Below are 72,089 nucleotides of genomic sequence, written 5' to 3'. Positions count from 1 at the left end.
AGAAGCCAACGGGGCGGCCGACTAGGTGGCTTCCTACGCAGCCCACTACTCAGGGTACACTCTGTGGTTAGAAAAGGAGGAGCTGCCATAGATACTCCACGAATTTATATTTTTTTGATTTTATTGGGTATATTTATACATGCATTGTATGCAGAACTCGTTAAAGAAAAAAAAAAATCTTACACACAATTGCATGGCCACTCAATTATCTCGGGTGCATAGCACTGACCCACCATTCCCACATGCGCACAATATAAAATTCCTAGGTCTCTTACGGAGTCAAAAGAAGGGCCCCCAAATAAACCATGGAGGGCTAAAGTCTAGCAGGACAACTTGGGATACTTTAATGTCATCCTCCCTAACGCTAACCTATTTTAGCTTGGGAAATTAATGCACCTTACCTCGACCAATAGGCTGCATAAAATAACAAATGCCCAACCGCATCTACACCAAACCTGCCAAGTCATATTCCAAGTCCCTAGGGCAGTAACACTACTCTACTAATATGGTTAACAAGATATGTGCTTGGTAATCAGTAGGTATTGGAACCTTGGTGCAACCTAAATTGTTATTTTTGTGTTCTTCCTTCTTACAAATTCATGAATAGAGACTGATGTTGGAGATATTCTTTGTGCGAAACTTCTGCAATTCCAGATTTTTTTTCACTTCTTAAAATAATAAATTTTCATCAAAATCTATAAATACTTTCTAAATAATATTTTAAAAGATAAATTAGTTTAGTTATACATATTCAATCTAGTTAATTTTTATTTTTAGTTTTGTTACCAAAAAAGGGTATTTAAATTGCTATTTTTTCTTTTCCTATTATCCAATTAGCTAGGATGAGAATTTCCGAATTCTTGATATGCATTGGCTTAGTCTTGGTTTCCCATATTCAGCTCTTGTTTCATTTCTAAAGGGCTCCAGCAACCTTAAACCCTTCTTTAGATCTAATATTATTTATACTAATTCCACTATTAATCTACACCATATGATCACTCTCTCCCTCTTGTGTAATATGCTAGTCATCCATTCATCCTTTACATCACCTATGTCATGAGAAGCGAAAATCCAATTAAATTTTCCTATTAGCTAACCTTCTCACTCTTTGATTAAATTCTCTCTTCGAATCCTAGTCCTAGCTCCTCCTCTTCTTTAATCCTTCCAAACAAACATGAACAAATACATCCCCTTTGAATCTTCACAAATAACTTTTTTAATCCTCTCTTCATTTAGATTGAATCATAGACCTCAAATCAAATCCCTCCTCTCTACACAATACACCTAGCTCTCCAAACATATACATTCCAAATTAAACATAACCTTCTTAACTCTCCACTATCCATCTCTTCAATCCTCTCTCGTACCTCTCATCCAATAAAGGCTTGCCACCATAAATTCATGGTAATCATTAGATTTTCTAGGATAGAATCAGATCCCTCAAACCATTGCCTTAAGAAAACAAAATCTACACTCTTCTATCATCTCAACCGTTCATTTGTGCCATCTCTCCATTCTTCCCTCTAACATAGAATTAAGCAACTCAATCTTCCCCTTTTAGTTTTAGAATTTTGGGTAGCCTCACCTCTCATTAAATTCTAATCCCTGAGACTGTAAATGGGTCGGGTTAACCCATGAGTCGACCCGACCCGACTTGCTTAGACCCGATCCGATCTATTTTAGAGAACTTATGGGGCTAGGCTAGGTCCTAAAATTGGTCTCATTTCATTTTTCATGTCAGGTCTGGGTTTACTAAATTTAGACCCGACCTGATTCATTTAAAATTTGATTAATTTTGGAATTTCAATCCTACGACCTGCCCTTACCTGACCCAATCCAAATTTGTAAAATTATTTAGGCCCACAGGCAGTAGCCCGCGGGGCTGCAAATAAGTAAGTTAGCCTAAACCTAGAGAGAATACATCTCACATCAAATCTTAATTAATAAATATTAAAAAATTTTCTTTGATCAATTTATTCTATTTATGTTTTTCTTCTATTGAAACTGTACATTATTTATTGATCATAGAGCTTATCCATTCAGTTCATGAGTCACCAGGTAGAGAATTTTGGTTGAAAATATAGGCAAACTTCTGATAGTTTAATTGGAAATGGAGACAGAGTTGACCTTCTATAAGCTCTAATTCATCATCTATTACTATTTTTCTTGACCTTTCTATCTAACTTCAGAGGTTTTAGATGTCATAACCCATATTTATAACAACCACCTACTCTTTGCTATGATGCACATGAACCAAGGATACAAGGAGATCACAGTTTCTAACCCGAACATGAACTGGATTCGAATATTTTGGATTGAGTCTAGGTTATACATGGACCCGATCCAGTCCGAATGACCCATTGGGTCAAAAATTGTAGCTGTGAACCCGAACTGACCCAACTCGATCTTCTATTGGGTTAGATCTAGGTCCAAAATTAGGGTCCAAACAAGAAATCGGATTGGATCGGAGTTACTCATGACCTAGTCCGACCCGACCCATTTGCACCCCTACTAATCTTAGAATCTTCCATCTCTCTTAATAAAACATCCTTTTCACCCCCAAAATCTAAGAAGACATTTGAAAAAATCCAAAAAAGAAAGAAATAAATATCTTAAAATTAGGCTAGAATTTGGAAAATGATATGGAAACTTAGACTTCTTTTGAACCTCCATAAATCCTAGTAATGTCCCAACTTTCCTTCTTTCTCTTCTCTTTACCAAAATCTTGATGTATGCCGATATTAATGAAAAATTCTTTTTCATTACTATTGTACCATATCTATATCCCGCACTGGTCATGAGATTACACTAACCATCAATTTCTACTATATTTTTATGATCGCGATCTTTCTTAAGGGTGGATTTAGCTTGCGACCGAAATTGGAATTGGAATTGAATGGAGTAAGAATCGGATGGGCATATTCTCTGATACATTTGTTTTGTGATTAGAGTTAGAGTCAAAATTGGAAAATTAATTAAATATAGTGGTATTTCTAAAAATTAATTAAACAGAGAGGTATTTTTGAAAAGTTAAATTTTAAAAGCAAACATGGCAGAATGGGTTTTAAATATTGGGGTAAGAATAGATATCACTCATTTTCATTCCCATTCTACAACCCAACTCCTCTAAACCAAACATATCCTAAAAGTGAAAGTGTAATCACTAATAATCCTACTATATTGCATTTAAACAACCCCTAGACGCAATAATTTTCTATTTCTTATAATTTTATGAAAATATATTATTTGACTATATTGACAGATATACATATATATACTAATTAGAATTTTATAGTGATAGTATATTATAACATTAATATCAAATTTTATTTTAGAAAATAATTTGACTCTTATATCTATTATATTCTATTCTATTTCTACTATTTATTCTATTATATCTTATTCTATATTGCATTCTGCATCCTGCTAATTAAATTCTAACCTAGGGATCCTCACCTCTCCCCATATTACCTCCTTTCCTCTCCCAAAATCTAGGAAGATATCAGAAAAGATCCATCAAAGATAGGAATGAATCTGGTAGAATTAGGTTAGAATTAGGAAAACCAAGTAAATTATTCGTTAAAAACTTTCTTATGTTGTTCTTCATTATTTTGAGAAATCTAATATGTATGAAAATATTTTATCCATGTCGAAAATGCGTAAATTATTCTTCTCTCACTTCTTGAATAACATTTTTCGAAAGAGTTATATTGAATGGGTATTTCATAGAGAGTCCATATTGCCGTCTCCATATAACCAGCTCTCCTATATAGAGCACACCTTTAGTTTCGGATCTAGTAACACAGAAAGAAATTCCATAAGAGAAGATGACACAAGGAGTTTATTTAAAGATGCTCTTAGACATGGTATTGAAAATTTAGCAAATTTTAGTTGTGGACAAGCAGCTGCAATAAGTGATGAGCGTACAGGTACTAATTCTATGCATATTGAGGAACCTATACATTCATTTAATGATGATACAGCTTGGTGTTATAACTTGGTGAATGATTATGATCAAGAACTATTTCGGATTGTAAGAAGTTTTTGAAGATTTTTTTTCTTATGTATTTATTCCGTTAGAAATATTTGAATGAATGGTCTAACAAGTCATTCACTATGCTGCTTCAATTGTTAAAGGATGCATTTTTGAAAGGTGTTACTTTATCATCATCTTGTTATGAAGCCAAAAAATTAGTAAAATAATTGGATCTTGGATATGAGAATATACACAGTTGTCCGAATGTCTGTATTTTACACCGTGGTGAAAATGTTAATCAAGAGTCGTGCCGAATATGTGGATCTTCATGATGAAAAAAATATAAAGAGACGAGCATGATTTATTGAATGAAGTGGAAGCTGCACGGATTAAAAAAAATTGATCAAAGTTTTGTGGTATTTTTCTCTCATACCTAGATTAAAAATGACGTATGCATCATCGAAGACAGCTTTTTCGATGAGATGGCATAATGAAGGTCGTATAAAGGATGGAATGTTAAGACATCCAATGAAACGTTTAGTATGGAAAGCATTTGATGATAGGCATCAAGAATTTTCTTTTGATGTTCGCAGGATTAGGTTGGGTTTAGCTACTAGTGGGTTCAGTCCATTTGGAACGATGAGTTCTATATACAACACTTGGCCAGTTGTTTTGATTCCATATAATTTGCCACCATGGATGTATATGAAACAGTGTTCGCTCACTCTGCAATGGTTATTCTAGGTGATAAGGGCCCAAGTAATAATATTGATATTTTTCTACAGCCTCTAATAGAGGAATTGAAATAGTTATGGGAGGGTATTAATACATTTGATGCTTTCACTGGCCAAACATTCAAATTGTGGAAAGCTCTTATCTAAACTATCAATGATTTTTGTGCATATACTAATTTATCTAGTTGGAGCACTATAAGGTGTGTTGAATGTCCTTCTTGTGTAGATTGAACTCATTCGTATTAGTTAAAATATAGAGAAAAGTTTTATTTTATTGGCCATCATCGATGGTTAGAAGCAAACCATCCATTTCGATTTTAGAGTGATCTGTTTGATGGTTCCATAGAGTTGCGATCTGTCTCTATTTCACCAACTGGAACTGAAGTTCTTAGATAATACATGGCATCAATTATGGTTATAGTAAGGTCTCCAAAAGTTCAAAGAAAAGAGGGAGGGAGGATGTTGGCAGCTCAATGATCGGTTGCATGAAAAAGTCAGTTGTGTCCGCTCAACTATGCAAAAAGTGAAATGATATGCTTCCTTCTTAGAATATTGAGCTTATTAGGGTTGTATAGATAAAGAATTGAATTTGATATTGTATGTTGTTGCCCAGTAGATACAACCCAAGAGGGGGGGTGAATTGGGTCTTTCAAAACTTTTATGCTACTTCTAAAACTTTTTGATTAACTATGCTAAGTTGTATAGATGCACAGTGAAAGTTAAACTTAGCAAGGGTTTGATGTATAGACTTCGACTTGATTAAATATGCTTGCAACTAAAGGATGTGCGGATAAGAATTAAGCAAGCAATTTATCTAAGTAAGTAAGTGTGTTAGTTAGACAATAACGAGAGGCATTACAAACACAAAGGACATATAGTGGTTCGGTGCACCCCAGCACCTACATCCACTCCCCAAGACCTCTTGGAAATTTCACTATAATCCTACCGATTACAGCCGGTTGTTTTACAAGCTCACAACCCAACTTGTTGTTTTACGAGCGCACAACGAACTCGGTCGGTTTTCCCAGGCTCACCGACTAGAACCACTCCGATTGTTTTCCCGGGATCACAATCGAACCCTACTCGTTGGTTTTACCCTCGGCTCACCAACAAACCTAACACAGTTGGTTTTTCCTTTGGCTCACCAACAAACCTTACACAGTTGGTTTTCCCTTTGGCTCACCAACAAACCTTACACAGTTGGTTTTCCCTTTGGCTCACCAACAAACCTTAACCCCTTGATTCAATCCCTTGATTGAATCAAGTTACAAGATATTAAAACAAAGTATAAAACAAAACAAAGCTTCTTAAACAAGCAAATATGACAATATAAACAAATAGAGTAAAGAGAAGCCCTCAAACGAGTTTTGAAGATGAAGGAGCCCGGCTTCTTCTTTACTTGACCCTCTTCTGATTTGGCACGAAGTAGAGGATCACCGAGGCAGCACACGGATGGAGAAGAAGCTTTGGGATTCACTTGGATGCTCTTCTTCTCTCTATTTTACTTTGAATGGCCCTTTTGTGCTTATGGGAGATTTCCCTTGTAATCTCTTTGGAATCTCTTTCCTAAATGATCTCTCCCACTTCCATAAGTTCTCCCCTAGCTCTCTTCTTGTTTTTATAGCTTTAGATGGCGTGGAAACAAGAATATAGCCGTTAGAGACAAAAATAGAGCCGTTGGATACAGTCTGCACTTCCTGACAATATTACCGTTGGGATCGGAGTCGACTCGCGCGATCAGGAGTCGACTCGCCTGTTGCAGGAGTCGGCTCGTGCTTTACTGGAGACGACTCGGCCACTGTTCCAAATTTGAATTAAAGTGCATGCCTTGACTGGGAGTCGACTCGACTTAACCCGGAGTCGACTCGCCAACATCTGGAGCTGACTTGGCATCTTCGGAGTCGGCTCATCCACTGAAGTCCGTGGATCCAATTTTGAATTTTGTCCTCTCGAGTCGACTCGACTGTCCTGGGAGTCGACTCGAATCTCAGAGCCCGAACTCCCGATCCTCTGTTCTTTTGGCTCGTCCAGTCTTGGAGTCGACTCGAACTTCCTTGGAGTCGACTCGGCTCTCAGTTTGCGAAACTTGGTCTTCTGCCTTTTTGATGTGAAGCTGTCTTGGAGTCGACTCGAGCTGTCTGGGAGTCGACTCGAATCTCAGAGGCAGTAACTTGGTTTTCTGTCTGTTGATGGTCGCGGAGTCTCGGAGTCGACTCGTGCAATGCGGGAGTCGACTCGAATCTCAGAGTCCCAAAAATGCTCTCTGACTTTTTTCTTGTGTTCCGCTGAGAGTCGACTCTTGCTTTCTTTGGAGTCGACCTACCAACCATCGGAGTCGACTCGCGTTCCACTGGAGTCGACTCGAATCTCAGACCCGAAAACTGCTCTCTGACTTTTCTGCCTGTGACTCCTAGGAGTCGACTCATACTTCTCCGGAGTCGACTCATACTTCTCCGGAGTCGACTCGAATTCCACTGGAGTCGACTCGAAGACTGTTCTTTTGAATTTTTCTTTTGATTTTACTCCTCCAATTTGAATCCTTTGAACTTTAAACTTTGGGCCAATAAATTGTAGCTTTCTTCCAACTTGAGAGCTTTGGAGGCCTTCTTGTGTTCTTCCAACTTGCTATGTTCCTTGCAAAATAAATATCTTTCTCCTTGCAACATAAACATTAGTATCTATACTTCAAGGTTTTGTGATCATCAAAATCAATCTATGAATCAATCTTTGGGTCATCAATCTCCCCCTTTTTGATGATGACAAAACTTGGAGTATATGCAATATAAAAGATATTGATTTCTAGAAGTAATACATAGCTAAGTTGCATGAAGTAGAAAACATATATATTTAAAAACATACTTCATGATAATGCTTTAGATTTAATCAGCTTAACACAATCAACATATTTAAATTTTAAGCTGATTTGTATTCAATTCAAAGTAATAAAGCATTCTAAGTACATAGCATATACTTAGATATTTCTCCCCCTTTTTGACAACATCAAAAAGATAGTGAAACATTAAGTACAAAGATCAGAGCAGAACACATCGAGTGTGAATTCAAGAGGTTTTTTTTTAATTTGATACCACAGATAGTTTTCTAATCAAGTGTAGGTGGAATCTTCCTTAGGTTAATTCAAGAAGTACCACAAATGATAGTCAAGGAAAAATATGAGTGGAAATCTAACCTCTCTTCACTAAGTATGAAAGCTTGTTCATTTAAGACCTTTTGCCCAATCTATTAAGTATTTTATCAACATGAGAGCAATTTAATTAATTTTCAGAGTAAAAGATCAAAACTTATATATTTGGAAAAACATATTATCATGTTGGATCATTAATTCTTAATGACTTCAAAGTTCTTTTATGATAATAAGAGCATTGGGGCACAAATACCAAAATATGAGTTTATGCAATTTTTGATACATCTTTGAGCTCTTTTAAAGACTTTCTTTTATTCCTTTAGAAATAAGCACAATTTGATACATAAAATAATGAATTGGCACAAAATAGAAGTTCTAAAGAGCAAGCCAATTAAAACTCATTAGTGAGGTTCAAAATAGATTTTCTAAGAGATACTCAAGAAAATTTAATACATTGTTCTCCCCCTGTTTTATTAAATTAGAGGCTCTTAAGATTTGTAATTTGGTTCATGAGTGATGCATAAGATATACTAACTAAATAACACGCCTCAAGGTGTATCATAAAGATTTTCAGATTTAAATTTCAGATGATACATATTGGAGAGTATTAGGATCACTTTTCATTTAGTATTCTTTCCCTCTCCTATAGATTCATGTAATTAAGTTCCATAAGACCTCTCCTTCTGAAATTTTCTTTCTCCCCCTCAATTGATCATTCCATTTAAGAGTTTAGAATCCTAAGATAATGTTCAACAAAATTGTCAATCTCAAAAATATATTTTCTATAAGTTTCAGCTTATTTTCATAAGACTCAAGGTTTGAGATAAGACAACCTTTATAGAACTCATCTCAAGGTAATTAAAGCATGTCTTGCAATATAAGGAGGTTCATCAAAATCAATCCATAAAATTCAAAGCATGCATCAAAATAAAGTGTCTTTGGGATAGGATACTGAATATCTAAAGCTCCCCCTCAAAAGATGCATTCTTCTTTAATCATTTTAAATTGTTGAATTTCAGATTATAGTGATAAACGTGAATAACACTGAAATCCTGTAATATCGAGAATGTAGAGTAATCTAGTATTATTCCAAAATTTGTAGTAATTACTCTTTCTAATCCTTTACGAACAAGTTATGCTTTCTCTTAATCTTAGAGAAAATGTATAGAAATATCAATCAGAAAATGATTCATTTGAAGCTTAGTTTCTTTCAACAGCATTTACATTTTCTTTCTTTTAGAATCATTTGAGTGAGCTGAAATATTTCTAGTTTTAAGATCATTCACTCTATTGATGGAAGTTTTTAATAATGTAGGGGAGAAAAACATATAGATGATCATTGAAGTATATATATTTATAGAACTCAATTTCTTAATCATAGTTTTTCAGCAATGTATACATGAAACACAATAAATCCTTTTAATATCAAAATAAAATCATATATTTAGAAATTTTTGTTTGCAATCAAGATCATCGAGAGACACATCATTTGAACCAATATTAGTATACTTTGAAGATAAGAAATGATATGTTTCTGATGCGTATCGGAGCAATCAACCAAGGCATCAAAATTAATTCTGTTTTTCTTACATTAAGAATTTATTTAAGAATCATATTGAGTTTAAGCTTTTATATAAAATCAGATTCTGAATTACATAAGGATTTTCAATAGAGGCTTTCAAAATCATAATTTGAGATATGTATCTTCCACATTGTAGCTCATCTTAAATCATTACGATTGAAAACACATATTTCAAACATATAAGAGCATATTCAGAATATTTGTATTTATGTTGAATTTTGGTGTGAATTAGAACATTATATACTAAAATTAGGCAAGTTGAAAGATAAAACAAAATCAATTCATTTTTCCTAAATAGATATATCCTTCTCTTCCCCCTTTTTTTTTTTTACAAATTTTATTCTACTTTCAGATTTTAGAGATGATTGTGAATGACAAATCTGAAATAAAATAAAAATAACTTCATATAGTACTTCAAACATTCAATCATGGAACATTACAAAATATTGGAAATTCATAATTCAGAACATCAGGCCACATGCAAAATATGTTATGTGTTAAGTTATGCATTAAAATAATAAGAACACGCATGTCAAGGATCAAAGTCAATTCTTTTCAAATAAACTCCCCCTATTTAAATATAATCTTGCATTGATTTCATCCTTAAATTATGTTTTCAAGTGATAAAAAAAGATGACTTGATTCTTCTTATATACTTTCATTTACTTTGTCTTTCATTTTTTTTTTACTTTCTTATGCTCTATACTCTATTTACTCCCTATCCGGTGGAGTTGGGAAGGGGCACGAGGTACTACCACTAGCCTCCCTCTTGTGCCGTCCCTAATATGCCCTACACCGAATAGTTGGGTCAAATAGTGCCGGGTACTACCACTAGCCTCCCCATTGGCACCATCCCTATGATGAGCAATATAGAAAGGTTAAAATGTTCACTCCAAACTCTCCCTGTTTGAGTGTAATTAATTATAGATTTTATCCCTTCCAAATGTGCCGAATATATTATGCTTGTTTTGCTTTTCCTTAAGATTGAAGTACTTGCCTTTGCTCAGATTTTTCATCTCTTGAACAATGTCCATTTTCTTTTCTTTATCTCTCTCTCTTTTTGTCATTCTCAAGTAATTTACATGAAAGAGTAGAATAAAGAGATAATCTTAAGTATCATATAGATGTATATTATACAAACAACATTTTCATTGTGCTCAAGGATTCATAACTTCTCACAAGTTATTTTACATCAAAATTTTAAGCATATACTTGTGTATTTCATGGTTATGACATAGGCAAAGATATATTTTAGTTTGGGCAAACCATGAAATAATTTCTAAAAGTATAAGTCAGTCAATACACATATAGACATGATATCAAAAATTAATAATTAAAGAATTTAATCATGCCATAATAAGATTTAAGTTACTGACTTTGCTCAACTAATTTGTGAGAAAGGTATCTAAATTACCTATTCATTATATGTTCTTCAAGCCAAACTAGATTTCTTATGTGTGAACTTTTGGCTGAAGAAGATCCTCTCTCTTGTTTGCATGTGAATCTTTAGTGTATCTTACATGAAGATATCCTTCAAGTTGAAATTTCTCATTTTTCTTTCTTGAAGGAAGGTCATTAGTTTCTTTAAGATACAAAGCATTCATCCAACATATATATTTTTAACTAGATGACTCAATATAAGATATGACAATAGTTGCATGTTGAGTCACTTTACTCAAGAGATTGCCTAAATATAAGTAAGCACATATCACTTGAACTAAAGAGATAGATTCATTAACCAAGATAGTTCAAGGACAAGCATGTGAGGCAATAGACAGATTTATCAAGGTCAAATCAATTTAGTTTAGATTCTATTTGCTTAAGATAATTATCAATAAGATGTGTTAACTAAGTTTTAATCAACTTATCTTAAACGTTTGTTTCTATCAAAATTCAGATTATGACGTATTTGTTATCAATAAAATATGATTAATTAAAGTTAGATTGAAGTCTTGCACAAGGTCACATAATGAGCATACAATCTGGTCTACTAGCTGTATGATAAAATAATTATTCTATCATGCTTCAATACAGCTTTAAACAATAGATCTACTTTGCTCATCCTTTACAATTTCTACAAGATGGGGTCATAGATATACCTTCTTCACGCCAATCTTCTATAAGAGTTTTCTTGTGGACTAACGTTGGTCAATGAAGATCCCCTTTCCTGTTTGTCTTAATTTGGAGTTTGAGAGAAGATGTTAATTCATTCATCATATTTCAAACTCACCTTGCAATATAACTATTCATATAAATTTTCATTGGTAGAACAAAAATGATGCCATCAATGTGTGCTATGAGCAAGCAAGATATCATAGATTCTTCTTTTTGATGCATAGATTTATCACTATTACTTTTTATCAACAAGGTTACCTAAGCTTTTATATATCAAGCTTTTGATGCTTGTTTTAAATCACATATTGCTTTATCATATATGTAATGTGTAATTTTTAAATATGGTGGTTATTTGACATAGATCTACTTTTTAATGAAATAACCACATAGGAGTGAATTCTACACATTCATTTGACAGAATATAAAGCTCATGAGTCAAGCAAATGATAGTGGTGATCTTTACTTTTAATCATGCAAGAATCAAGATCTATTTCATCTTTTCTTGATTCAGTCTTTTAGTAGTTATCAATTTTTCTTCATTAAGTGCATTTCTGAAAAACTCAATTTTGTTATAATTATTAACAAGTTTTCAGATTGTTATATGTAAAAGATTAACCATATATATAATTTGATCTTAGTATCTTGACAATAAATCATTAGTCTCATAGAGAATAAGACGACTTGATATTTTTGCAACTAAAATCTTTTCATTGAATATTCTATATGCATTGCTTGATGAATGATATCCAAGGATAGACATATCTCTATCAGATTTGGCATTATTTTTCATAAAACATATCAAGCATAACATGTACGACTGAAAAATATGAAAGATATGCAATGGTTCATTTTCCATTTTTCAGAAGATCAAAAGGAGTTTTCATCAAAAATAGATCTAAATAGAAATCATATGTATGACAAGCAGTGATGATAGCTTTTCTTTAAAAAATCATTTAAGTAGATGACTATCATACATAATTGTCTTTTTCATTTCTTCAAGAATTCTATTAATCCTATTTTACTTAAGGTGTCCTTGGTGCTGAAAATATTATTTTTCTGTGCACAACTTAACACAAAATTGGTTTTCAATCACTATGCCATGATACTTCTTTTACTTTCATAGTTTGCAAACCTTTATCATTTGATCGCTTTTTGTGAGTTTGTGCCAATGCAGAAAATATTTTAATTTGAGAGCCAAGAACAAGGCTAATGTAAGCTTTTGAAAAAATTAGTGTTGGAAACAACATCTCTAGATTTAGAAATTATTTTTGTTTGTTTCCTTAGTTAGCATGCATAGTAAAACTTTGACCTTTAAGAGGATAATCTAAGTAAGCCTATGGCAAGGTCTTTTGAGATTAAGTACATACTAGCATGAGCTGATTTCATATGCCAAATATGGTTTCTTTAATCTTGGTATTCATAGTGCATATATTCAAAAGCATACCAAGTACACATTATCATATCTATGATCAATAAACAATAATGCCATAGATAAAAACTCTCAATCAAGCATATAGAGAATTCATAGAGTTATTCTTAATAAGTTGATTAATCATTTAGCACCTTATCCACTAGTGAGTAAAATGAAATGATTTGATTATATTTTCAAAAGTATTTTCTATATCACAAAATTGATCAATACTAGCAATTCATATCAAATACTAAAGCAAAAATAATGATGAGATGCAAGGATTACTGATTTCATTATTATTATTATTTCATTTAAAATTACTTTTCATAAGTATATTTTAAGTTTCATTTTTGATGTGTGTCTAGAGCACCCATTTGTATGAAAGTTCTATTTGTTCCATGGGTATCTTGGCACATCTATGTCTACATCCTCATATTTTCATTTTGGGTACCCAAGCTTGCTTGGGTCCTTGAGAGTTAGGACATATGGTTCCTTTTGGAACCCATATCTGTTTAATATTAATAACTTTACCATTTGATTTAATTGTGTTAGAACGATAGGTAAAGTTGTTATGCCCATTCTTTTCGTTTTTGAAATAAGTTATCTTATTTAATGGTTTGTTTGGTGAATTAATAACCTTTTTCTCTAGAGATTTATTGTTAAGTAAAGAAGTCAAGCCAAGTTTTGATTTATCATAAGTAACATATTGGCTTTCAAACATCATTTTTAATCTTTCTGAGCTTACGGTGAATTTGTTAATGCAAGATTTTAATTGATTAATTTCTTCGCTTAAGTTTTGATTTTCTTTAATTAAGCTATGATTTTTCTGAATCAATTCTTCTGAAAATGACCTTAAGCATTCATTTTCAGAATTTAGTTTCTCTTGTATTTCATCATTAGAATTTCTTTCTTTTGAAATTTTCAGATTTAGTTTCTTAAGATTTTTATTCTTTACAGCTAATTTTCTACATTCACCATACAAATCATGAAAAGCATTTAATAATTCATCATAAGAAAATTCTTCTTGAAAATTATTTGATGTAAGAGTAGATTCAGTTTTTACCTTGTCTTCTTGTGCCATAAAGCACAAGTCAGTTATCTCTTGTAGTTTCTTGGAGCTAATATCATCATTGTTGCTCCTAACCTTTATTTTTTGGCTTGACTCTTTCTTGGTCAAGGCTTTCTTCCTTTTTATCTCTTTCTTCCTTTCTTCTTGCTTCCTCTTTTTCCTTGTCTTTAGGAAGCTAATTTGCCTCGGAGTCGACTCGGACCTTACTGGAGTCGACTCGGCTAGCTTGGGAGTCGACTCGGAACTACTTGGAGTCGACTCGTTCACAGGGTCTTCAAGACTGTGTCTCTGCCTTTCAGACTGTTCTTCTCTAGGAGTCGACTCGGACAAACTGGGAGTCGACTCGGCTACTGTGGAGGATTCTGCAATCTCATTGTTAGTACGCAATTGAAGCACATGTGAGCTAATCTGAGATTTATCATAAATAGTTTCTAAAGTATCCCAGATCTCCTTAGCAGATAAGCATGCAGAAATTTCATTAAACTTCGTTTCATGAATAGCACAATATAATATGTTCATAGCATTAGCATTCAATTGTGCTAAGTCCTTTTCATTAATAGTTTTAGAGAGTGTATGAAGGTCATTTATTATGATTTTCCATAAATAATAGTTTTGTGATTGAATAAAAATGCGCATGCGTGCTTTCCAATATGTGTAGTCTATGCCATTAAACAGTGGAGGCCTATTAATTAACTGTCCCTCTCCTAGAAAACTATCTATTTGAGTTGTCATGATCTTTGACTCTTGATCGTGAGATCAATAATTAATCTTGAGCACCTGCTCTGATACCACTTGTTGCCCAGTAGATACAACCCAAGAGGGGGGGTGAATTGGGTCTTTCAAAACTTTTATGCTACTTCTAAAACTTTTTGATTAACTATGCTAAGTTGTATAGATGCACAGTGAAAGTTAAACTTAGCAAGGGTTTGATGTATAAACTTCGACTTGATTAAATATGCTTGCAACTAAAGGATGTGCGGATAAGAATTAAGCAAGCAATTTATCTAAGTAAGTAAGTGTGTTAGTTAGACAATAACGAGAGGCATTACAAACACAAAGGACATATAGTGGTTCGGTGCACCCCAGCACCTACATCCACTCCCCAAGACCTCTTGGGAATTTCACTATAATCCTACCGATTACAGCCGGTTGTTTTACAAGCTCACAACCCAACTTGTTGTTTTACGAGCGCACAACGAACTCGGTCGGTTTTCCCAGGCTCACCGACTAGAACCACTCCGATTGTTTTTCCGGGATCACAATCGAACCCTACTCGTTGGTTTTACCCTCGGCTCACCAACAAACCTAACACAGTTGGTTTTCCCTTTGGCTCACCAACAAACCTTACACAGTTGGTTTTCCCTTTGGCTCACCAACAAACCTTAACCCCTTGATTCAATCCCTTGATTGAATCAAGTTACAAGATATTAAAACAAAGTATAAAACAAAACAAAGCTTCTTAAACAAGCAAATATGACAATATAAACAAATAGAGTAAAGAGAAGCCCTCAAACGAGTTTTGAAGATGAAGGAGCCCGGCTTCTTCTTTACTTGACCCTCTTCTGATTTGGCACGAAGTAGAGGATCACCGAGGCAGCACACGGATGGAGAAGAAGCTTTGGGATTCACTTGGATGCTCTTCTTCTCTCTATTTTACTTTGAATGGCCCTTTTGTGCTTATGGGAGATTTCCCTTGTAATCTCTTTGGAATCTCTTTCCTAAATGATCTCTCCCACTTCCATAAGTTCTCCCCTAGCTCTCTTCTTGTTTTTATAGCTTTAGATGGCGTGGAAACAAGAATATAGCCGTTAGAGACAAAAATAGAGCCGTTGGATACAGTCTGCACTTCCTGACAATATTACCGTTGGGATCGGAGTCGACTCGCGCGATCAGGAGTCGACTCGCCTGTTGCAGGAGTCGGCTCGTGCTTTACTGGAGACGACTCGGCCACTGTTCCAAATTTGAATTAAAGTGCATGCCTTGACTGGGAGTCGACTCGACTTAACCCGGAGTCGACTCGCCAACATCTGGAGCTGACTTGGCATCTTCGGAGTCGGCTCATCCACTGAAGTCCGTGGATCCAATTTTGAATTTTGTCCTCTCGAGTCGACTCGACTGTCCTGGGAGTCGACTCGAATCTCAGAGCCCGAACTCCCGATCCTCTGTTCTTTTGGCTCGTCCAGTCTTGGAGTCGACTCGAACTTCCTTGGAGTCGACTCGGCTCTCAGTTTGCGAAACTTGGTCTTCTGCCTTTTTGATGTGAAGCTGTCTTGGAGTCGACTCGAGCTGTCTGGGAGTCGACTCGAATCTCAGAGGCAGTAACTTGGTTTTCTGTCTGTTGATGGTCGCGGAGTCTCGGAGTCGACTCGTGCAATGCGGGAGTCGACTCGAATCTCAGAGTCCCAAAAATGCTCTCTGACTTTTTCCTTGTGTTCCGCTGAGAGTCGACTCTTGCTTTCTTTGGAGTCGACCTACCAACCATCGGAGTCGACTCGCGTTCCACTGGAGTCGACTCGAATCTCAGACCCGAAAACTGCTCTCTGACTTTTCTGCCTGTGACTCCTAGGAGTCGACTCATACTTCTCCGGAGTCGACTCATACTTCTCCGGAGTCGACTCGAATTCCACTGGAGTCGACTCGAAGACTGTTCTTTTGAATTTTTCTTTTGATTTTACTCCTCCAATTTGAATCCTTTGAACTTTAAACTTTGGGCCAATAAATTGTAGCTTTCTTCCAACTTGAGAGCTTTGGAGGCCTTCTTGTGTTCTTCCAACTTGCTATGTTCCTTGCAAAATAAATATCTTTCTCCTTGCAACATAAACATTAGTATCTATACTTCAAGGTTTTGTGATCATCAAAATCAATCTATGAATCAATCTTTGGGTCATCATATGTTAATTTGCTTACTATCATAATTATAATTTTTGATTTAACATTGCTATAGTATTCTTTATTTTGGTATAGAGTAAGTTTGAGCTCCTTCCAGAGAGCCATGACTGGATGCTTAAGTCCCTGAACTTCAAATAAAAAGAATATAAGGAGAAGATGAAGATGGACTAGAAGGGCGAGCGCATGATAGAGGAGGAGTTTGCTTGTAATTGTCCTCCTGATGTATACCCTCATTAGTAGAGAGAGTTTGTTCACTACTGATTTTTTGAGAGAAGACATCTTGTGTATACTCTCTGAATACTTTATATTATATTTATTATTAATATAGATTGCAAATATATACATCGAATATATTATATTGTTTACTATTTTTGACAGACATATTCCGATATTAGTAGATCTGCACGAACATCTCAGGCAGTTCCTCACACATCAGGCTCGAAGAGTTATGCGAGACGTAGAGATGAATTTATAGGTTTTTTTAAAACTCTTTGAAATTCTTTTATCATATATCACGTATCATGGATGATATATAGCTTGCCAATATATTTTTTGTTGTAGATGAAAGAGCATGAGGGAGAGCTTGATGAGGTGGAGTTCTGTTGAATGACTCACATGCACCGAGATGACAGCTTTGTCCAAGTAGAGTCAAAAGATATAGTTATATGTACTCATCTTTGACTTGTGCAACGATTTTGTATTACTTCCATTTTTTCAAACATTAATATGTGACTTTTTTTTAAAATATAGGATAGGGCTATATCGCTTATTGCAGAGCATATCGAAGAGTCATCATCATTCGGCGAGACCATTCGCATCGAAGCTCAGGTGTTCGCCGAATTGATGGACCTATAGTGTTATGGTCGAGTGAGAGATTATGGCGTTGGAATTGCCCCACTCAGTTGTCTACAGTGAGCAGATATACCGAAGATGGGATACAAAGTAGTAGTACTGTAGATGTTTGTAGTTTGAAGGCAGTAATGGGGAGATGAGACACAGCCATCAGACAGAGATAAAAAAGATGAGGCAGAGCCATCAAATAAAGATACAATTTTTGCAGGCTCATTTTTACCAGATTGCATCTATGTTGCATTGGTTTATCCCTCCCCAGGTAAATAATTACATCCATTTGAATATTTTACATAATTATCATGTATTTTTGTATTAGTATAATGATTTTAATATTCTTAACTTCTAAAATTTCTATCTTTTTTTTTTAATATTTTTGATACTTCCTCTACTTATAGAGATGATGATGATGATGATGCCATCGGCTCCTGATAGCTCTTAGACTGTTTATTTAGGAGTTTCATATGTATATTTTTTATGTTTTTCAAAACACATTGTAAATGTAAATTAACAATGTAAATGTAATCATATTTGACAATATAAATATTTTGAATAATTTGTTTGATTGTGACATGTGTTATTATATGACTTTTGTTGTGTTTGTGTTTGATATATATATGTATATAGAGTTTTAAAATTATTTTAAATATTTTTTTAAAAAATAACTGTTATAATGCTTTAAAGCATCGTTATAATATATATTAGCGATGCCAACAGGCATCGGCAATTAGCGATGCTAATAAGCAACGACATTTAGCAACATTTATAAGCGTCGACAATTAGCGATGCTTTCAAAATGTGTCGGTAAGTTGATTTTCAATGCTCACACTGTCGATGATTTTGCGTCGCTTTAAAGCATCAAAAATAAAACTACCGACGTGAATAAGCATCAGTATGTACACTAAAAATCGTTGGCAATTCTTGATTTTCTTGTAGTGAAGTCATGATGTCCATGTGTAATTTTGAGGATGTAAAATGATGTATCATGTATCCTTTAGTTTTATTTATCATCGTAATTATGTTACTTCTCATGATATGTACGTATTATTGGCCAATGTGGTTTTAATAGCCTTAACTAATGAATTGGGATATTTTCTATTTTTGGATGGGGAGGAAGGGTTTGGATTCGGGTTCATAATTTAGTTTAGTCTAGTTTGAACCTCTAATATTCTACTATGTTATTTTCTATATTTTGAGAGTGATATGGATAGAGATACCCATCCATACTATAGTTATCAAGGTTTTAGATTTTTGAAAATGAATCATCCAAGAATCAAACTTGGAATATCTTGTTATTAAGTAGAAAGGTTTGACCATTTGTGCAAGACTACATATCTCTTGGATCATTAGAGCGAGAATATTAATCTTCAACAAAGGATATCAATATATATATATATTATAAAAAAAAGATTAGTACCATAGACTAGCTATATAACCCTCCCCGTCCAACATGCGCTACCATATTGGTAGAGTTTTGCTCTCTGAATTCTAGAATATGAATTTTTTCGTTTTTTTTTTTTTTGGGGGCGGGGCAGGCGGTGTTAAGTTCCTTTGCTACTTCTTTAACCTACAGGCCAAGCTCTTGGCTCCATCCTCTATATGAAAAATATGAGAGGACACTATAACTAAGTTATGATACAACCATAGAAAGCTTTTGATTAGCTATGCTCTATCTTAACTCTTACCAACAACTATACTGAAATTTCGGCTTTATATCAAATTCAGGTAACATATGCAAATCCAATATAATAAGTTTAGTACAGGTACCGCAAAACTTGAAAAATTCAACCTGATCTTGATCCAAAGGTTTTGATCTCAGCTGAGATCTTGATAGAGATGTTGGTTTGTATTAGCATCAAGCCCCTCTAGATCCGACGTATATAAAAAACTAGGCCATATGATCTCAACCAATATAAACTAATAAAATTCGAGACACCAGTCAATAAAGTATATTCATGCCGGCTATAATTTTTCAATCATTTTTTAAAATATTATTTTAATTAGTAAATTTTGAAATTAATATTAAAATATTTTTTTAATTTTGGATTTACTATAGATCTTGATATTTTGGTCTGAAAATATAAGCTGAGATTCGAAAAATCTCGAATGCTTCCAATTTTTTTTTAATTACTATATTGGCGAGATAAACTAAAATCTTGATTCACCTCGGTCTACTGAGATAACTAATACATCGGTATTAAGAACTTTAAATGATCCGCCTAATATAATTTTAAAAGATAATTTGACTACCCATCAATTGCATAACCAACCCGGCCAAATGAGTAAAGGTGATCAGTTCTAGTGCGTATATACAACCTAAATATAGATTAATTTAAACCAAATTTGACCATTTATGGTTCTAGTGCCTAAGGCAAGATGCAGTCCAAATATCGGCATTCCTGTAGCATTTTGGGCATACTCCCATCATGATAGTTGATGCATGTCCATGTTACGCTCTTCCAACTCCCAAGAGTGATTTGTCCGAAATGCTAATGCTGAAATAGATAATTCGCAAAATATATGCACATCCATGCACCAGAGCATTCATCTGCCTATGCGTGTATCGCCGTGGCCCAGTATTTGAGAACCGGCAGTGCTCTCGTGTTTATTTTGGCTCGTGAACAATGTCCTTTCTGTCTTGTCCGCGTTTATCGTAGTAGAATATTGTGTATTGTCACGTACTTGGGCTCGTGCATGCATGCGAAGACGTAAATAATGTGAAAAACTTGTCAAACGAGGTTGGTTTCTAAAGCTTTTTTTCATGAATTTAAAGCCAAACTCAAGTAAGTTTTTTTTCCTTTTTTATTTTACCTTGTTTTTTGTATTATGCACGGGTGAATACATATAATATGAAAGCCTCTGGCGATGTGTTTTTCTTATTATTATTTTTTTTTTTTTACTTTTTCTGAATGAGAGGGTTAGGGCTACCCCAAAATGTAAGGCTATTAGACTTCTAGGCAGCCCGGGCCTATTGCTTGCAAGATTGAAATTTTATTATAAAAAAAAAATTTTAACCAGTTTGAAATTCTTGAGCGATAACACCACTCAAGTTTTGGAAGGTCCAGAGAGTAATACCGTTGAATTGGACTTTTTATTTATTACCATCTGCCTTTTTGTAGCTAGAGGGTTTTTTTTTTTATTGAGAGGACAACATTAACAATGCTTTTAATAGAATCTTGATGCAATTAGAAGAGGAAAGAAATAAACGAAGAGTTCGGATCCTCTCTAATTTGTCATTTGACTAAAGAGGGCTAGTTTGTTAATCACAACCCAATAATTGTCATAGTGTAGACTCTATACATGGATATCATACCATGTGTAGACACAAGCACATCTATCATGCTATAAATGAACAACTATAGTATTATTAATATATTGGTCCTCTTTAGTCTAACGACTGGATAAGAGCCTAACCTATTAATAAAAATTCTCGTACCCCTCTCATTTCTAAGACTAGGACTGAAGGAGTTTTATGGCATTGAGCCACTATTATCTCTTTCTATCTCTCTCTCTCTCTAATAAATTAACATATCACAAACATTCACAAATCTTGTGACATAAATCACATATAAAAGACACTACTTGTGTATAGACTTTTAGCTAGCATTGCAACTACATCATAAGCCAGTAAATCCATAATCATATTTATTTATTAGTCGAATATAAAAAATTATATTTATATTTATTTTCAATAGATACAGATATAAATCAGATATTGAAAGTATTGATATAAATAAAGATATCAGATAATTAAACTTGATGACCATACAATAAAAAAATTACTAATGTGGTCATTTATTTTTCTTAAAAAATTATGAATCCTATACAAAATTAAATAGAATTATAAACATAATTGAATATTCGGATATGGATCGAATAGTTATCTATCTATATCCAGATAGATTCGGATACGAAAATGGATCTAGATGGATATTATTGGTCCACTTTCACCCCACTTTTAGCAATTGTGTATATCTTTATTGTTATGTAAGACTGAACTTTTTGTTTGTTACTATAAAATTATGCTTATATATCTTAAAATTTTTAATTGAAAGAGCAGGATTAACTAATAATTCCTTTAATAGAATTCTAATGAAATTAAGAGAATGACAAAGGAAATAGAAATAAATAAAAGGTTAATATATCCCCCTTTTATATACATCAATGGGCTACACAATGGCAGGTAAGGCTCCACCAATACCCATAACCTCCAAACTTGATGAAGATATGCCTCGGTCCAAGCCACCTGATAAACATACTATAAACTTAGCTAATTTTGTGGGCTGGCACCTTCAATATATCTCTCATTTGTAAGACTAGGAGATCGGAGAAGTGGAAAGCTACAAGCAATTAGTCTACTTGCATCCATTAGTCCCACCTCTGTAGTTCTTTTTTCTGTAACTAAAATTCATTGGTATTCATATATCTAGTAACCGAGCTTTGGGTCCGAACCTCCAATTCTATTTTCCCTGCCTACTTTAAAATTCAGCGACTCATTTAAGCTAAAACTACCAGTCATGCTTCCTAATAATTGGGTAACAAGCTTTCTTGTTTGATTAGCTATATGGATCCTAAAAATGATACAAACAAATCTTTTAAGATTTTACAAGTGGTAGGACTTTTTCTATTTTTCCATCTACCAATTTAAGAAAAGTCGATCTCCAACCACATCAAATCTAGTCCACGGTTCACCACTCTGTAGCTCAAGGGTAAAAGTTAACAAATGCCATCTGCTCCCTCAATTGACTTATTTTTTTTTAAAAAAAAAACCTTTCTTGACAAATGATTGGAACAATTCATATTGAACATATTTAGCTATATTAACTAAATATATTTTATTTATTTGAGGCATGTAATTATTTTGTTGTTATTGTCTATTATGTGTTGTTACTGCTTGATATTAAATTAATATAAAATCCTATCTAAACAATAGTGATCATATTTTAGTTTGAATACTTGAATTTTTTTTTTTTTCAAAAAAACATTGTGAATCAATGTTTTGCATAACCTAACTCTATTATTAAAAATTAGTATTATTATTAACCATTTTGTTAATATTTTTGAGATAATTTACTCCCCATCTTAGTGGATAAATCCTATCTCTATCATATCTAGCACTCCAAACCATCATAAACACAGTAGATATGGACTAAACACAGTAGAGAAGGACGTTGATAAGATTGACAGCCTCTCAACCCAACCGCCGCCTTCAAACCCAACCGGGTTTGTTTTTTGACTTAACGGCAATTCTATGCAATATATAACGCGCAACAATCTTTTAAACACCTCAATTTTTTTTGTAGCCCAATCTTAATTTGTTTCGGTTGTCATTAGCGGTGACCTCAATCCTTCTTTCCCAAATAAAATGCCCTTCAATTCCTTTTTTTATTTATATGTATTGTTTTATTAAAAACACCCCACCATATTCATCATAACATGACCCTAAATTGAAGGGTATATGAGCTTAAACAGCCAAGACTATTCAACATATTCCAAACTATTCTAATAGACGGGATTATAATCCTCCATAAAATTCTTCATGCTCTGAACAAACCATTTGATTGCACATGGCCAAAATTAGTAAATGATACAACATTAAAGACTTTGAGTCTCACTTTGTGTGGTGTACTTTGCTTTTGCTTTTTTTTTTTCGCTTTGCTTTGCTTGAAAATAGTCATAAGCAACAAGCAAGAGATTTAATGAGTTTATTATCGCCTTTATGCAAAATGCTTCACAGCATCGATCTTTTCATGCACGAAATGTTTGTTTGAGTCCACTGATATTGGCCTGGCAACATATATAGCGGCTGATGTTTTGCATGGTACTAATTACAAGCTGAGGCACTAATCTCTCTTTCATATATTCGACAGAACTTTTCTTGTGCATAAAATCTGCACCTCATGACTCATTCCTCTAGTCCTCATTTAAGAAAAAGTTTAAGAACTGACACCTTTCAGGCTCATACTTTGAAATTTACGTAGCATTTGATAACCCAAATAGGATTACAAAAGTGATCTTAGATCACAAGTGATTTTTATTTCAAAATAATCTAATTTCTAATAATCTAAGAGTATGCTATATTTAAGGTTGCCAATGGGTTGGGTTGACCCATGACCTGATTCGGCCCAACCCATTTAGACCCGATCCGACCCGATTTAAAGGACCCAAGGGGCCGATTTGGGTTATAAAATTGGACCCATTCCATTTTTTGGGTCGGATTTAGGTAAGATTCTGACCCTACCTAACCACACCCGTTTAATTTATGGAACAATTTTGGATTTCCTACCCTATGACTCGACCCTAACCTAGTACATTGTTAGGACCCGTAGTGGTACTTAAGGGTTTTTAACTCTCTATTCATCTAATCTCTTCTTGTGTTTGAGGACAAGAGGAATGGAAGAGATTATTTTGTGTACTGTCGAATGGCATGAATTTTATATTAAGGCTTTGGTTAGTTACATTAGAAGAAAACATTGTTCCCTTAAGAAAGTTAATTTAGACTAATAAAAGTAAAATAGAGTATAACTTTGCCATGTGAAAGAATATGAGTTCATGATGAATTCTTTGTAGCTATTGCATTTTGCCATGTGTTATTATCAAAATTATATTCCTCATCTTGACCCATGTATGCTTTTCTAATGTTTAGAAAAAATAAGAGTAGATGCACTCTAACAAAGTCAGAGGATATCACTGTTGAGTAAAAAAGATTAGTATAAATGCAATTCTTTTCTACTCAAAAAAAAGTATTGCATACATTAATAGAAATTTTTTCTTGTAGCTAACAAAGTTGAGACTATCATTACTAGGTCAATTTGTAATGGCATCAATTCTTGATGCTTAAGCACTTTCACTTGTATAGTCTTGCATAACTTGTTTTCTGTAGTTTTTATTCATTGCAAAAGAAACCAAGTATAGAAAATAATAAGTATAGGAATCCGACTTTGACCCAAACTTGGACCCAAATTTTTTTGCTTGGGATCAGATTATACATAGACCCGATCCGAATGACCCATTGGGTCAGAAATTTTAGCTATGGATCTAATTGGATCTGACCTAATCTTTAATTGAGTTGTGTTTGGATCCAATATTAGAATCCGAGCAAGGAACTGGGTTGGATCGGAGTCACTCATAACCTGGTCCGACCCGACCCATTTAAAGATTCTCTGGGTATCCACAAATGATTTATCTGATATATAATTGGAATCCAAGATCACTAACCATATAACACCAAAATTATTCTTGATAAATTCCATAAGAATATATTTATTAATTCTATAAATTACTAATCCTATAAAAATATATTAATTATTATTATAGAATTAAAATTTTTATTTACACTTATAATATGTTATTATTTTAATATTAATATTTATTTTGATTAAAAATAAGGTAATTAGAATTAATATATTAAATAATTTCATAATATAAATATAAAGTACAATAATATATTTCTATTATAATTTAAGAATATAATTAAATAAATAATATGACATTAATAAGATTAATAATATGTTATAATATGATATATACTATAAATACTATATATGAGTATCAATATAATTTAATATAATATATATAATATATTAATAATATTTTGGTATATAAATTTTTTATACTAGATTGAGGAATATCTTTTTCTAAAATTTCAGCCCAAAATTACTGCTCAGCGATGATCTTGGATATCTATCCTTAAGAACAGATTTTTTATCATTGAGTTGGGCGGTGAATGGAGGAATGAAGGTAATGTGGAACCATTGCCTAAGATCACTATGATGCTACTAAATATGGTGATCTCGTTACCTCCACCCATTTTATTTTTGGTTTGGGTCTCATCACCCCATACCGAACATCTCCTTATAGAAGTACTAATCTTTTGCTTTTTTTAATTTTCTTTTTCCTTGTTGTTGACAAATTCACTCTTTTGGTTTAGATCTCACCTGCTTCCTTTTGCTATCAAGGAGTGCAATGAATAAGAGCAGAACGATAAATGTATAAACTACTAATGGCTAGTGAATTGAATCTCTAGTCACATCGAATTTGCACCAAGAGGCTTGCTAGTTTTAGCTACACAATTCATGGATATGCATTATGACAAAAACTTTCCGAAGAGAGAATTGTAACAATACTTTTAAAAAATGGGGTTCAATTAAAAATAAAAAAACCAAAGTATGGAGTTCTTAATTGACATGTATAAGAGAAAATCACTAACTCAATAAGTTGGCAGCCACCATTCTTTCTCCATGCACCCCCTACATAGTTACACACCCATGGGAGACCATGGCCATTCATACTTCTCTCAAATGAATTATTCATGCCCAACACTAGTAACTATTGTAATGCCACAATGGTTGTAATAATTGAAACATTATCACTATTTACACAAAAAGTTCTATTTTATTATTGTCTAAAATTATTATGCTGTTATGCTTTACTATGTGTTGATGCAGTTGTAAATAATGATTGTCGTATGGTATCAATAAAATAAATGATATGATATTAATTTTATTCTGATACAACATATTATAGTCATAATGACTTGCAACTAGGGACATTGAGTTTGGTTAAGCTTGATTCTAATCAAGCTTGACTTGCTAAAATGCATGATCAAGTTTGGCTTGTCTCTATTTGATTCAGTTTGAACCCAATCTCACTGTGACTCATGCCAAACACCTCAATTCAATTTGGACCTAACTCAAGCCCCCAATTCAGATCCTGCTCAACTCTGATTTAATCTTGAAATTTGAAATCATGTCTGACCATTTAAGACCATGAGTTCAGATTCCCTGCAATTGGGGATTAAATTAGAGAAATCTAGTTGGTTCTCACCAATTATTATGGAACAATTGATGAGTGAGTGGGGTGGGCCATCCCAAATTAGGGAGCAGCCCGACTTTTAAGTCATCACAAAAAAAGAAAAAAAGCCACTACATTAGTTGTTCCACCATTATCTTATAGGTCAAGCTTTGACTCCAGAAAAAGTAATGCTAGGGAACGTCTGCCAGATCTTTCATCAGGTCCCAATCTAAGATGGAATAAATAGATTGGTATGACCATATACTTTGCCCTTGCCTCACCATCGACATATGTAGTAGAATTACCTTTCATGATGTTAGATTCCTTTTTATAATTTTTTTAGCAGTAGGTGCCAAGGCTCCCCCACCATGCTTTGAACCCTCACCCTCGCTAAAGCCAATTCCTCAAAAGAATTTTTAATGTATTTTAATTAATATCGATTGATTTTGACTAACAGTCGGTAATTAATATTAATTACACTATAAAAATTGGACCGTATTTGCAATTTATTATAATAATGTCCCGTATATACTCAAAATTCGTGCTGTCATTTTGTCTATCTCCTTCGATTTCTCAACCCATTTTATTGGGCCAGGCGACATTAACATCCTGAAGGCGACAAGCTATGTGGAACTGTAGGAGAGCTGGAAAATAGCGGCAACGGCGGCAACCCAGTGAAGGAAGTAAAACGGTACCGTATCAGAAAAGAACCAAATGTGCTGGAATGTCCCACTGCATTATTTTCTTTGCTTCTTTTTCTTCTTGGTGAAATTTTTCTCAGCTTCGAAAGGGATGGCCGCCATCGTCTGCTTCAAAATATTTGAAATATAGCAAATAGAGACATTATCTTTCGAGTCAATCATGTTTATAAAAAGACTAATGAAGTTGTAGATAGAATGTTCTATTTTTTATGGCTAAGCAGCGTTTCGGAAGAATTTTTTTGACCGATGAAAAGAGCCGTTTAGAGCGCTCTGTAACTTATTATTTTTTAATTTTTTAGATATATATTTTTTGAATGCATTTATGTTAGGATTGTATGAATAATAGAAGGAAGAAAAAAAAAAAGAGGAGAGGAAGAAAGAATTGGACGATGTTCTGCCTTGTTTGAAACTATTTGCAACTGGTCAACTGTTCCCAAAAGGGCCTTCTCCTACTGTTTGTATCCGCTGATTCCCCGCATGCCCCCAACTACTTCCGTCACCATCGAAGGGCCCCGGTCTCATTAGGGCCTCCTTCAGGCCTTCAGCAAAGAGATGTATTGCTCTTACTTTCCCGAGAATCTTTTTTCGGCCAAAAAAAGGAAGATAATTAAGACAATGTAGAATATAAATGACAAAGAGAAACAGAAACAAAACCTCTAAATAGAACGGGTTAAAGAAAGGCCTAACTCAGTTACCAAAAGAAAAAGAAAAACAAAAAAGGCCTAACTCCCTCTTATCTCCAACCTCCTCTCCGCTCTTTTTCTATACAAGAACAAACGAACAGGAGGTCCTTTCAGACATCAAGGCACGGCCATGGTCTATTCGCCCCTAGACCAAATCTAGAAGATCTAAACTCGCCAACAGAAGAAGAGAAGAGGAGCACGAGAGAAGACATGAGATGATGGCACGTGTGGTCTAGTACGGCGTGCACATGCCTTGTTTCGCTCACTTCTCCTTCGCCTCCGCTTCCTCCTCCTCTCCCTTCTATTAATAGATCCCGGGTTTAATTTTCCTTTGGGTTTTTGGTGGTGAGGTTTGTTTGATTTCAAGCTCCACCTCCACTGCTAGACATCTCCCATCTCTCCTGTGATTTGACATCGGAAAAGAAGGCGACCAGACATGGCTTTCCTTTCACCTCTCCATCTCTCCTTCTCCCCATAGCTCTTGGGTCTATTCGGCCTTCTAGACCTTCCCTTCTACTCCTCCTTACTCTATTTTTCTCCTCCCCCTGCCTTCTATCATCCACTTCTCTTCCTTATATTTAATCTCTTCCTTGTTTTCTTTCGGGCTCCGTTGGTGAAGGGATGGAGGAATTCTCCCACTTGGGTGGTGGAAACTCTAGGGGGTCTTTCATATACCTTTCCTCATCGTCGGCCGCCGCCGCCGCCTCCACCACCACCACGGCATCCCCTACTCCACCGCCGAGCTCCGCCGCCTACGGGCGGAGCTTCAATCCCACTGCGCTGCTCCAAAACCCTAGCCCTTCAACCTTCAAAACCGAGGCCGGCTCCTCGCAGCACCAGTCTCAGAAGCTTGGGGAGATGTCGCAGAGCGATGTGGAAGCTATCAAGGCCAGGATCATCTCCCATCCTCAGTACTCCAGCTTATTGGGAGCTTATATGGACTGCCAAAAGGTCATCCATTCTGAATTCTATAGCCTGTAGAACCATAAATCTATAACTATGCAATCCTCTTGGCTTACCGGCAATAATTCCCATGCGTTTCTCTATATAGGTGGGAGCGCCACCGGAGGTGGTCGCGCGGCTCTCGGCCATTGCCCGCGAGCTCGAGGCGCGTCGGAGCTGCCGACACGAAGCATCAGCCGATCCCGAGCTGGACCAGTTCATGGTGCCGTTCTCAACCTCCTCTCTCTTCCTCTATATCTATACCTCTCGTTTTCTAACTATTTGAACTATATTATAGGAGGCCTATTGTGACATGCTCGTTAAGTACCGGGAGGAGCTAACGAGGCCATTGCAGGAGGCCACGGACTTCCTAAAGAAGGTGGAGTCACAGTTCACCGCTCTCACCAACGGCGCCTCAGCTCGCTTCTTGTCTACTGGTAATGTGCTGAAGGAATCGTTCCATTATAATATGATCCAAGCTAGGGAATCTGAGATAAAAGGAAAACGCTTTATTTCAGGGCCTTGGGATTTATTAATTCACTGTTTGTCTTTCCATATCGTCAGTGAAAAAGAGGTGAAGAGAAACTGTAGCTCTCGTGTTTAGGGTTCCGCACACTTTACTCTCCAACAGTGCAATGCCGAGGGGTCTGGCAGTATGGAAAAAAAGTACAAATATATTTGCGAGGCCCTTCCCACCTTCCTCCATCTTTCACGCTGGTCTGGGGAGAACCTTGACCGATTTGTTCTTTAATATTATATGAAACATTTATTTCTATTTTTAGAGTTTTAGCTTCTAGAAATAAATATAATAACGTGAGATATGGGTGGGAAAGCAATAAGAAGGCTCTCCATGACCCCATCACGAGGCTATGGTATCAACCGGCTCTTATATATGGTCTCAACCTCTAATCTCTTCCTTTATTTAGGTGCCAATCTATTTATTATTGTTATTATTATTGTTATCTTTTTCTTTTTGTGCATTGTTTATAGAAGAGAAAAAGCAGGAAGACAACCTCCCTGTTTATCACAGTAATATATAAATGTACGGAGCGGAGGTGAGGAAACCACACGTTGGTGCCTAATAAGCTAGAATTTTCGGTGCTGACAAGGCCCGTCTTTAGGATTCCAAGGAGTATCCTTTCTCGAGAATAAATGAGCAATAGTGTCATGGCTCGTTTTTCCTTTTTTTTTTTCTTTTTCCGTAGAACATCATGACTTTCTTTAACATTTCCATTTCGAAACGTTTCCCTCTCTCTCTCTCTCTCTCACACGCACACAAACACGCACACCCCCACCCCCACCCCCCGCCCAGCCCTCAACATGAGGTGTCTCATCTAATCATTCTCGCACGCACCCATCAACAATACCAGGTACTTGTACTACTACTACTGTAGTATATTTTTGTCAAGGTTCGACACCTCGACTTCACTTCGACCCCCATGGCATCCTAGTACTTTGAGGATGTAATAGTTCACCGTAAGAACTTTTATAAAGTATATGTAGAATTATATTTTCTATTTAATCTATGCGAGATATATGGAACGAATGTAGGTAGGTAGTGCGACTGTGTTTAATGCATCTTCCAATGCTTAGAAGTGAACGTTTATAAATTTTTATATATGTTATTTGAAAACGGGAGCAGTATCTGAAGGATGGTTTAATCGGTTTCTTTAGTTTATGTGTGCAGTTTTATGAGGTCATGAACACATGCCATGTTAATTATGAGGTGTGCTTGTTGCCCATAGAATTAGTAATATTTCGTAATAGCATTGGAGCGGATGCAAATTGGCTTTTTGATGGAATAGATTGCAGCTCTTTTTTCTAGTCCTGCTGTGAAGACTCTTACATATTCATGAGGCGAGCTGTATGTGGATTAAATGTCGATGAAGTTCTGTTTGATTGGGAAGGGCTGCCAACTTTGACAACTGATTCAAGTAGAGACATCTGGAGAAGAGGATAAACAATATGATGATTGAAGTGTCAAGTAATTGGAAGATAATGATGCCTTTTTTCTTTGTCAATAGAGAAAATAATGATATGTCAATAGAGAAAATAAATCGTCCGCCAATCATAAACTCTGATGAAAATCTATGACAAGCTACTCAACATTTTTATTCAGAATTCTTGAGAATCAATGAATCAAATGAGTCAAACCTCTTTGAATCCATGCTTTTGTAAGATTTTCAGGTTATTCTCCATTGACATCTTTCTAGGCAAGCCGCTGATCATCGATCATAGCTGCAGTGGAGTCTTCATGTGCCTGATTGCTTTCATGAATATCATCACTGTTATTGCCAGAGGAAAATTCTCCTCGAAATCCTGCCTGCCTATATTTATTTTCAATAATTACCAATTGTATTTGTAGCATATCATGTATTCCTTGCTTTGCTTAATTGGCGTATTTCTGTAAAATATAAACATTTAAGAATTGATAATCCTCCAAGAGTATGTTAAGATTTGTTAAAAATTTATCTTATAAAATGTATCGGACTTTTTTTTTGATGAAAAGAATTGGGCATTCACCCAGTCCAAGATTTTATTAAACTCAATAAAAGTTACAAGTTAGCCATGGTCAACAAGAAGTATTGGACTATAATATGTTGACCTATATAAATTATTGTGCATTTGATGCACAAATGATTTTCTTGAGCAAAATGATGAATATATAATTGGAACTAATTCTGAGGCACATTATGAATGAGACACCCCTAGAGTTGAAATTTTTATCCTTAGAACTTTATTGCCTCTCTTGCGCCAAATCATAGAAAAAATATTGGTTGGATCAAGTTAGTGGTGCATTAGTCCAATCACAAACCAACATGCATCAGTTTCACTCCGTTTTCCCTCTTTCTTTTTCTTAGTGTGCATGTTGATTTGTGGCTGTACTGATCACCGTTGAACTGGTGGATCTGGTCCAACCAATAATTTCACCAAACCATGCATCAAGGTATACCCCTGCCGACCAAAACTTATGGTCCAAAGAAGAATTAATAGTAAATGTGTTTTCTTTACACCTAGGAACTTCCCTTGTCATTGGATTCTAGTAAACATAATACCTACAGAAAATATTCTTGTCCTAGTGTCCAAAGGCAGTTGATTTTCTTGATGACATACCTTGGCACATTAATTGGGACAAACCCTCCAATTGTGCTCATCCCTTCATAAAATAGAGCACAAAAATGGTTATAAAGCAATGTTTACATTTCAAAAAATTAATAACTTAGTGCTCATGGAAAAGTAGAGGGTGTTGGATAATAAACTTGATTCCTAACGTAATGTGGCATCCAACTAGCATCCTAGCTGGAGAGTCAAAGTGAAGTCAAGATCAAGAAGATGAAAGGCCAAGGGTCACAAGAGTCATCTTGAGTTATAGAAGATCGAGAGTCATAAGTTGTAGAATGTGAACAGTCATGAGTTATATGAGATTTAAGAGTCATGGGTCATGCATATATCAAGAGTCATGAGTTAGAAATATTAAAGATCAAGAGTTATGAGTCACATGTAGAAATTTTTAGAGTCATATGAAGTCTATATAAAGGATTGTAAGCATCCATTTGTAAGGTGTGAGTTGAATGAAAATTATTCTTCTTCTAAACTTTGTTCTTGAGAGTTTCTACCACCTTCTTTTTGAGTGTTCTTTCTCGTTTTCTAACAAAGTGATATCAGAGTTAGATTGATCCAATGGCCAATAATACAATGGCATTTTTGGTTCTTTAGCTCACCAAAGACAACTACAGGAATTGGTGCATCCAAATGAAAGCATTGCTCAGCTTGTAAGATGCATGGAAGATGGTGGAAAAAGACTATGTTGAGTCTGAAGATGAGGTGACTTTGATGGAGAATCAAAGGCAATCGCTAAGGGAGTCAAGGAAGAAGGATAAGAAGACTCTTTTCTTGTTTTATATTTAAGGGTTGGATGAAGCCACTTTTGAGATTGTTACAGCTGCTACAACATCAAGACAAGCCTGAAAATTTCTTCAAAAAACATACAAGAGTATTGATAAGGTAAAGAATATTCGTCTTCGAAATCTTAAAAGTGATTTTGAGTCTTTACAAATGAAAGATTCAGAATCTATTGCTGATTATTTCACAAGAGTTATGGTAATTATTAATCAATTAAGGAGGAATGGTGAAACTCTAACCGATGTTCGAGTGGTGGAAAAGGTGTTGCGGTCTTTGGAACCGATTTTTGATTGTTGTTGTTGCAGCCATAGAAGAATCCAAAGAGTTGGAGGAAGTGACAATTGAAAAAATCATGGGCTCTTTGCAAGTTCGTGAGAAAAAACTTAACAAAAGAAAGTAAGAAAAGCCATTGGAGCAAGTTCTACAAACGAAGCTTAATACAAAAAAATATTATGGAAGAACTCAAGAAAGAGCCCAAGGATGAGGTCGAGGCCATGGCCGAGGACGAGAAAGAGGAAGAATCGAATGTGGCTCATCAAGCAATGAAGAGAAGGAGCAAGATTGAAATCCTGTAAGAGGAAGAGGACGTAGTAGAGGAAGGCCATATGATGGAAGGAGGTGTGATAGATCTAATATTCAATGTTATAATTGCAAGAAGTTTGGGCACTACTCTTCAAATTATTGGAGTGTTACTAATCAAGTTGATGAGAAAGTTAATTATGGTGAAAAGATAAATGAAGAAAAAAAGGCATTTCTATTATCAGCATATAAAGGAGAACAAGGCAACAAAGAGAAAGCATGGTATCTTGATACGGGAGTGAGCAATCACATGTATGTCAAAAGAAGCATGTTTGTGAAGGTTGATGAATCAGTTGGTGGTCAAGTTACTTTTGGAGATTCTTCTAGAATTTTAGTAAGGAGCAAAGACACTATTTTGATTCGTTTGAAGAATGACACTTATACATTTATTTCCAATGTTTACTATGTGCCAAATATAAAGAATAACATTTTGAGCTTGGGGTAACTTTTGGAGAAAGGTTATAATATTCAAATGCAAAATCATACTCTTGCTATAAGAGATTCAAATAGATTGATTGCAAATGTTGAAATAACAAAGAATAGAATATTTTTTCTAAACATTCAAAGTGAAGTTGTTATGTGTTTTAAGGCTTGTTTTAAAGATTCATCTTGGCTTTGTCATTTGAGATATGGTCATCTTAACTTTGGTGCGTTAAAAATTTTTATCTAAGCATGATGTGGTGAAGGGATTGCCATTCATAGAACATTCAGAGCAGCTTTATGAAGGTTGTCTTTTCTACAAATATCACAGAAGGAGCTTTCCAAATGAAGCAATATATTAAGCACGGGAGCCACTAAAACTTGTGCACAAGGCTATTGAGAAAAATGGAACATGGAAGTTAGCTACTTTACCGGACGGGCAGAAGGCAATTGGAGTAAAATGGGTATATAAGTTGAAGAAGAATGCACAAGGTGATGTAGAGAAGTACAAAGCAAGCTTAGTGGCCAAAGGATATAGTTAAAGGTATGGTATTGATTTTGAAGAGGCATTTGCTTCCGTTGCTCGTATAGAAATAATTATATTGATAATTTTTTTGGCAGTCAGTTTAAATGGCAAATATTCCAAATGGATGTGAAATCAGCTTTTTTGAATGATTTTCTTAATGAAGAAATATATGTTGAACAACCACTAGGTTATATCAAAATAGAAGAAGATGAGAAAGTTCTCAAGCTAAATAAAGCTTTATATGGCTTAAAGCAAGCTCAAAAGGCGTGGAACCAAAGAATTGATTCTTACTTTCTTGAAAATAACTTTATGAAATATGAGCATGCTCTCTAAGTAAGGTGAATGAAAAATGGAGATATATTTCTTGTTTGTTTGTATGTCAATGACTTGATCTTCACAGAAAGCAATCCAAGCATGTTTATGCAATTCAAGGAATCTATGATTCAGAAGTTTGAAATGACAGACATTGGCCTTATGTCCTATTTTCTGGGTATAGAAGTGAAGCAAACTGAAAAGTGCATTTTCATTTCACAAGAAGGATATGCAATGGCTATATTAAAGAAGTTCAGGATCAAAGATTGTAATTCGACAAACACTCTAATAGAATATGGCACAAAATTAACGAAGTATGGTGATATAGAAAAGATTGATCCTACTATGTTCAAGAGCCTAGTTAGAAGCCTTCATTACTTGATATGCACAAGGCTAGATATATTATATGGAGTTGGACTTGTGAGTCGTTATATGGAGGAGCCAAAATCATATCACTTGAAGGCCGCTGAAAGAATCTTCTACTACATCAAAGGTATTATTGGAGAAGGCTTATTTTATTCTTCTTCCAAAGATTTTTGTCTTGTAGGTTACTCGGATAGTGATTGGGGAGGAGACTTGGATGACAGAAAAAGCACTTCCGGCTATGTCTTTTACTTGGAAGACACTGAATTTACATAGTATTCGAAGAAGCAACCAATTGTTACTCTTTCTATATGTAAAGCTAAATATGTAGCTGCCTCCTTCGATGTTTGTCATGCAATTTGGCTAAGAAAGCTACTAAAGGAGATACAATTTCTACAAAAGCAATCTACAAGATTGTCCGCCATATCAGTAGCCAAGAACCCCATCTATCATGAAAGAAGTAAGCACATTGATACTCGATATCATTTTATAAGAGTGCACGTGAAGGACAAGGAGATCGAGCTTGTGTATGTCAAATCTCAAGATCAAGTGGCGGATATATTCACCAAACCTCTCAAAGTTGACACTTTCTAGAGATTAAAATTCAAGCTTAGAATAATTGATGGAAGATAATAAACTTGATTCCTAAGGTGATGCAGCATCCAACTAGTATCCTAGTTGGAGAGTCAAAGTCAAGTCAAGGTCAAGAAGGTGAAAGGCCAAGGGTCACAAGAGTCATTATGAGTTATAGAAGGTTAAGAGTCATAAGTTGTAGAATGTGAAGAATCATGAGTTATATGAGATTTAAGAGTCATGGGTCATGCATATATCAAGAGTCATGAGTTAGGAATATTAAGGGTCAAGAGTTATAAGTTACATGTAGGAATTTCTAGTGTCACATGAAGTTTGTATAAATAGTTGTAAGCATCCATTTATAAGGCATGAGTTGAAAGAAAATTATCCTTTTTCGAAACTTTGTTCTTAAGAGTTTCGACCGCCTTCTTCTTGAGTGTTCTTCCTCATTTTCTAACATAGGGGAGGAACAAATTACATAGATCTAGCAAGAGGTTGCAAAGTGTGGGGACGAAAGGGAGAAAATAAGAACAAACAAATAGTTACATGGAGTTCTGAATTTTCTCCTCATTTATGCTTTGTAACCTACAAACTAACTAATATATTTTTTTAAAAAAAACTAGTTAAAACTTCAAATAATATATGTAAGGTTTCATGATATCCTTGAAATGCTAATTAATCTTTTTGTGTGGGAATAATTGTTCATTATTAAAGAAGAAGATTCTTTTCATGTTAGTCGTGTATACCACATGAATTTTTAAGCTGAGATTATCCAATATCAATGTTTTTGGAGAACATATGGCCCAATTCACTGCAAAATATAATTAACTAATCCATTTTGCATATCAACCTGCAAATTTTATATCATGTCATAGAGTTCAAAATTGCAATTTGACTTGGATAACAATCAAGTTTTTCAATTTGAAGTGTTTGACCAAATACAATTTTGTAGCAGTAGCTTTTATCGGAGCAAATTTATTACTGTACATCTACAGAAAAGTATTCTGACTAAGGTTCTGTTAGAATACTTTAAATGGAATTTTCCGTTTTAGATTCTAACATATTAGGCTCTGAATTATGACATATCTACTTCAGTCGGCGCACAGCAGCTGCTTCAAACAGACAGGAGTTGCAAGATCTGACTGACTTGTATGGCATCCAAAGGGCATAAATGGCACGTAATCTCAGTAAATAAGCATCACTACTTGCATCGCCTCTGCTAATTCTGACAGCATTTTGTTTTCAGTGAATCTTTTCTAACGCTCTCTTTTCTAATATCTAGCCGTATAACACTGTTCCAATGGTGATGCTAGACATGTTTGCAGCGTGGAACATACGGACATTAGCTTACGAAGACAGTGGAATTACGTACCTACTTTGCAGAGAAACTAGTGAAAAGGATTCAAAAAGCTGTTATCAGAAAAAAGAAGTTTATGCCTCATATTGGCATCATGTATTTGTACCTAAAACCTCATCATCTGGATTATTCTAAAGTTTCTCGTATCCTGAACCACTTCATTTGTAATGTGGAGGAAAAGGGTGGGCTATATCATTCTAAGAGCATCTTCTTTGGGACTATATCTGTTTTTTTTTTCAAGGGGATATCCACCAGCTATATCACTTGCCAACTTTCTATGTACGACTTATTTTCTGGATGGGTTCAAACTAAGATCCAAGACTATAAGGTACAGCCTGACAAAGACCTTGATGCCATGTTTGTCTTGACTTCTTCATACTTCAATCTTTCTTTGGAAGCATTTTTGTGTTTAGTCTCAGGTCAACATCCAGTTTTCTCTGGCTGCTGACTCTAGTTCAATATGATGGCTTCTGAAATTGGACCATTGGCGTTCCAAGTTCATCCTGTCTTCTTATTATTATGATAGAGGGAGTTCAGATCCTATCCAGTTAGTGATTGAAGTGGAGACAAGCATAGTTTATTTTTCGTCTAACAACCCCCCCCCTAGCTTGAGATTCTCAGGGTTTCTTTGTAGCTTTTTAATTTGCTCTTGTGGATCCTGCAGATGAGAAATGTGAAGGTGTTGGATCCTCCGAAGAGGACCAAGATGCCAGTGGAGGTGAATCTGAGCACCCGGAGATTGACCCCCAAGCCGAGGACAAAGAGCTGAAGCAACACCTTCTGAAGAAGTACAGGGGGTACTTGAGCAGCCTTAGGCAAGAGCTGTCCAAAAAGAAGAAGAAAGGGAAGCTTCCAAAGGAGGCACGGCAGAAACTACTCAATTGGTGGGAGCTGCACTACAAATGGCCTTATCCTTCAGTATGTGTTACACTTCAGCTAGTATATCATTCCATAAAGAAGATACATCAAATTCCATTTACCATTCTTTATTCCTAACGTAGATTACTGAATGCACTAGGTGCATTTTTCGTTTGCTAGCATGCAACATGTTCTCGTTCCTTTTAACATTTGCAATAGCTACATATAGCTACATCTGTGCTGTTCTTCTGCGAGAAAAAAGAAAGAGAAAATACTTTCTCTAATTAGCTTGTGTCTAACGTACGTAACAATGGGCAGGAAACTGAAAAGGTGGCCTTGGCAGAATCAACGGGCCTCGATCCAAAGCAGATTAACAACTGGTTCATCAACCAAAGGAAGAGGCATTGGAAGCCATCCGAGGACATGCAATTTGTCGTGATGGATGGATTCCATCCACAGAATGCTGCTGCTGCTCTCTTCATGGAAGGACAGTTCATGGGGGATGGCATGTACCGCCTTGGCCCGTGATCTATGCCTGGTACAACCAACTTATAATTCATCCCAGGCATGCACATAAGTCTCCGCATATAACCATATCTGTGCACACGTACGTACATGCAGGATTATCGTTATTTTTGAATGGGTATTTTACTTGATCATTATTAAAGTACTTAGCAGTATAATTGTAGTATAGCTATTTTGGCAGTTTCAAAATAGTTGCTACAGTAACATGTTCATAGTGCCAATCTTTGGCCTTCGACCGGAGGTCATCTGTTGCTTGCTTCAGAATTTTGTGCCTCTCTCTCTGTCTCTCTGTGTGTGCGTGCGTGTGTGGCTTTGTTTGGCTTTGTGTGGCTTTGTTTGGATTTTTAGTGCTAATCCGCGACTCAAATTGCACTTGAGTTAATCAGACCCGGCCTGATCTGCTTTTGAAGACCCATGGGTCGGGTCTAGGTCAAAAACTGGAGTATTTGAAAAGTGGCATGGGGATGGGTTTTGTTATATTTGACATAACCCAATCCATATATCATCCAAGACTAATTAGGGTCATAAAAAATATGCATGATTTGATCCAAACTTGATTTAGCTTAACTTCAAAACCCAAATTATGTAAATATCTCTTCCCCCCTCCCGAAATCCTAGCGACCCTTCTCTTTTCATCTGGTCTCTCTTAATTATATCAAAGTATTCAATGCTTGTTTGGTGGGTCTTATTTACAATGTTCTCAAGTTTGCAAGCTTGTACATTAAGAATGTGTTTCTAAGTAAATTTTTGAAATAAAAATTCATGTTTGAATTAGAATGCCTTTACTGTAACTATCAATTACTATGATTTAAACTATGAAAAAAGTTATGTACCCACAAAAACAAAGAAAAGAGCGACCTAAAAATATAATTGAGTTAGGTTGAGGTCAGACAAACCTTGATCCAGTTTGACCTAATTGCATACTAGGTCCCGTGGAAATAGAGAAGGGTGCTAGCTAGCTGAGAAAAGGCTAGTTAGCCAATTGGATGCTTCATATTAAACAACTTGCTACAAACTTTGAACATATATCCTGCAACTTTAGACTACTTTGTTGATGCTGATTAGATAAAATTGTTTTCTTAGCTTTCAACCTTTATTAAGTCTGATGGAGGGCAAAATGGATCGTCCTGCTCAGGACGAGATCATCCCATTCTAACCGGGCAGACCTCAGCACCAACCAGGCCAAACCTCGGTACTGTTAAGAGCTAGGCCGATTTCGGACTTCGCCGAAGGCTCAGTCGACTTCGGCTGAATCTCTCCGCTACTATAACCTGCAGCAACCTCTTCTAATGCTTGTAATGATGTCCCGAGCCCAAGCTCGGAGCGCCTTGCTGTGTCGGCTGCGAGCCAAAGAGCTCCTTCGACCGCAGGACTATATGACGACGTGCCCCAACCAAGCTTGGGACGCATTTATATTTGCCAACGCGCCCTGGCCGAGCTCGGGGCGCCTTTATATTCGCCGACACGCTCCGACCCGAGTTCGGGGTGCCTTTATACTCGACAACTCGCTCCGGCCAAACTCGGGGCGCCCTTGATATTTGACGATGCGCCCCGGCTAAGTTCGGGACACCCTATCCAACAACGTGCCCCGACCTTTGAGCTCAGGGCACCTTACCGAGCAAACCCCAGAATCGGAGAGGCTAGGCCGACCTTAGCACCCACTAAACCGTCCTCACTGAATATATGATGTGACCTCTCATCGAGCTTGACCTCGCCTACGACCGCATCCATATGCGTGCCCACACCCGCACACGTGGTCGTATATTACAACTTCACTGTGCCATACTTTGCTTGCTGGCCAACGACAACCAAAGATAATGCCATGCTGCTCCAGCCATACTGTGAGATACGAGCTGAAGTCAGGGCTGTCGACTTCAGCCCCTTTCTTCTTTTGGGAAGAGCCGGAACAGAGGATCGCGATGGCGATCCTTTCCGGCTCCTCCGGGGACAAACGGGGCAAGGGCGTCGCGGGTATCCCACGGCACCCCCCCTTTGGTCAATCCGCGGCCAACCGCGGCTGCGGATTTCGCTCGACCGCCTCGATTTTCGCGGCGGAGAGCCGTTACGAGGGGGGTTGAAAAAAAAACCCCATTTTCTTCTCAATCGGTCACCTCCAAGCCCCCTCTTCCTCCTCCTCCCTCCTTCCCTCCTCTTCCTCTCCTTGGTGACCGGCGTGCCCTCCCGTCCGATCAACCGTCCGAAGCCCCTTCGTGGGCCATCCCCTGTTCCAAGATTTGTTTGGCTGTCGGAAAGCCCCACCATCGTTGCCGCCACTTGACCGCCGGACTGAGCCACCTGCAGTCGGGATCCGCCGCCTCCATCGATCGCCGGTAAGCCCCTTCTTTGGCTCTTCGTTCCATTGCCATTTATCCTTGATTTTTCTCTTTATTTTGGCCCCAAATTGAGACCATGCTCGATTGTCTTCACGCCGGGAGCCGAAGCGGCCGCCGGCCGCCACTGCGATGGCAGACCATCGACCGAGCGACGGTCCTTGGCCACCTAGGTCGGCCACCCCGTCGGATCTCCCTTCTCTCTTCCCCTTCCCCTCCCGTTCTTCCATCTCCCCTGTCCATGGGGAGCTTGTTGAGGAAGAAGGCCCACTGTGGGCCGTGAGCACTATGATGGCTCTAGTTGAAATGAAAGAATTAAAGGAGCAGTTGCAGGATCTTTTTGATAAGGATTTCATCAGACCTAGTGTTTCACCTTGGGGAGCTCCAGTCTTATTTATAAAGAAGAATGATGGTAGTATGAGATTATGTATTGATTATCGAGGGATAAATAAAGTAACAATAAAGAACAAGTATCCTCTACCAAGAATTGATGACTTATTTGATCAATTAAAGGGTGCTCAGGTATTTTTCAAAATTGATCTTCATTCTGGGTACCATCAGTTAAAGATAAAAGCTGAAGATGTGCTTAAAACTGCTTTTCGAACTCGGTATGGGCACTATGAATTTTTGGTCATGCCTTTTGGACTGACAAATGCCCCTGCAGCTTTTATGGATCTGATGAACAGGGTGTTCAGACCCTTTTTGGACAAATTTGTAGTGGTCTTTATTGATGATATCTTGATCTATTCTGAGAGTCAGGCCGAGCACGAGCAGCATTTGAGGTTAGTACTGGAAACCCTAAGACAAGAGTAATTGTATGGTAAGTTGAAGAAAAGTGAATTCTGGCTAGACAGTGTGATGTTCCTAGGGCATGTAATATCTAAAGAGGGTATCTATGTGAATCCAAAGAAGATCGAGGCAGTGGTCAACTGGAGCTGGCCCAACAGTGTTACCGAGATTCGCAGTTTCTTGGGCCTAGCAGGATATTACAGATGATTTGTTGAGGATTTTTCCTCTATTGCTGTACCTTTAACTCGACTAACTCGTAAAGGAGTTAAGTTTGAGTGGTCAGATAAATGTGATAGCAGATGGTTAGAGTTACTGAAGGATTATGATTTGTTTATTCATTACCATCCGAAAAAAGCTAATGTGGTAGCAGATGCACTAAGCAGAAAATCCACTGGTAGTATTGCTGCCTTACTCACCTCTCAAAGGAGAATTCTGGAAGATCTGAGGAGAGCAGAAATTGAGGTATGTTGGCATGACCCTGTTGCATATTTGGCAAACCTATGTGTCCAACCTACCTTGATAGAGAGGATCAGGATTGTTCAAGCAGATGACCCTCAGTTGCAAAAGCTTAGAAGTGATATTGAATCAGGTTCTCAGTCAGAGTTCAGACTTCATGAGGATGGATCATTTAGATACAGGAACAGAATTTGTATTCCAAATGACTTCAATTTAAAGAATGAAATTATGAGGGAAGCTCATAATACTGGATATACAGTGCATCCTGGGGGTACTAAGATATATAAGGATTTGAAAGGTATATTTTGGTGGAATAATATGAAGAGAGAAATTGCACAATTTGTGGCTCGGTGTTTGACATGTTAGCAAGTTAAAGCAGAGCAACAAAGACCGGTAGGGTTATTGCAGCCCCTACCACTTTCTGAATGGAAGTGGAAACACAACACTATGGACTTCGTCTCCGGGTTGCCTCGCACTTCTAGAGGTTATGATGCTATATGGGTGATTGTGGACAAATTGACAAAGTCGACACACTTTTTGGCATTCAAAGTAGGAATGACATTGAAAAAGTTTTCAGAGCTCTATATTGAATAGATAGGAAGGTTGCATGGAGTACCCGTATCAATTGTTTCCAATAGGGACTCGCGGTTTGTATCTCACTTTTGGGGTAGTTTGCATAAAGCTTTGGGGACCACTCTGAGCTTCAGTATAGCTTTCCGCCCTCAAACTGATAGCCAATCAGAAAGAACCATTCAGACCTTGGAAGATATGCTAAGAGCTTGTGTAATGGATATGAAAGGTTCTTGGGACCGTCACTTGTCTTTGGTTGAGTTTGCATATAATAACAGTGACCAGGCAAGTATTCAAATCGCACCTTATGAGGCTCTATATGGAAGAAAGTGTAGATCACCTATCTGTTGGGATGATGTTGGTGAAAGAAAAATTATGGGCCCCGAGATTGTGCAACAAACAGTAGAGAAGATCCAGTTAATCAGGGAACGCCTCTGGATAGCTCAGAGCAGACAGAAATATTATGCAGATAATAGAAGAAGAGAATTGGAATTTCAGGTCGGAGATCATGTGTTTCTGAAAGTGTCTCCTACTAAAGGGGTGATGCGATTTGGAATACGCGGAAAACTCAATTCACGCTATGTGAGCCCCTTTGAGATTCTAGAAAGAGTAGGAGCTGTCGCATACAAATTGGCACTCCCACCTTTATTGTCTGGAGTTCACAATATTTTTCATGTTTCTATGCTAAGAAAGTATATTTCAGATATGAACCATGTGGTAGAAGTGGTTCCCTTGCAGCTTAAAGAAGATTTGACATATCCTGTCCAGCCTGTACATGTGGTTGATAGAAAAGAACAAGTGTTGAGGAGGTGCACGATTCCTTATGTTAAGATCCAGTGGAGCAATCACTCAAAACGTGAGGCTACGTGGGAACTGGAGGACAAGATAAAGAAAAAATATCCAGATCTTTTTGCAAGCTAAGGTATATTAAATTTCGAGGACGAAATTTTTCAAAGGGAAAGAGAATGTGAGAAACGGGCTGAAGTCGGCAGCCCCAGCCGACTTCAGCCCCGTTCTTTTTTGGGAAGAGCCGGAACAGAGGATCGCGATGGCGATCCTCTCCGGCTCCTCCGGGGACAAACGGGGCAAGGGCGCCACGGGTATCCCGCGGCACCCCCCCTCCGGTCAATCCGCGGCCGCGGATTTCGCTCGACTGCCGCGATTTTCGCGGTGGAGAGCCATTACGAGGGGGGGTTGATAAAAACCCCCCATTTTCTCCTCAATCGGTCACCTCCGAGCCCCCTCTTCCTCCTCCTCTCTCCTTCCCTCCTCCTCCTCTCCTTGGTGACCGGCGTGCCCTCCCGTCCGATCAACCGTTCGAAGCTCTTTTGTGGGCCATCCCCTGTTCCAAGATTTGTTTTAGTTGTCGGAAAGCCCCACCGTCGTCGCCGCCACTTGACCGCCGGACTGAGCCACCTGTGGCCGGGATCAGCCACCTTCGTCAACCGCAGGTAAGCTCCTTCTTTGGCTCTTCGTTCCATTGCCATTTATCCTTGATTTTTCCCTTTGTTTTGGCCCCAAACCGAGACCATGCTCGGTTGTCTTCACGCCGGGAGCTGCAGCGGCCGCCGGCCGCCACTGCGATGGCTGACCGTCGATCGAGCGACGGCCCCTGGCCACCTAGGTCGGCCACCCCACCGGATCTCCCTTCTCTCTTCCCCTTCCCCTCCCGTTCTTCCATCTCCCCTGTCCATGGGGAGCTTGTTGAGGAAGAAGGCCCACTATGGGCCGTGAGCACTATGATGGGCCATTGGGCCCTGTCCACTATAGGCCCAACTTGGGCCTAGTCCACTACAGGCCCAACTTGGGCCTAGTCCACTGCAGGCCCAACTTGGGCCCACTCCAGTTCGATTGGGCCCAGTAGGGCAGTACCCTTGTGGGCCCAACTTGGGCCCAGTTCAGATCCGAGCCCGGAACCCGAACCGAACCAAAACCCGAACCCGTTTGGCCAATAAATGAAATTTTGCAGTTAAGCCCTTGGCAGTATATTATTTCACAAAAAGGTCTTTTATAATTTGTATTTGATCCCTATAGGAAAGATTTATTATATAAAGGTCCCCAACTATATTTGTTTGGTCCCTTTACTCAAGCTTTATATGAAATAATACTATATAATTAGGTATTGGCCCCTGAAATGAATTTTTATTGTATAAAATAAACCAATTAGAGGCCTACCTTGGGGGCCCTGTTGGGCCGAGTCTAGTAGTATTATTTTTGGATTTTGCTTAGCTCTGAAATTTACAAAAAAATTAATTAAATGTTAACAGGTGAACCTGATCTGCCTACCTGAAGTAGAGATTAAGCGAGAAGATGTAAGTAACTCAATATTTCAAGTGTGATTTTCAAATTATTTGATAAACTGATTAAGTTTTGACATATGTTTTGTATTCAGTAAAATGGATCAGGCATGTTAAATTTTATTTGAAAATCATGTTATATGCTCTGAAATCCATGAAATATGACTAGACAGTTTATGAAATCTATTTTTGTATATATGCATTCTCAACATGGCTATGACCTGTTCTGGCCCCGCCAATGAAAATTATACGTTGGACCTGTCGACTTGTAATCTGTAAGGAACCGGTTTTGACACCGCGCCACCGGTGATTAGAATAGTGGTTTCTGGACACTGTTGCCATCAGTGACTAACAATAGTAGTTTCTGGCACTCTATGCAACCCATGCCACTGGGTTATGTGGCCGTAGCCTATTATGTTGAGATTCTGGTATCGGAATTTTTGAAAAAATGATAATAAGTTTTGAAAACAGTAAAACGATGTTATTTATGATTTATTCCACACATTATCCTGTATTTTGATCTGATATGCTCTAACCCCACTTTGGGATATTTTGTTGCTTACTGGGCTAGTGTAGCTCATTATTTTATTTTCTCTGTTTTTTAGATCCAGAGCCTTGATCGCACGGAATTAGGGAGTGCGTTAGCTTTTCCGATAATTTCTTAAGTTATTGGCATTTCAGTTAGATTAGTTTGGACATTTGAATTATGTTAGCAAATGTTATTTTGGAATTTTATAAGACTGCTTTTGAATGAGTTTAATTATTTATGTCAATTTTAAGCATATGTGATTAACCCTTAAATAAGTATTGAATATATGTGATTGCTTTGATATGATCTGCTGCCTTGCATGCCTGTGCGGCCCGCCGTGCGAGTGTACGGCGTCTGCCGCGCCTCGGACTCGGGGCGTGATACATATCCTGCCACACCTATCAACGCCTTACCGTTCACAAGAATGGCTTATGCTATGCACCCTAAGCAAGCTCTAGCTGCGCACCATCGAAATAGAAGCCATCTTCTCCTATAATGAGGACGGGTCATACCTCCATCACATAGACACCTCTACGGATACTTTAAATAGCTCCATTAGGTAATGCCCAGAAGACCTTTTTGGACCAATTAAGATCCATTCTAACTTGAGCGTCGGAGGACCCTCACCAAAACTACTGGTGAGGCTTTGTGCAGATACGTCGTCGCACGGAAAGTGGTCTTCCTTTCTCCGCTTCGGTCGGCAGCTCTCCTGACTCCCCCGGCATGGTCACCCTCGGGCCAAATTTGAACCACAATATTTGGCGCTAGAGGAAGGGCTTGAGTCGTGATCATGAGGTTAAGGAGTCACGGAGCTCCAAATGCATCCAGTAGTCGGGTATCAACACCCGGCAACTTCCTTCAAAGTCCATCCCCTGCAGCACCAGCATCGGCGGACAAACCCCTCAGGTCTAGCCAGAGCAGGTTTATCTACTCGCCCAGCAAGTCCAAACACTGACTACGGCTGTTCAAGGCCTCCAACAGGCAGAAGCTTCATCCGTCGCTGAGCTCGACAAGAAAGTTGAGAAATTGGAGCGACAAATCCAGACGCTCCGGAGTCAAGTCGTGGAGCATCATAAGGAGCACGGCCGATCAAGAACCAAATCCCTCCGGCGCAAGAGAGATCCTCCTCGACCTGAGATCCCGGCTCGTCCTAGGTCTGCCCTCCAGAAAGCTGGAAAATATGCCCCCCTCCAAAGGTTTGGGAAGTATGCTTCCCTCACATCCACCCGGGTCGAGATCTTTATAGAGATTGAGGATCGCAGCTATCTCCAACCCCCATCAAAGATGCGATCACCAGAGTTGCGGAAGTGCTCGAACAAGTACTGCCGCTTCCATATAGACCACAGCCATGACATGGAGGACTACTACCAGCTCCGTCATGAGATCGAGGCCCTCGTCCGCCAAGGACAGCTGGGTCACTTCGTTCGAGGTCAAAGCCACCAGGAGGAAGCCTAAGGAACAAAGCCCAGAGCTGCGCGAGGGGCAGAATGACAACCGTCCCATCGCGGGCACCATCAACACTGTAACCATGTGCCCTACACGGTGGCAGCTTCTTGACCTTGGGGGGCAATGGCGAAGCCTTCATCTCCATCGGCCCGGATTTAGCGGACCAAAGCTTACGAGCTGGAATTCCTAGATGGAACTTTAGTCCCTTGAAGTTGAAACTCCAGAAATCTCAAAATATATTTTTAATAAAAATTATTTCCTAGGACTTCTTTGAAACATCTCCAAAATGTCTAGATGTACTCAACACGCTTCGGTTGTCCCTACGGCATGAGCAACAAGTCTGCAAAATCACCCCTCGAGCTTGGTTCAAGGCGCCCTGCAATGTCAACCACGAGCCAAAGGGCTTCGCGACTGCAAGATACAAGTCTACAAAGTTACCCCTCGAACTCTGCTCGGGGCATCTTGCAGCGTCAACCGCGAGCCAAAGGGCTTCCGCCATCGTTGGAAGCTTCGCCGATGACCCTGGCCGAGATTGGGGCGCCCTTTATATTCGCCGACGCACCGCATCTGAGATTGGCGTGCACTTAATATTATTCACCGACGTGCCTCGCCCTTAATGACGTCCCGGGCCCGAGATTGGGGCACCCTACTGTGCCGACTACGAGCTAAAGAGCTCCTTCGACTGCAGGATTACACGATGACGCACCCCGACCAATCTTGGGGTGCCCTTATATTCGTCGATGTGCCCCGACCGAGCTCGGGGCGCCTTAATATTTGTCGACACGCCTCGACCCGAGTTCGGGGTGCCTTTATACTCAATAATCCACCCCGGCCGAGCTCGAGGTACCCTTGATATTCGACGATGCGCCCCATCTAAGTTTGAGGCGCCCTATCCAACAACGGGCCCTGACCTTCGAGCTTGGAGCACCTTACCGAGCAAACCTCGGAATCGGAGAGGCTAGGCCAATCTCAGCACCCACCAAGCTATTCTTACCGAATATATGATGCGACCTCTCATTGAGCTCGACCTCGCCCACGACTGCATTCACGTGCGTGCCCACGCCTGCACACGTAGCTGTACATTACAACTTCACTGCGCTATGCTTTGCTTGCTTGCTAACGACAACCAAGGACGACGTCATGATGCTCCAGCCATACCCTGCCACACCTATCAATACCTTACCGTTCACAGGAACGGCCTACGCCGTATGCCCCAAGCAAGCTCTAACAGCGCACCATCTGGCTAAAAGCCATCTCCTTCCATGATAAGGAAGGGCCATACCTCTGCCATCTAGGAACTTCCACAGGGACTATAGATAGTCCCATCAGGTAACACCTATGGGATCTTTTTGGACCAATTAAGATCCATTCTAATTTGAGCGTCGGGGGGCCCTCACCGAAACCACCGATGAGACTTGGTACAGGTCCGCCATAGCATGGGAAGTGGTCTTTCTTTCTCCGCTCTGAACGGTAGCTCTCCTGACTCCCCCAGCGTGGTCACCTTCGGGCCAAATGTAAACCACAACAAAGACTTTGATCCAACGCATCTATTTCTTTGAGACAACACAAGATAGCTAGCCTTGTTTTATAATCGCAAAAAAGCAAAAGAGAAAATATTTAGTATTGATTTTTTCCCTCATGAAGTTTTTGGGTTTTCTTCAAGGGATTTATATTTCAAAACATATAACATTTTGCAAAAAAAAATTTCTTTTGAACAATGCCCAAGATGTGAATCCTAGACCTCATGAGAGCATGTCTAAGGTGATAGCCAATTGTGCTAACAATTATTGGCTTGCCTACTCCTTAGATCCTTTTATTATATGAAGTTTATATAGTGGTCAATATTTTCCTTATGTAGCGTGTATTTGGAAAGTAAAATGATCAATTTCCACATTACTTTTGTACCATTCTCCAATTGAGATTTAAGGTTAGCTAGGTTGCAGACTTCTCTTGTTGGAAGTGATCCAAGGCTCGAAATTCATTAGTGGCATTGATCCGATTAGGGAGAGGAATAAAATTTCTTCAACCTACTCAACTTAAATTTTTTAAAATAAAAAATAGAAAAAATTTGGAAAAAGTAGGATCTTGGTATCTTTGTCTTTTTATAATAGATAACAAAACTGAATTATAAAGCTTTTATTACACTCATGAGGTTCATCCTTGCACAATTCGAGTCAAATTCTTATTTAGTTAAAAGAGGAAATAACTTTTTGGAAATAAATATGGCCAATATAAATAATTATAAAAAACTAAAATCATATAATAGGTAGATCTTAAATATGACCAAATCTATCATGCCTCAAACTCAGAACGTAACAAACGCCGCATACCTGTATGGCAGACCATACGGGCATCTAAGGCTACAGATCGTATCATAGCGATAATAATTTCTAAAAAATTATTTAATCAATAATTTATTCAAATAATTCTTACGATGGTTCTAAAGTGACATAAGTCAACATAAGCTAATTATTAATATAAATCAAATAAAATATTCTAACTAGTCAGACTAAAACACCAACTAAAGGTAATTCCAGGAGACCTAGCGCACTCCCCAAGTTCCGAGCAACTATGCATCTAGATATGAAAAATTAAAGAAAACATAACAATGAGCTATACTAGCCCAGTAAGCATCATAATATCCCAAAGTGGGCTCAAGACATACCAAATAATTAGTTAAAGGACCAAAAATAAACTAAAAAATAAATCATTTCTCGAATAATGCATATTTCTATTTTAAAAATTATTATTATTTTCATAAACTAATACTTGAAATCCAACATCAGGCTATGGTCACATAACCCAGTGGCATGGGTCAGAATGCATAAAGTGTCAAAAACTACATTTATTAACCACCGGTGGCATAGTGTCCAAACACCACTATTCTAATCACCAGTGGTGCGGTATCAAAATCAGTTTCTTAAATTATAATATTCATTGGCGGGGCCAAATCATAGTTGTACTAAAAATACATAGATATGAAATAATTTTTTTATAATTTGTCCGGTCACATTTTTTAGATTTCATAACATAGCACATAATATATTTTAAAAATATTTTCTATCATAACATTAACATGCTTGACCAGTTTAACAAAGTATAAAATAGATAGCATAATCAAATTTAATCAACTAATTATTATTTTACTAAAAGCAATTTAGAAAATGCACTTTGAAGTATTAGATTACTTACCTCTTTTTACTTTAAAAATTTCACTTCAGTTAGACTGGTCCGGTGCACCTCTTTTAATATCATTAAAATATTATTAATTTTATCATCATTTCAGAAGTCAAGCTAAGTCAAAATTAGATACTATTGGAGAACATCCTCATGCCCCCAAAGCAAGTCAATCAGGTGACAGTGCCTGATAGTGCCTGATGAGAGCACAAAAGTACAATCGTCATACCATCTTAATTAGTATTATAGTTAATTTTTATGATAAAATTAATTAATTAACGTTGTATTTGTGTTTGAGTGCAAGGAATTCAAGAGACCCAATAACATTGGGTTTGAGCCCAATGCCCGGCAGATCGAGCTCAACAAATTCCCCAGCTGCCATGCAAGCATGAAATCCTGCGCCGTCCATCAGATCACCTTCCAAATCAGTCCCGCATCAAGGCCCCGCGATCGTTCCCATCGCAGTCGTCCATCTTTTCAGCTCCAAGTCGTGATCGGATCAACCTCCCACACCCGTGAAACATCCTAGTCATCCCGCGCGTCTCCTTCCTTCCCGTGATCCCATTCTTCACGCGCGCATCCTTCCTGTGATCCCATTCTTCACGCGCCGGCTTCCCAGCGATCCCGTCTTCCGAATGCCAGCGCCTCAGCCCGCGTCTCACCCTTTCGAATCCGGCCATTGGAGACGTCCGCCCGTGATTTTCCCCCAAATCCCTAGCATCCCTCGCTGCAATCAAGCAACGCATGATCCCAGCCTGTGAAGCAGCCAAGACCCCATCCCATATTCATCTTCCGCTTCATCAACGCCTCCTCCCAGTGTCCACGGCGTCCTCCCATCGATCCCGCGGAAATCAGCAACGGTTCCGTGGCCTGCCCCTTTCCCGTGATCCAAGCCTCCCACGTCCGCTCCTTCCAGCCGTCCGCGTCTCTTCCAGAGCCGATCCAGCATCCTCCACCTCTGCTTCCGCCGTGATGCAGCCGAGTGAGGTGATCCCGCACATGGCCGAAGACCATGCCCTCCTCCTCTCCCGGGATCCATTGCTGCCTTCCATTCCATGAGCGATCTATAAGGGGGGAGGAGAAGGAGAGAGGGAAGGGGAGAGCTCGGCTGGGTGGTGGCCGGCAGGTCCAAGGAAGAAGAAGGAGCTCGGCTGCTTCGGTTTGTCCAAAGAACAGGGGAGGCCCTATTTTCCGAGAAGAAGGAAAAGAAAAAAAAAAATTTAAAATTTTGTTTAGATGTTCAACCGAGTTACTTGTTCCATGTTTTTTTTTTATATTTTTTTTTTCTTACTCTTGTAAGCACTTGTCCTTTTATGCAATCCATAAATTTATTTTATGCAATCTATATTCCAGTCTGCAATTTTTCTAGCACTGTTTTCATCCAATTTATGCCAAAGCTTTTCTTTGATTAGTTAAATATATAAATGCTCTTTGAATCTAAGTACATGTCTTCTAGTTAATTTTAATTAAAAATCATTCTCCGGTAGACTAGAGAATATATCAACATCCCCGACATAATGTTTTTCTTTTATTATTTAAAAATCAATTTTGAATCCGAGTGAACGTTTTAATTTTTATGCAACTCCAATCGCCTCCATGTGGATCGACCTCTTACGACCACTATTCTTCGAGTAAAACAGGTAAGGGTAAAATTAATTTAAACTTTATTTGTCGGTTCTAACAACGATCTGTTTAGCGTATTTTTTTAGGTGAACAGGAATCGGACGAACAGTGCCCGACTGCCTGGATCGGTCCAAGCAAGAAGAATTAAACTAGTCAAGTTAAGATCAAAAGTAGCCAAATTTTAAAAGATCTAGCTGGGGCTAAAACTAAGAGGGGTCCCCAAAGTTTTATGCAACTACCCCAAAAATGTGCTACAAACTGAGAGTCCCTGTTAGAAACAATGGATATAGGTACCCCATGCAACCTCACTATGTTCTCAATATATAGTTCTGTAAATTTTTCCAATGTCATTCCTACTTTAAATACCAAAAAGTGAGCTGACTTTGTCAATTTATTTACAATGACCCATATAACATCATAATCCTTAGGAGTACAAGGAAAGCTAGAGATGAAGTCCATTGTGATGTGTTCCCACTTTCATTCAGGAATCGAAAGAGGATGCAACAACCCTACCGGTCTCTGATGTTCTACTTTAACCTACTGACGAGTCAAACATCGAGCTATGAACTGTGCAATCTCTCTCTTCATGTTATTCCACCAAAATATATTTTTCAAATTCTTATACATCTTAGTACTCCCAAGATGCACTGTATACCCGGTGCTATGAGCTTCTTGCATAATTTTTCTTTTTAATTTAGAATCATTTGCAATACAAATTCTATTATTGAATCTCAATGATTCATCCTCACGTATTCTAAACTCTGATCGAGATTCTTACTCAACATCATTTTTTATCATTTGCAGCTGAGGGTCAACTGCTTGAGAAATTTTGATCCTCTTTATTAAGGTACGTTGGACATGCAAGTTAGCCAAATGTATGTCAAGATCATACTAGCATACCTCGATTTCTGCTTTTCTCAGATCTTCCAAAATGTGCCTCTGTGAGGTGAGTAAAGCAGCAATATTACATGTAAATTTTCTACTTAGTGCGTCAACCACCATATTAGATTTTCCTGGATGGCAATGTATAGACAAATCATAATTTTTAAGAAACTCTAACCATCTTCTTTGCCTCATATTCAGTTCCTTTTGAGCAAAGAGATATTTTAAACTTTTGCGATCGGTGTACACCTTACAAGACTCACCATATAAATATTGTCTTCAAATTTTTAATGTAAACACGACAGCTACAAGTTCAAGACCATGAGTGGGATAATTTTCTTTATATGAATTTAGTTGTCGAGAGGCATAAGCAATTACCTTATCATTCTGCATCAGCATACAACCCAATCCTTTTCATCACTATAGATGATAAAACATCCACCATTAGAGGGAAGGGTAAGGATACGAGCCGATACTAAATGTTGCTTAAGCTCCTAGAAGCTCTGTTCATATTTTCTGACCACTCCTTTGCGAGTTATTCAATTTAAAGGTGCAACAATAGAGGAAAAATCTTCAACAAACTGTCTATAATATCCCTTTATTGCGAAGCTCAGAAACATTGTTAGGCCTATTCCAGTTGACCATTGCTTCTACCTTTCTTGGATCTACATAAATTTTCTCTTTAGATATCACATGCCCTAGGAATATCACACTATCTAGCCTAAATTCACTTTTTCTCTAATTTACCATACAATTACTCCTATCTCAGAGTTTCTAGTACTATCCTCAAATGCTGCTAATGCTCGGCCTGACTTCCAGAGTAAATTAGAATATCATCAATAAAGATAACCACAAATTTGTTTAAAAAAGGTTTAAATACCATATTCATCAGGTCAATAAAAGTTGTAGGAGCATTTGTCAGCCCCAAGAGCATAACCAAAAATTCATAGTGCCCGTACTACATGCGAAAAGCAGTCTTAGGCACATCCTCCGCCCTTATCTTCAATTGATAGTACCCAAAATAAAGATCAACCTTAGAATACCTGAGCACCCTTTAACTGATCAAATAGGCCATCAATTCTTAGTAGAGGATACTTGTGCTTTATTATCATCTTATTTATCTCCAGATAATCTCATACTATCATCTTTCTTTTTAGCAAACAATACTGGTGCTTCCCAAGGAGAAACACTAGGTCTGATTGAGCCTTTATCGAGAAGATCTTGCAACTGCTCCTTTAATTCCTTCATTTTAGTTGAAGCTATTCTAAAGAAAGTTTTGGAGATTGGTGTTGTATCGGGAATCAAATCAATTGCAAATTCAAACTCTCTATCTAGTGACAAACTAAGGAGATTTTTTAGAAAGATATCAGGGTATTCATTCACTACTAGGATATCTTTCAATATCTAGTTTGCTTGTCTGGTATCAACTACTATGACAATATATGTCATACTTTTCTTTTTGAGTAACCACTTAATTTACATAGTAGAGACAACTCGAGGAGAAGTATAAGAACCACTATCCATAAAGCTAGATTCAGTATCTTTAGGGATCCAAAAATTTATCTATTTACGATAGCAATCAATAGTAGCAAAATGTGATGTCAACCAATCCATATTCAAAATTATGTCGAAATCATGAATGTCTATGATTATCAAATCAGAAGTCAATTTTCTACCTACTATCTGAACTAAACAAAACTTGCAGATTTGATTAGTAGTCACCCCACCACTGACAAGGGTGCTAACATACAAATTAAAGTCTAATGGCATATAGCGCAGATTATGCTTTTGCACAAATATAGATGACACAAAAGAATGTGTAGCACCAGAATCAAATAACATATGGGAATAAATAGATGAAATCAACAATATATCTAATACCACGGTGTTGGATGCTTGAGAATCCTGCTGAGTCAATGCATAAACACGGCCCTAAGTGCGCGGTCTTCCCCCCTTCTGATGCTTCGGAGAAGAAGGCTGAGCTGACTGAGCCGGAGCAAGAGAAGCTTGCACTTGCTGGGTCTTAGTAGCTTGAGGCCTCTAAACTGATTGAGATTTTTGCTAATTGCGAGGGTACTCCGCTATCTTATAGCTCTACTGGCCACACTTAAAACAAGTGCCAGATAACCGCCTACAATTCTCAGTCTTATGAGTACCACCATATGCTTGACACTTTGGCTTATATTGCTGAGTAATCTTCTCATAATATTCTTGCTTCCCTGAATGCCAAGGTTTGTCATGAGATTTTGCAGACCTGCTAGAATTCTATTCACCGCGAGTTATACCATAAGTATCAAAATCTCTGTTCCTCTTCTTTTGCTTTCCACCCTTGGTATCTTTAGTTTTTTTCCAAATAATCTCCATATTCTTGGCCCCATCTACTAGATCATCATAGTTTGTTGAGCGCCCTGCGGCCAAACCCCAACATAAGGGAGGCTTCAATCTTTCTTCAAATCTCCTCATCCTGGACTCTGTATCCATGACTAGGGTGGAAGTAAACCGAGACAGTCTATCAAACTCAGCCTCATACTCGTCTACAGTTATAACTCCCTGAAATAGATTAAGAAATTCTCTCTCTAGCTCTCTCAGCCAACTAGAAGGAAAACACTTGGAGTAGAAAGCTGTGCAAAAGCTCTGCCAAGTAATTAGCTCATGCTCGTAAGCCAATGTATGCTCTACAGACTTCTACCAATGATGAGCTCTATCCTAAAGCATATAGATAGCAAATCTGACCTTTTCTTCATCAATGTACTCCATTGCCCTAAAAGCGTTCTCCATTTCATCAATCTAAGCTTCGGCCTCATGAGGATTAGAAGTACCTTTAAAAGCCGAAGGGGTTATTTTCTTGAATTCTACTATATCCCTTCTTTGCCCAGAAGGGCCAACATCTTGCTAGACTGAATGCTGAGGTTGCTACCTCTGCTGACGTACTAATCCAACAACCTCCTCAATTAGTTCAAATACCTGAGTTTGGTTTCAATCACTTCATCTAATTCTTTCCATATATGGAGATGTGATTGGCCCATTTCGAGGCCTAAATAATGAAACTTAACCCGGATCACTTGGTTCACCACAACCTTAATTAAGAGGTGGCACTTTATTGTAAAGATCAAAAAATTATCTGATTTATTTTATTTTTTATAAAGGAGCATCTCAATTATAGGCAAGCTAGTCTTTAAAAGTTCAGTATATGATTTGGCTTCCCAATGTAGTGGAATCTTGCCTCTAAATCTTATCTAATTCTCTTTGTAGTATATAGATGAGGGGTCTACATCAACTTTGGTGATCCTCCTAGATTAGACATTCTTATGTACTTTTCAAAAAGAATCTTCCATTTACACTTAATTGACAGTTTTTGTTTTGCTTTCACAAGGGAAAATCCAAAATATAAAAGATTTAGTAGCAGCAATAAAAATGAGAACCATTGTTGCTATGCCTCCATCTCGAGTTGAACTCAAGATCTCTCGGCTAAGAGGGGATTCATTGATTCAACCATGATTATCTACTAATTGCAGTTTTGAATTGAACATACTATATAAGCTATGCAATTGGAATTTTTGCTTGCTTTACAAGATTTACATTACCTGCTTGCTGTATTCAAGTTTGAGAATTACATATCCCTTGGGAGCCTATAAATTTCATCTAACAATACCAACTTTGAACGCATAATTAACAATTGCAAGATCTAGTACGGGGTATGAATGACTCTTGCATCTCCCCTCCCAAGTATAAAAAAACTATATATCTTTTCTTCGCATCTACATGTCTAGATCATGAGCTACCAAACAAACTAGCAAGCACCGTAATCCAATTCATGTTTTGCTCATAATTTGGCATGAGTTTGGCTTATTTGATTAGTAAACAAGTTGAAATGGAGTTGGACTTTGCTTCCTCCAGCTCAAATTAATGAAGATTGAATAATAAATATATAAACAAAAAATTCTATAGGGCTAACTTTGTATGAGTCTCTTTCTTTGTGCATATTATATCCCTACTCCCTTTGGCAGCTTTTCTACTAATTCGGAACTTAATTTGAAACAACCTGGATGTTTTTACGATGCCCTTAATAACCAACGAATGTCAATTTTTTTCCCTTCTCTTGATCCTCTCAGATTTGGTTGTGTTTATTCCCTAACTTACCCCTGGAGAGGTCTAACCCACCCTTTCATCTGGCTGCTTTCTACAACAATCCTACTAAGAAAAATAAAATGTCTTTTTCCACGTCAGATGACTCATAAGTGTTGGATCAAGGGTCGGATCAGCTCACACACCACCAACAACTCAATAAGAAACAGGATTTCATCACTCAAAACACTAACTAAATAAAGAAACCAATTTAAAAAGATCGACACATGAAGCCAGATACCAAGCATCTGGTCAAAGCATATAATTACCTAGCTGGTTGAATGCTATTAATGAGAATAGCAATTCACTCTTCTTAACAATAGGCTCCGGAGATTTCTTGGTTCATCATGCTATTGCTCTAGGTTTGCATATAACTGCATTGATTTTAGTATAAGATGCTTTAGATGCATGTGGTTCCAAGTTAAGGGCTTGAGGCCTCTGGTAGCTCGGTAATTTCAATAGGCTTCTCAAAGGTGATGGGTTCCCTAGTGAATTCCTCTATCTCTTCAGGGTAAGCTAAGATGCATTCTTAATTTTCTTTCTCGCTGGAACTGCTTCTCTAGCACTTTGGTCAATGAGATGCCTTAATTGCTTGCTCACATTTTTCTTCTTCTTCATCGAATGATTCTATGTCACTCCTGAAGTTTAGCCTTGACTAGGGGATGGACCATTACTGGCTTTGGTGGTAGTTTTATGTCTGTTTCTCCTCCTACCATAGTCTCGTGCCCTTCTCGGAGTTGTGCCTCCTGACCCTAAAGCTTGTTCAACTGTTGCAGCTGGGTCGATGGAGCACCTGGCATTAGGATATCTGACCTAGTGCCCATCAAAAGGGTGAATGCCGCCATCTATTATCCTATCTTATTTTGTATTATCATGCATTGGTGAAGTGTACGTGGAAGGTACCACATAGTAGCTATGTAGCAAAGCCTTTCCAGCAATGCTCAGTAAGATGTATTAGCACCGATCACATCAAATTTAGCATCCATCTATAGACTTCCTAGGTGCAACGTCAATGACATGAATCCGTTACCGTCTATAGACATCCTAGGTGCAACGTCTAAAAGATCCACCACTTTAATCCATGTTTCAAAAATTTATTATTTTGTATCTATTTTTATAAAGATAGGTGCAGATCTATGAATAGGAGAAGTTGTATGAGTATCTACGGAACCTAAATTATCAACAAGTTCTCCAAAAATGTTGACTTCAGTATTATAAGAAACACATATGATTCAGGACAGAAAGAACCAAATTATTAAATCAAACCTATGCTTGATGAAAGTGAGTTTGAAGATAGAACCGCGTAGTAAGCTTTAGTGCAAGGTAATGCGCTATCTCGCTAGTGACTAATGAGGGGTCTTAGACCGAATCCTGATGGGTCTTAGACTGGAACAGAAGATGAACATTAATGGATAAGCTTAGCCACGAGCTCTATCTCCCCTCCATACAACCAAAAAAAAAAGAAGAGGAAACCATGTTTATTATATTATATTATTTTAATTATATGTTAGACTGTTCCCAATATTCCTTTACCAAAATTCAGCGTGACACATCTTCCTAAATTCCTCTTCAACCTCGAACGTGACAGTCCCCACCTCGTCTGAGCTGAGCTCAGCTCGTCACCATGCTCAAAGCGCAACGCCACCATTCCCCGCACCTCCTGCCAAAACCTCTTCTCCACGGCCCCAACGTCACCATGCTCATGCTTCCGGATCAAGAAAGCGATCAGGTCGGCCCGACCCCACTTAATATTCGGGTCGAGCCAGGTCAAGCTTGGGTCAAGCATTTTTGAAGGGTTCGGGCTGACAGTTTGGGCTTGGGTCAAGCTGGGCCGTTACAACCACTACTCCTTATCTTGTCTTATGGTGTTTTTGGTGGCCGGGATGGGAGCCAGGTGGATTCCACCCTCACGTTATGTTACAGTCTTTGTTAATCTTCTGTTTCACCACATGATTCCGTAGTTGTTCTCTTTCACAATTTAATAAATATTACCTATTGCATCATTTAAGGGACCCAAAATTCAGTCCATAAGTGAATTGATGTTTTGAGATGATGGTGGCGTTTTCGCTACATAAAATTCAATCAAGAGAACAGCTAATTTGATTTAATTGCCTGAGTATCATATCACATAATACTTCACTTACAGCTTCTACCATCTTACACTATTACCTAAGAAATATCGATAAGGATTTCTTATCTTAATTCTTCATTCCTTCTTGAAAATTTTAGATTTTTGTACAGCAAAATGTTGGCAACGGTCGATCTTATTAAGAAATACTATACTTTCTTTTTGTTCATTATTTATTTATTTATTTATAATATCATAATCAGAAGCTGTGGTGCCCATAACGTGCTAGGCCACAGTACTAATTCAATCTCACGTACAAGAGGATAAAACAAAATCAAGAATGGAGCTCTTCATTCTGCCACACCTCTTCGCAATCATGCAACCTTTCATAAGTTAATATTCACCACTAAAGGAGAATCACCTTTACCCACAGCGAAATTCTGAGAGAACTTCTTTGTTGGAGTGATGATCTCGACAGTGTAAGTGCCATGAAAGCCCCGGAATTTGAACTCTCCTTGATCGTCGATGCGCCCATGAGCATTGGATAGCCATTCTTGCTTCAAAGCCAGGTACCTCCTACCAGCTTCATTCACATCACCTTCAGCATTAACCAAGTGCGAATTGTCCCGGCTCATAAACAGCTCCCAGAATCCCCACAGCATGATGCCCTCCACTGCGGGATGCGCGTAGGCCTCCCGAAGCATAACCTCCAAGTCATCGGCTCGAATGTACTCATTATCTGATGAGACATCCAGTTCAGTAAACCAGATTGGAAGCCCAAGTATCCCCAACTTATCCAATGCAGAGCATACAATTGGCCCTACAGGGTTATCTATATGTCCTTGTATTCCAATCCCTGCTACTGGTGCACCTTGGTCTTGGAGACCAAGGATTTGCTCTATATACATCTCAGGACATGCTCTAGTATCAGTTCCATCCTCCACATGGTAATCATTCACAAAGAGGGTGGCCGAGGGATCCAGCTGATTGGCAGTCTTAAACATATAAGCTCTGATATCATTTCCCAGCCTATCTTGATAGAAAGAACCATGAAGCATCTCATTATTCACATCGTAGTGTCTGAACTTGCCTTCATACCTTGTAAGTAGACCATTCAGACGGTTCTGAACGGCTGTCGATAGATCGTTCTTGTTCAAAGACTTAACCCAGGATTGCACTGCGCCATCCACTTCCCAGAAAATACAGTGGCCTCTAGCCTCTATCCCATTCTTCTTGCAAAAATCCAAGAGCTCATCGGCGTCGGTGTAGTTAAAATTTCCCTGCTGTGGCTCTGTCCAGTACCACTTGAGCTCGTTGCCGAACACTGCCCAATTGAAGTTCTTCACAAAAAAATCGACGTAGTCTTCGTTATCTATGTTTGCTCGACTGATGCATGATCCCAATGGGAAACTGTTTTGCACTTGTCTGACCTTCACAGATGCTCGCAATGGAATATGAGTATCTGATCCTGAAACTTTTAATACAACATCTCGCTTTCGTACCTGCGAAACTTGTGAAAAAATCAGAAGAGCAAAAAGACTAGTAAATGTTATCTAAGGCTATTATGGAATGGCACTGCCTCCATATGGTTTACTCAAGTGATTCATTTGGCAGTTGGAAGTAACAGGAGAAGCCAAAGTATGAAAGATATTTTGATAAAGAAGGAAGCAGGATTTATGAGACTCGAATTGATGAAAGCTGGTTGGTCTTGGGCTGAGGAGAAGGAGATTTACGTACCTTGTCTGCATGCTTCTTTAGATGCTTAAATCTTTCTCTCCTGTCAACAGGAAATATCTGAAGCCCTGCAACCATCAGATCAACTCCTGGCGAAGGTCCTTGAACATAAACTATAACTCTGGAAGGTTTCTTCTCGATCCTAAATGATCCCCCGATTTCATACCATCTATCGTCTTTAGCTTCAACTTGGCCGCCGTTGACCCATTGGGTATCTACACCTAGAGCGACATTGATGTTCTGAGGACCATTTCTCTGCGAACCAACTCGGACCCAAGCTGACACCTGGTATGTCAGATGTAACTCAAGCTTGTCAGTGATCGTTTGAGCAGGGCCCATCCAGCTCTGCGTACGATTTGTTACAAGAATGCAGCGACCACTTAAAGGTTCACTTGGTCCAAAAGAGCCCTTCGCCATGGGAGGGAGCACAAGAGGCGAGCCGTTAGCGATGGCTAGAGTGCATGGACCAAGAGGAAACCACCCATTTAGGCCATCATCGAGATTGCTGTTCTGGATTACATTGACTCCATAGATAACATTCTACAAAAGCAAAGATTTTTAGTTATAGAGCAACATCTTCTTAAGAAAGAGGGGGGCGGAAAGCAGTTACAGAGCAATATGCAAATAAAAGAAGAATTGTTCCTAGGGAGAGTTTCCACTTAAGTATGTCTATGCGCTATCAAACTAGTAGAACAATTTGAAGAGCCAAAAGAATCAGGCACTCGATCGCTCAGATAGATTTGTAGGTTTCCTTTTTTTTTTCGCAAACTAGACCCAACAATTTATTGAAATTGCAAATAAAATCATGCCTTAGCCATATTTGGAAATCTACCTAGTAAATATGTTCTTAAATTACAAAAAACTACCTCTATTAACAATTTGTTGCACCACTTTAATTATTAGGGTCCCTGGTTAAGCCAACCAGTGATGGGAGATTACTAAGTGTCACGGAAGCAGAGCTTAAAAGCTTAAGTTATTGGAAGGAGGATCGATATATATATATAGAGAGAGAGATATGGGTTAGGTTGGAGCGATTTAAATTGATTTTCTGAAAACTCAAATCAACACTGGACCAAATTTTTTCGGTTCAATTTTTTTTAAATTAACACCAAACCGAATTTTTAAAAACTGATGTAAAAGAATTGAAGAGACCGATTTGGGTTGGGTTTGCGGTTCAGCCGGTTTCATGCACAACACTATTTGTCACTGACAAGCTAATCAGTGTGACTTTTAAGTTCTAGAGATCTTTTGTGATTGGATCGATGTGTTTGAATGGCTATTCAAAGCTACAAGCTGGAGTTGGTCATCAGCATAAAGGTGGCGAAGAAATTCTCTGGCGACAAATTTTTTAATGATTCCTTGACAACTGGGGCTTATTTTGCATTTTCAAATATGAGTTATGGCCAGGCGTGGCGAGGTGCTCGATGTATTGGCCATGTGATCGGTACTTCTCTTCTGCAATTTATCCACGTTAATTTTAAACTGGAACATTTAAGACCATGACAAGGCGCAGAAACAGAGGGCTGTAGGTAACCATGTCAACCATAGCAAGGTCGAGGTTAGTAGCTTTCAAGAAACAAAACGGAACCCTGTCAAGAGATGTTGCACAGCGATGTAGAAGGATTGATAGAAGGGTGGTTTTTAATGTAATTGGCGAATCAAGTGCGTGACACATAAATAGGGTCATATTTTTTGGTGACTACGGAGTTCAAGAATATTAAGATGCTCATCTTGTTGCTGTCATTGGTGTATGATCCCAGCATTAGCTTGCCCGGCAATGAAGGTGCTCTATAAGGCTTGTTCTTCAGTGTTATAATGATCTATAAGCTTAGTGTTGTCTCTTTTTTTTATTTTTTTTGAGGTGAAAAAAGCTTAGTATTGTCATTAACGCGTTATGTATACGTTTCCAATTTTTTCCATTATTGGTTTGGCAATAGCTTGTAGGGCCATCCAAGCTGAGGGTGATTCTAGGGGCGCAATAGCTTAGAGGAGTAAGAGTTAGGGAAGACGAGGGTGAAAAGGGGAACTATTAGAATGGGGACGGGTAATTCCGTCCCCCATATAACAAGGGTCCTATAAAATGATTCAGACAACAGTCGTTCAATATTCTGTTAAGAGTAAACCCAATCAAAGGGGTTTTTGGCAAAAAGAAATGACATCATCTAGACCAATTTGTAAATAGAGATATATAAGGCAAGATTTTACATATATTTTTGATAAAATGATAGATGTGCAAAAAAAACTCTTTTATGTAATTAACCATTTGAGTGGTATGGAAAATTAATAAGATGGAAAAATTTTGATGTTCAGTGGTGTTTTGCATGTGAGGGTCTGTGTGCTTATCATTTAAAGATCTTGTGCATATAAGTTAAAAAAAAAAATCTTGTTTAATTAAAACAAATAAAAAACACTTGGAATCATCAATCGCTGAAGAATTGAGAAGCTCGTAATTATAAATTTATGCCCTCTTACTAATTCAGATCTTAATGTTCCTTGCTCATGATTTTACTGTATATGTTAAACCAAACAACCTTCAATGCTTATGAAGAAAAGAGAAGGTGACAAGATTTTCTATAACATGGTTAGTAACTGCAGCTGGTCAATTATTTTCTTGTCGGATATTAGAGCAATAATGAAGCATGAGACATGAGAGCTGATAAATTTTATCAGGATCGAAACTGAAAATTCGTCTGAATCTTGATAGTAATTGCATCATAAAATCTGAAAGGCAAAAGAATCAAACAGGAGACATTTTCATCACTTCCAAATGTATCCTGCATGGTTACAGATAAAGTTACGAATTTTCTTCTGCTTAAGAATCAAATCTTCAGTTTGTAACATATTAGAATAATAAAAGTTCACTAACCCAAATTGCTAGAATGTTTCACATATAAATGTAAGACAGGAACACAATGTCCTAACCTCAAAATCAGGTGGAGTTGATGGTGGGAGCTTTGCTGCATGTTTAACTACTAAACTGTTGAGAAGAATATCTGCACCAGCAGGTGGCCCTTCTATATATATGACAGCTTTTGAAGCAACCCCATTCAGAAGAAATTTCCCTTGCAACTGCACCCAATCACTATCTGTGGCCTGCGAACTGAACAAGAACTAGTTTTCAGAACTTAGGAACTAGAAACTACTCCATAGGCATTGTAGCTGAAAAGAGACAGATGTCTTCTCCTATATCGGACCTTGATTTCAGCCAATTGAAAGGTGAGGAATTGGATGGACTACAATGAGAAAGAAACTCACTTAGCGATGCCTATGTATTGCTCACGGCCATTTGCTGCTTGCACCCACAGTGTTGCTCTCACATCAGCAGGAGAAGCATTGCCAAAAATCCTAACGACTGCAGTGACCTCGTACGCAAGCTTCCGTTGCACCCTGCCAGTGACCTCCTGCTGAATTCCATTCCAGTTTTGAGTGCGTTCGGTTGCTGAAGCAAAGAAGTTTCCACTCAATGGACGTATCTTTCCATCTCCCATTGAGTCATGTAGAGCAATCTTGCATCCTCTTCCAGACCAGCTGTTCAGGCCATCCTCAAAGCGAGGGTTCAGAATGATGTTCTCGTCTCCAACACCCATCCACCTTGTGTTTGCTTCCTGTTAAGAATCAAAGAGTGTGAAAAATATATGGAAAACAGAATTAGCCTTCCAGATCCATAATTGTTCAAGGCAATGTGATTTTCTTGCTAGTTTGCGAAACAGCGATCGTTTCATTTCTGCATCAAAGCTGTCAGGTGAAGCAAAACAAGAGATGGGTTAAGAAGGACCTTTGGTGCAGGCCCATGGTGATTGGAGATTCAGCTATGGCGCCACTACTTCATTTTATTATTACTCTTCATAACTGAAAAGAGGCTTTAAAGTATTTAATAAGGAAGATGATGTAATTAGTTGGTTTGGTTGGTACAGGAGGGTGAAGGGTATAAAAGGAGAAGAGCGAGGACGTAAAACATTAGCATGGAACAGAGGATGAATTTTTCCCCTCTCTTTCTTTTGATGGATTAATGTAGCTCTTAATAGGAGCGAATGGCTAAGAATGATACAAAAAATTGGCCTCTGTCGATAATATAAGTCCAGGCCACGCCACTATGGTTTCCAGTCATTGATTGAAAGTTTCAGTCTAATTCCTTCAGAAGGTTCGTATCAGTTTTTTCGAAAAAATCTGACATGAATCTGAAGAACATAAGACAATTCAAGAACAAATAACCCAACATGAACAGATATCACTTCATGGAACATCCTTAAAACTAACAAATAAACAAACAAACAAGGAGAAATGAACAAAATCCACTAACCTCATACGTACTGGCTCTGCTGCTGTGTGTATCAGCCATAGAATCTTGTCTTAAAGCCAAGACGGAATGAGAAAAGAAGGGAGAAAGGACAATGCAATGTAGGAAAAGAGCTAAATGGCTGGGAGGAGGAAACAATGGCAAGAAGATTAAAACAAGTTCTGTGTGACCAAGCAGACAGCCACCTCCCCATATATAAAGCTCGAGAAGTCAAGTCCCTGCCTTGGTTTCAGGTGAGGTCCGGAAAAAAAAAAAAAAAAAAAACAAAGAAAAAACGCGGGACCAGCCAGCCAGCCAACCAACCAACCGAATTCTAGTTCTAACTGAGATTGCAAGTCAAACAAAAAGGAAGCAGTGTTTGGAATTTGGTTATCCAATGGGATGAAGGTACTTTAAATCTTAATTACCTTTTAATATCCCAAGAAATTGATGTTATTTTCAGAAAAACAAAAATTGGTTGGAAAAGACCCTTTTCTTAAGGTGGTAGGTTGCTTCAGCTTCATCCTTGGACTTCGGAGAAGCATTTTTTCCGGCATGATCCTAGTCTTGCACTGCAATGCAAGGCCTTAAAAGGTTTATTCTTACTCTTTTCCCTCTTTTCAAGACCTTTCAAGTCATTACTTATTAGGAGGCAGGACGCAATTAAAATCTTTGGAGTAACGGGAAATGGTCCGTTATATGGAGAACTGCTGAGGTCCCTGATTTAGGTGCAACGTTAAGGCTCAAGTTACAGTGATGCAAAGCAAAGCAGGGGACCCCAAGGTCTGCTTGAAATGCTCTGGTCCAATCCTTAATGGAATAGCAAGCAAGTGTTCTTGTTATTCATCTTGTAAACCACCATGATCGTACTAACACTATATCCACAGAATCAATGTAGCAAACCAGCCATAAGTAGGACATTGCACAAAAATGTCATCCTTATGTCAAACTTAATTACATGGCCTCTCTCCAATTTTTTTGGAGATTAAGTGTTGCTCATTCCCACCTTAAACCCAGTTGCCCACCTACAAATCAAGACCAAGCAGAATCGAAACCCTGCTCCCTTGCCCAAGTGGCAACGGATGAACCTGTTTAAGCGTCACTTTTCCACCATCTTTTTAGTGGCCAAATTTTCAGCTCACATCTTTTTTCTGGGAAAATTTTTTTGCAATTAGTTCACATCAAGAGGAGGGTGATTTTTCTAGTTTCAGAGCTCAAGAACATCTCAACCATTGGATAATCTTGTCAGCTTTATTTAGAATATGCTTCAGATTGTGGAGTTCTTTTAGCATAGATTTTTTAAAGTCAGTAGGAAAGAAACATCTGGTTTATCCGAATATATGGAGAGCCATGGAGTTGAGCTCAGACTGGAGAAGAGCAGGAGAAGCATATAATTCAAATATTGCGTGCAAAAAATGATAAATGGCTGAGGGAAGAAGCTGCAAGAAGATGGAAGCATAGGATTACAGGAAGAAACAACTTCCAAACATTCAAATAGCCATTCATGATGATGTGATGTGTGTGGATTCTTTGGATGAGATTGCACGCATCTACCACACTTGCGTCTTTCTCGACTTCTCCAGCAGCAGGGGGCCGTAACTAGAGAAGTAAGTGTAAAAGAAGACTTGTCAACAAAGACAAAGTATTACTTCTAGGAACAAAAATGGCACTGGCCTTCTTTTTTTTTTTTTTTGGTGGAAAGCCATGGTGTAATTTCCATCCTAACATCAAAGAAGAGATATGCAACTAAAGAGAGTATCATTCAATCAGCATTTCCCTCGCAACTGCTAAATCAGAGAAAAGGAAACCATCAAACAAATCATTAAAGAAAGTAGAGTTTCAGACCCCAGATAATAAATTGAAGTCACCAGTGTAGGATGAGCCTCCATATCAATGTTCTCATTTCTCTGCCTGCCAGTTTTGATGTCTATCTTCCCTTTCCTCCACCACCCTTATGCATCTTATAAAAATATCTAAAATGGTTCTCGCTGCAGGAATTTCACTTAATATCCCTTGCCCATCTATTTTTATTAAATAATCTGAAGACCTCTAACCATTTATTTAAACCACCAAAGAGAATGAAACCAGACAATGTAAGCTTAACTGGTTATGGACTCTCCTAAGACGGATGCGTGCAAAAGGCTAGATTTGCATCCACTACTGATGATCTAGTCAATTCAATAACCACATTTGAACGTCAACAGGTAGTGAGTGCATGAGCAGCAGATTTGCTAGGATACTGCCATGAGAGGTTTGGCCCTAGACGTCTATACCAAGCCCCACTGTGACATCATAGGATACTTAGAAATAAAGCGCCTGATATACTAGGTAAGAACCTGCCAATGGGAATGGCGATATATTGGATATGGTCAGATAAGCCATTACCCGTACCCTCGTACCTGCCTTGTACTTATCTCGAGGCAAGGTGGGGCTAGAAAATTCCTAGGACAGGATGTGATGGGTTGAGTCTTGACACCAGGTAGGATGGTTTGGATAGATATGGATAAAACTGAAAAAAACATTTTCTTTTGCATGCATCAGCAAGAGAATTTTTGAAGAGTTATATATCCGAATTAGATTCAAGATAGGTTTTTACCACTACCTGCGTCTGCCCCGAATCTGCTATAGGTCAGATAAAACCTACTCCATTAGAGTCGGATATCCGACAAGGTGGAGTAAATTGCCACCCCTCTAATGACTTCCGTGCTATAGCCCCTTTTTTTTTTTGCATATGGCTCTAAACCTATTTCCTACCAAGTCTAGGCTCAATTTTTTGTTAAAAAGATCAAGTTCCAGCCTAAACTAAACCCGAACAAGGGTGTAGCCAAAAGTTCAAAAAGGCTAAACCTAAATTGAGCCGGAGCGTGCCCAATCCCAATGTGTTGGGGGGCAAGAGAGGAAGGGTGAAGCTAGTGGGAAGGGCAAGGAGAAAGAGTAGGGTTAGGGCACAAGGGGAGGGGAGAGACGGGGAGGGAGAGGGGCAGGAGAGAGAGATCTAGAGAGAGGTTTGGGGGAGGATGAGAGGAAGGTGAGAAAGAGGGCTAAGGTAGGCGGGCGGAGAGAGATAGAGAGAATGACTTAACTTGGCCCATACTTGAAAGACTCCGTGGATTAGGTTGGGTTCAAGAATTAGAGACAATTTAAATTTTGGATCAAATTTAGATCTTATATTTTTCGACTTGACCTGAGGCATTTTATCTGAGTCTAATCTAGCCCAAAAAAACAAAATAAATCTTTTTCTCATTCACTCTATATTTCTCCATTCATTAAATGAACTTTCATTCAAATTTACTTTTCATCTTGTATCTCCTTTCATCTATTTTCACTCAATTATATCTAAACATTCATATTCCATTGTTTGTTTTTGGTAGATTCTTATTTATAATAGACTCAAGTATATCAATATATATTAAAAATTGTATTTTGTAAAGTTAAAAATCATCAATTAAGAAATAAAACTAAAATTTTTTTAATAAAATTGAAATTAGCTCTTTTTAATTTTATTTAATTTTAGTAATTTTATATTTAATTAACAATTTTTGCTTGACTCAAACTGCAAATCCACCCCAACCAAATCCGAACATTTTGAGTTAGCTTTGAATCATACTAAACTGCAATTTCCAACCCAGATGACCCATTAGGTTTAAAATCATTTCCATGGACTTGATCCGAGCTGATCAATTAATAGGTTCTATTTGGATCCCAAATATTGATCGAATATGAAATCAGGTAGAGTCGGGCTTCAATGCAACCTGGCCTTGTACAACCCTCAAGGAGATAGGTGAAAAGGTGGGGAATGGAAGTAGGGGGGTTAAATGAGTTGCAGGCTCTAAATCAGGTCTTAGACCAGGCATGGTACATTTGGGCTCTAGAACCCAAGCCCAAGTCTTTTCAGATCAGGCATGGTATATTTGGGCATGTTTACTGCCACATAGGATCGCTCTAGTACAATCAAACATGATAATGTCATCACCTCCACCTATATCATTTTTGATCTTCGGATGATCGCCCTATACCAAATGCCCCTGGAGATTTTTTCTCGGCGTCATAAGGATGGATTGATAGATTCATAGACCAACATAGTGGATATTGTTTTTGTAAATTATGATACTATTTTTTGGTAAGAATTATAAAATTATTTTCAAACATGAATTTTGAGATTTTTTTTGCTAACCAAAGAATGAGATAGGAGTCCACTAAATGAGATAGGAATCCACTAAGATGAGACCAAGTTTGATTTATTTATTATTTAATTGGGTCTAATTCAAGTTTGATTTCGCATTGAATTGAAAAGAATTCTAAGCAGCTTGTTATGTAAATGATATTTGTCTGGGTTTTGATATGCATAATCACTCTACACGTATATTTGTATGTATGTATGTATATTTTTTTTAAGTTTGATCAAGCCAAGCTTGATTGAGACAACTTCTAGTCTGGCCTCAAATAAATTCCAAAGCTATGATCTAAGTTTGAGCTTGGTTCAATTCAACCCAAATAAAGCTTTAACATTAATTTCAACCAAGCTTAAAATGAGCTCAAGCTTTTTAGATCAATTGACAGTTCTAACTATGATAGTTGATAACGTTTGAACACTGCTTCTAGCTTTCAACTCAAAAAGAATGCTACTTATAGTGTTTTAGGTGTTCTAAGGTTTATCTGGTGACTCTAGCCTGATCACCTGAATTGTGTTTAATTGGATGTAATTGAATAGAAATGGATCTATTTTTTTACAGGATTCATGGAAGTCCACTTTTCCTTTCTGAGAATATAACTCTAGATCCAAGAGAGATCATAGATGACTCATAAGTTTATTTTCACATGGGACTAGTCTAAATCAAGTATATTCAATTGGCGATGGCTTGATTGTTGACCCCAACTGGGGCTACTAATAATTATAATTAGAAGTTTAGCAAGACAAACCTTGGTTTACAAAAAAAAAATACTTCTACAATTAGTTTTCACAATGGTTATGTACAATTTGATGAAGTCAACATATTTCTTAGTTCACTCAAACAAAACTAAGGTTAGAAATAGCTTTAGAGAGAGAGAGAGAGAGAGAGAGAGAGAGAGAGAGAGAGAGAGTTATTTGTAACCATACAGGACGTTATTTAAAGCTATAGGCAGATTAAATGATTTCAAGCACCAAACTTACTAATTTGGTAGAATATCTTGGTAGTTTAATCAAATATCAGTTCTAATTCTTATTTTCACCAATATTTTGATGTTACAAATATTCTGATGCATGGCAGTGACTACAAGTATCAGGGATCTAACTGCATGAGATCAGTATATGCGTGTGGAAGCAACAAGTTGCTCTAATTGGGTTGCGGATATGCATGCAAGTAAGAGATAATCTAGATGTAAAGGACCGGGACAAACTTGGCAGGACCCAAGACCACTTCTATCCTAGAAGAAAATTAGGTTTTTTCCAATAAAACTAGAAGGATAAATAATAAAATATATTTTAAATATTTACGAAAGTTATGGAAGCAAGAAAATACATATATTAATTAGAACATTAGATCGAAACTAGGATAATTGTTTGGAGTCTCAGCAACCGAAAATCTCAATCTAACCAGAGTCGCATCGATTATTACTTAGGCTTTCTTGCGATATTGCACCAGCTTCAAAAAGGACCTTTTGGAGTTGCACCAAAAGAAAGAAGTCTTCAAGTCACACCAAGATTGCTATGGAGGTTAACCATAGTGAAGGCCTATATGACCATGAATATTCATAACTTTGATTCTATCCACTAAGCATAATGATCCAAGAAAGAAAAGTGCATGGGATATAGATAATATTCCAAGGCCTTTTAACAGTGGATAGAACTGGTGGGTGCCTCTAGAATTTTGATTTCCATATTAATTCCACATCTTAAAGGGCATTTCTATATACAAAAATTAACCTAACAGTGACTTATGTACCTTTAGATTGAACAAATTAACAATACTATGACTGCTATTAGATACTTCTGGTTAGAATAAGAATCAAAAAAGCATCAGAAAATAAGGTTTTACAATTCAAAAGTGACTGATCATAGGGTTAGTGTTATCTGATTTAATATTGATAGTAGCATTACCTTGTTGGATATTACAAATTATACTAAACTGATATGCCTGGCTATAACTGACTTGTCTAGTTGCTAATTGAGGTGGTTTAAGTGTTGTAAATCTTACTCAATATCGGGTGTAACGAAAGCGGTTTGAATGTCATATCAATATGTGGTGACATAAAGTCATCTTTCTGATTAATGTGCACTGAACTAGCTCTAACATTGCAGTTTAACTTGCTATTAACCTAATTTATAGGATTTAAGCCCACTAAACATATAAGTCAAATGTCACTCTATATCATTACATTAGTTGGCCTTGGACGAGTCTAGAGACTGACCAAGGGTCCTACTCAGTGAAGGGTACAGATTTAGCCCTTAGTCCTATTCCAGTATAATTTTTGGTGCATATGAATCTTCTTAATCTCCACAGTTTTCATCATATTGTATCAGTCCTTTAAGACCTTTAATTGGTCACATAATGTAGGATTAACATTTATTTTTGTAATGATCATTACTTAGATTGCCATTTTTTTTAGCAGTACCTAAAATTTAATTTCTAAACCTCCCGCGGATCAGCAATTAGTGATCTTTGGAGACTAGACTTCGTAGTTAAAGTAATGAGGTCTTGGAACCCTACAAATAATCTTGAGGCAAATGCACATGAGGAGCAACAGTTCAATGTGACTCTATGTGATGTAGGTACATTTGGATGCAAGTGTGACCGCTGCATGCGACCTAGTGAGTACTTTTGAGATAAGTGTGATACAATTAACGCCTAGATTACGAGAGTTCAAGATATGATTGTGGCTTCTTGGGTTATGTAACGAGGAGCTCACCTGGCAACCCTCTTCTCTCCTCAAAAGCGGCGTCTCATTATCCCGTAAATGATTGAGATATTTAGTATAGTCCTTATGTAGTGAAATCCAAAAAAACAATCTTTTACTCGAAATATCTTAAATCTGCACACGTTTGTGCACATTGCCACCTACTGCAATCTAAGCTTTTACAGTAGGCTTAAGCTGGCCATCAAAAGGGAAAACCAAATGCATGGAAAGCAATCTAGTCAAAAACAAAGTGAAATAAACATCACTCACTCCATGCTTATTTCTCCATCTAATATCTTTATCTAGGAGAACAATAGCATGCAGCAAAAAAAAAAAGGTGGTCCAAGCTTAAGAATCTATGTCAGCAAACTACAAATCAAGTTTACCAAGAAAAAATGATTTAACCATTCGGGCGGTTGGTGCTGTCAGACAACTGACACCTCGATTTCTGGTATTGAGTTGCGAGCTGCATGGGTGGGTCTTCGGTATGCGCGACACGTCCTGCAGGCCAGCTTCATCATTTTGGAGGGTGACTCGGCTACAGTAATAGGTTGGATACAGGGGCGACCGAGTGGGACGGGGGGTGGGGGGGACCATCCTCTAATTCGA

General features: G+C 37.8%; 2 protein-coding genes across 2 annotated transcripts; one reads left to right on the top strand and one right to left on the bottom strand.

The window, feature by feature from the left end:
- The first annotated feature begins 27,981 nt into the window (after nucleotides 1-27,981).
- Nucleotides 27,982-38,566, top strand: LOC103713687 (homeobox protein rough sheath 1-like). Its single transcript, XM_008800700.3, has 5 exons — nucleotides 27,982-28,895; nucleotides 28,996-29,109; nucleotides 29,185-29,323; nucleotides 37,584-37,837; nucleotides 38,096-38,566. Exons 1-5 carry the CDS (start codon nucleotides 28,566-28,568, stop codon nucleotides 38,303-38,305), a joined length of 1,047 nt encoding a protein of 348 aa, XP_008798922.1. The 5' UTR covers nucleotides 27,982-28,565; the 3' UTR covers nucleotides 38,306-38,566.
- A 20,247-nt stretch (nucleotides 38,567-58,813) lies between these two features.
- LOC103713685 (endo-1,4-beta-xylanase 1) lies at nucleotides 58,814-64,775 on the bottom strand. Its single transcript, XM_039119212.1, has 5 exons — nucleotides 64,629-64,775; nucleotides 63,584-63,933; nucleotides 63,251-63,428; nucleotides 60,332-60,868; nucleotides 58,814-60,096 (listed from the first exon to the last, which is right to left on the bottom strand). Exons 1-5 carry the CDS (start codon nucleotides 64,665-64,667, stop codon nucleotides 58,981-58,983), a joined length of 2,220 nt encoding a protein of 739 aa, XP_038975140.1. The 5' UTR covers nucleotides 64,668-64,775; the 3' UTR covers nucleotides 58,814-58,980.
- Nucleotides 64,776-72,089: the final 7,314 nt, after the last annotated feature.

This window comes from Phoenix dactylifera, unplaced genomic scaffold, assembly GCF_009389715.1.
Source record: "Phoenix dactylifera cultivar Barhee BC4 unplaced genomic scaffold, palm_55x_up_171113_PBpolish2nd_filt_p 000503F, whole genome shotgun sequence".
Lineage (NCBI taxonomy): Eukaryota > Viridiplantae > Streptophyta > Magnoliopsida > Arecales > Arecaceae > Phoenix > Phoenix dactylifera.
This window is presented reverse-complemented; position numbering and strand designations above follow the sequence as displayed.

Excerpts from the sequence above, each read along its gene's own strand:
- LOC103713687 (XM_008800700.3), top strand. The coding sequence starts at position 28,566 with ATGGAGGAATTCTCCCACTTGGGTGGTGGAAACTCTAGGGGGTCTTTC. Across the intron at positions 28,896-28,995 it reads CTTATATGGACTGCCAAAAG|GTGGGAGCGCCACCGGAGGT; the intron begins GTCATCCATTCT and ends TTCTCTATATAG. Across the intron at positions 29,110-29,184 it reads CCGAGCTGGACCAGTTCATG|GAGGCCTATTGTGACATGCT; the intron begins GTGCCGTTCTCA and ends ACTATATTATAG.
- LOC103713685 (XM_039119212.1), bottom strand. The coding sequence starts at position 64,667 with ATGGCTGATACACACAGCAGCAGAGCCAGTACGTATGAG. Across the intron at positions 63,934-64,628 it reads GCAGAGCCAGTACGTATGAG|GAAGCAAACACAAGGTGGAT; the intron begins GTTAGTGGATTT and ends GATTCTTAACAG. Across the intron at positions 60,097-60,331 it reads TAAAGAAGCATGCAGACAAG|GTACGAAAGCGAGATGTTGT; the intron begins GTACGTAAATCT and ends CAAGTTTCGCAG.